This window comes from Scomber japonicus, chromosome 18 (assembly GCF_027409825.1).
Source record: "Scomber japonicus isolate fScoJap1 chromosome 18, fScoJap1.pri, whole genome shotgun sequence".
In the NCBI taxonomy this organism is placed as follows: Eukaryota; Metazoa; Chordata; class Actinopteri; order Scombriformes; family Scombridae; genus Scomber; species Scomber japonicus.
The window spans coordinates 20,929,325-21,001,413 of record NC_070595.1 but is presented as its reverse complement, the minus strand read 5'-3'; the positions used below and the strand labels follow the sequence as shown (position 1 = coordinate 21,001,413).

The 72,089-nt window shown below is 39.0% G+C and overlaps 2 protein-coding genes across 2 annotated transcripts in view; both read right to left on the bottom strand.

The window, feature by feature from the left end:
• gpr146 (G protein-coupled receptor 146) overlaps window positions 1-4,950 on the bottom strand; it is a 7,513-nt gene extending 2,563 nt beyond the window's left edge. Inside the window, exon 1 of the mRNA XM_053339257.1 lies at window positions 4,708-4,950. The gene's annotated coding sequence lies outside the window, so the exon portion shown is untranslated. The remainder of the gene's footprint in view (window positions 1-4,707) is intronic.
• Window positions 4,951-38,259: 33,309 nt separating this feature from the next.
• Window positions 38,260-71,751, bottom strand: baiap3 (BAI1 associated protein 3). The gene is made up of 34 exons (XM_053339250.1): window positions 71,612-71,751; window positions 63,101-63,243; window positions 55,335-55,422; window positions 54,682-54,765; window positions 54,381-54,488; window positions 53,794-53,853; window positions 52,301-52,367; window positions 50,999-51,212; window positions 50,728-50,772; window positions 50,277-50,354; window positions 49,506-49,614; window positions 49,272-49,379; window positions 49,100-49,192; window positions 48,415-48,518; window positions 48,207-48,324; window positions 47,911-48,035; window positions 46,526-46,616; window positions 46,078-46,134; window positions 45,857-45,954; window positions 45,663-45,714; window positions 45,402-45,553; window positions 45,128-45,251; window positions 44,206-44,346; window positions 43,957-44,052; window positions 43,472-43,687; window positions 43,164-43,232; window positions 42,987-43,066; window positions 42,129-42,237; window positions 41,580-41,651; window positions 40,319-40,402; window positions 39,967-40,087; window positions 39,761-39,884; window positions 39,479-39,684; window positions 38,260-39,291 (listed from the first exon to the last, which is right to left on the bottom strand). Exons 2-34 carry the CDS (start codon window positions 63,232-63,234, stop codon window positions 39,188-39,190), a joined length of 3,531 nt encoding a protein of 1,176 aa, XP_053195225.1. The 5' UTR covers window positions 63,235-63,243; window positions 71,612-71,751; the 3' UTR covers window positions 38,260-39,187.
• Between the last annotated feature and the right edge of the window lie 338 nt (window positions 71,752-72,089).

The following is a 72,089-nucleotide window of genomic DNA, read 5'->3' as shown; positions in this document are numbered from 1 at the left end:
GGGAGCATTTGGGATCAAGCCTGACGGGGCAGCAACATTTTTAAAACACTTATGTAATGCTTCCTTGCATTATTAACTCAGGTCATTTTAAATAAATTATTCAAATAGCTTTGGACAAGGAAAAGGAAGATCATAAGGATATCACAGGCTTGCAGTCACACGAGTTCACTGTAATTTCTTTTATACGTCAGACTGTTTCCCATAACTGCTTTGAAAATATTCACCCACTGAAGAGAAAGTACATGTGCAGCAATATCTGAAAAACTTCTTGCGTGAAAATACTCTGGAATAAATAGCAGGAAGGCAGTTTGGAGTTTTTTTAGACTAGGATGAGTAACAATGCCAGTAAAGGGGAAACATTCTTCTGTTCACTTGCGTAACACCACTACAGAGGGGCTGTTTTGGCCTTAAGCCTCAGACACAGACGTACATACACACACGAGAGATCAGTCCCTCCTCTATACTACTCCAATTGGCTGTAATGAGACTGTAGTGGAGGCTGGAGCTCAGAGCTGGAGTGGAAACAAGATCAGGAGGAAGAAAGTGTAGAGTTACTCTTTACAAAAAGAAAACTGCTTTCACCAAGACTAGAGCACTGGTCAGCCTTCTCGTAAACACAGCTGTCTAACACCAGCAGCTAGGTGACTCATTTACAAGAGCAGGCCTCGATAGAAGTACGTAATTAGTTGCGGTCCCCTCCCATAGATGAGGTTCTCTTATCTGGATTTCTTGTAAATTGGAAGCACTGACGTTTGTTCACCCCTCACATGCTCAACAACCTTTCATCACTTTAAATGACTCCAGGAGAAGTTGGCGATTATTACAGAGAGCATCCGGCATTGTGGTGTGCCAGTCCCCATTCATTAGCACCTGCTGTATACAGACATTTTTGCCTCCCTTTCATTACCACCTTGGCTAACTTGGCAGCTTCCGTTAGCTGCATAGTAACCTACCCTTAACCCTAAAACTCGACATAAAAGAAGGCGTCACAGGTTGTTATATTCAATCACCGTTCAACAGGTTTACAGAAATGATGACCTAAGATATAAAGAAGAGAAAAATATATTGGCTGTGACTGAATTAACTCAAAGAATATGAGTTGTAGGAAAAAATTCATGTCTCCTAACATTGACAGAGACAGTCTTGGATGTGACACAAGACCTTAATGGTGACAAAACAAAGATAAAAGTAAGAATGGAAACTAACTCCAAATGTGTTTTAAAGCACACTGGACTGAAGATAAACACTGGAAACTTTGGGATTTCCTACATTTACCTACTTGGAGTGACCCCCCCCCCCCCACCCCCCCTCTTATTTCACTAAATGACAGCTAAAATGTTATCGTTCCCTCTGCTTACCCTGCAAGTAAATGCAAAGAAGGAAAAATACATTCAGTTGCAATAGCCAATATGAAATACTTACTCATACTTACTCATAATCAGGCTTTTCATACTAAACTTGTGAGCAACCACTGACAGCTTTGCACCGCCTGCATCAATTCAGTCTGGGCAAACTACAACTTTGGTGTTGAGAAAGTAATTTGCCTTTTTAGCTTTGCACATTTTACCAGCAGCCCATGATAATGTAATGTCTAGTTTTCCATTCAGCTAGGGGGAAAAAACACTCCACACTCAGAGACACTGCAACCTCATACAGACATATGAATTTGTGGTGAATGTCACTCATTTGTTGTGTCTGTTGTTTGTCTGGTATAATAATGATTTTCCGGTCTCTCTAATGCAAAGCTTCTCCACACTGAGTAAGTCATTTAAGTGCTTGAGTTTGTGTTGTAATAACCTTTAATGGGCATTTACAACATTTTAGTGACTAAATTATGAGTACAAAAAGCTTTGACTAAGAAATAATGAATTATTGAATGATTATTAAATGAATTGTTATCCACAGCCCCAGCATGGCTGTTGCTTATGGTTGGGTGATAAACATAATGTATAGGTACTACATAGGTACTTCTATCTTGTTGGGTTGTCCATTAAAGTCTTCCTTAAGGTGTTTTACATATGTGGTCTTATTGCTCTGCCACACTTGTACTGACTAACACCTGCATAAATTATCCAGATATTTATAATTATAACAAAATCAACTACTTCCTGTTACTAAAAGCCTGCATATACGAGAATAAAACTAGGAAAGAAAGCATACTGATAGCCTGTCCTCACTTCATAGATTAACATCAACCAAAATAAAACAACATAGATAAGTAAACAAGTATATCCTCTTGTGGTAAGAGGATGAGGAAAAGTGTTGGAGTGCAGTCATAGACGTCGTTAAGCTCAGTCTGAACTTTTTGCACTACTCCCTGTCAAAAGTGGTTAGGTTAAATGTTCCCAGAGGGGGAGGCCCTGCTTCAGTGTGTGCTCCAACCCCACCAAACACCATCCCCTAAAAAGTGACGCCCACGTGCTTGACGTCTCAGCGTTTTGAAGACAGATCTCGCGGGCTGATGGGAGTAGTGTGACATAGTGGGCCCACACCCCTCATATATCCTTACTGGAATTTACAGGGCCCTTCTCAGAAAGTAAAGAGTGATGTCACATGATTCACTGCTCGTGTCTGCAGCGACGTGCGGTGGAGCAGCACCAGGAAAATACTACAGGAAGAAAATAAGATTACGGGGGCTCACATTTACAAATGTTGTGACTGTGCAGCAATGTCAGGGGTGAAGTGTAACACAATGACATTTGATGCACGTATATTTCCAGCATTCAGTGGTGTTTCATTCTAAATAACAGCCCACATGAACTACCACACTACTTCTGAGTGTTTGTTATGATGCAAATGAATCATTTAAGAAAGTCCCTAAGTCTCTCCTGGTTCTAGCGATTGTCTCAGCTGCTGATTATGTTCAGAAAGGAGACCGTTTATTCTGACTATTCTGAGTATTAATGAGGAGTCTTGCTTGGTGGATGAAAATGCTGCATAACATTTGGCAAATCAAAATGTCTAATCTCTCAGAGGTGATTAAAATAATTGCCTTTGACTCCATTTCCATGGAAAGGTTTTATAACATTTATTTATACATTATTATTATTATTATTATTACTTCCCCCCTATCATTATCATTTCACTCAGAATTGAGTCATAGTACTGTAGTCAAGGTGACACAGCTGGTTTGTGAATGAATTCCTTGTAAGCTTCAGATGTACATGTAGATCTGTTATCTACCTGACTGCTGTCCTTTGCTAATCTGTTAATCTATACATCTTTGGCAATCATGGGAAAATGGACAGGCACAACATGTTGATATAACTGACTCACTGCTGAATACACAGATGGTGTTGGAACAATATCACATCCGCTTTCTGGAAAAAAACTAAGTGTCCTCGTCTCAAGTTCTAGCCTCGTAAAAAAAAGTGGTCAAGCACAGGTCACAGTCCCGATCACTTTCTTAGCTTCCTTCCGGGCAACTGTCACAGGCATCAACAGAGTCAGAGTTCAATGGTCAGCACAAAGCAGGCTTACCGCCATTAAGCCATGGCACACACGCCCATGTCCCCTTTGGTCACATGGATGGAAGTTGACGACAACAAGTGCAAAGCCTAAATCTCAAGAAGCATTTAATTTGGGGAGCAGTGAGACTGATCTGACACAGAACTAGTTTGTCAAAGTGCAGCTTTCACTCAGCCTCCAAAATGTGGTCAGGTGGTCATCTAAATACTATTAGTGGCATATTAGTATAGTCATTTCCTGTACTATAATAAATGCATCATCTTTAATAGCAGCACAGTCTGAATAATTACATTTGGTGTATCATGAGTAATATGCCTATAAATGAGGAATCAAAACAAAAATGTCCTAAAGTGTTGAAATCATTGTATAAAAAAATAACTGAACTACTAATGTATTCATATATATACTCATTATATGAATTTAACATTGAGATCTTGCTTTAAGCAGTTTAAAATATTGTATTATCTGAATGTTTCAACATCACAAGGCTATATACATATGTTAAAAATAAATAAATAAATAAATGAATAGTTACTTATTGAAGGTTTGGGATGGAGTGAAATAGCCTATATCGGTAGATGTAGGCTACTAATCCAATAAGCAAGGCTTCATTTCCATCCTGCTGTGTGTGAGTTACTAATGTTTGGTTAAATAAACAGACTCACTGTGTCATCCCATCAGGTCTCAATGGGCGATGTCATGTCAACAAGATATAGCAAATCATTCATGCAAATAGAGATCTGATATAACTTTATTGCTACACTTTATAACATGTTGTAGTCTTAAGACGCCCTCTGATCTTCCTCTAAACTGATACTAACTTTTTTACTCCTCAGCACATGAGAAAGCTGATCCCGTGAGAAACATCTTCAGGTGTTGTTTTCCAAAAATAAACGCGCTGTTAAGGACTCTGCAGCCATAGCTGAATAACAGTAAGAAAACAGACTGATGGTGGTTGTGGTGGTGGTGGTGTCTATTTTATTATTGCCGACAATGTGTCTCTCCATCACACTTGACTGCACAGATCAAAGCATGGATAACTGTCACGGCTTCACCTATTATTCTACCATTTCTACGGCTATTTAAAAAAAAAAAAAAAAAAAAAACTCAGGTTAGTCACAATCGCAGCGAGCCATCCTCACTTCACTTTTTTTCTTTCCCCCTTTCAGGTAAAAAAAAATCAAGACAAACTCATCATATTATTATAGCAGGATAACAGAAAAAGAGACGAAAACTCACCAGAAACGTATAGATTTGGCTCGGTGACAAACCTACGGAGGCATTGAGTTTGGATGAAGCATTTCCACTGGCATTTCTCTGTCGTTTCATTTCACAAACATATATCCCTAAAATACGCGCTCCGGCTCTACACGCGCTCATAAATCCTAAAAAAAAAAAAAAAAAAAAGTCAAAGAAATCGTTTTTCCTGCATTTCGGTAAAGTCAGGATTCATCTATCAACTTTTCGGACGAGGCTTGTTCTGAAAAGGGGCAGTCCGTAGCAGACTTTACTACTGCTGGAGTGCTGCTGAGCCCTGCAGTGTGTACACACGTGACCCTCCCCCACTGCCTCCTCGCTCCCCTCTGCTGCTGCTGATCTCCGGTCGCGAGGCTCTGATTGGACGGAGGACAGGGAGGTGGGGTGCGAGGGAGAGCGAGGGGAAAATATGGGAGGCCGATTAGGGTGAAAACATTGAACTATGTGCATATTAGGGGTTATTATAGTTAACGAAAACTAAGAAAATTTATGCCCATTTCCGCCAATGTGATGAAAAAACATGTGAGTCATTATACTGAGAAACTTACTCAAAATAATGACTCAGTAACTCAAGATAATGACTTCAAATTAATGAGAAATGATCTCAAAAATAATGATTCAAAATAATGAGAAAATATCTCAAAATAATGGATTATTATCTCAAAACAATGACTTAGTAATTCAAAACAATGAGAAACCATCTCAGTATCTCCTGCTTGTGCGTTCCTGTTTGGTCCAAATAATTTACATTTTGATGATGATGTCACAGACTTTTAAATCACTTTTCTTGACTGGGGGAAGGTTTCACAAATGTTTGCCGTTCGGGTGTGCTGTCAACAGTTTTACAGATGTCTCTTTTACAATGGTGGTCTATGGAAAAAATGCCTTTTGGGCAGCAAGGCGATTTTTGCCGCAATACCATAAGTGGCCACTGGGAAAATTTGGCTGCAAGGCTGAGTGGTGGGTCCATATCCAGAACTTATAAATCGATTAGTGCATGAAGCCAAAAAAGCCACTTCCTGTAGACATGCACACATTCACTAGAGACTTTTAACCGAGTCAGAGGGCTAAGCCAAAAGTCATCTCAGCTTAGACCTCTGACTAACTTGAATGGGGATAAATCCATTCAATCATGCAACGCTTCCAGACATTCAAAGTGTGATCGGACCAAATGAATTCCTGAATGGGTAATTTCGTGGAGGTTGTGATGTTCAAAAAATGTAGCTACTGGTTAAATGATGTCTCCTTCGCAATGTGAGTCTATGGGAAAAGCCTTTTTGGGTGAAAAACATCAAAACACGCCATCTTTGTTCCCTGTATTTTTTATTTTGTATACTAACATGTGTCAGAGTGGGTTTGATAGGAGAACCATTATGAAATATGCAGACGACACAGTCATCATCAGCCTGTTACAGGCAGGCGAGACAGGTCATGGTCCGGTTGGCAACCATTTCATAGAGTGGTGTGAGGAGTCCCATTTAGAGATAAACACAAAAAAGACCAAGGATATGAAAATCAATTTTAGGAAGCAAGCCCCTCCACATGAAGTGACATACATCAAAAGTCAGACAGTAGAACTTGTACAGTCTTACAAGTATCTGGGTACAATCATAGACACTAAACTTACCTTTGATGAAAATTGTGAAGCTGTGTGTAAGAAGGGACACCAGCGTTTTCTCTGTTTAAAGAAACTGTCTCACTTTCATGTTGACAGATCACTGATGAAGCTGTTCTACCGTGCTTTTATTGAGTCTGTCCTTTGGTTTTGTATGGTGGCATGGTTTGGCAACCTGTCTTTAAAGAGCAGGAACTCACTGAGCCAGGTCGTCAAATGGGCTAGCAGGACGATCGGTGAGACACAGCCTAGCCCAGAAGCCCTGTATATAAGACAGCTGCAGCGGCTCACTGGTTCCATCTTAGAGGACAGGTCTCACCCCCTCTATAGTGACTTCCTGCTCCTCCCATCTGGCCGCAGGTACACCGTACCTAGGACCAAAACTAAAAGGCACAGGTCTAGCTTTGTCCCTGCAGCCATCATACATCTCAATAAGAACTAGTGATCCCTTGATGATGGTTGAGGAGTTGTGGAGTTGATGATGATGATGATGGTGATGATGATGTTGATGTTGACGATGATTGTGTTGATGATGGCGATGATGATATGATGATGAGTGCACTTATGCACTTCATGCACTTTGAGGATAGCCACCTTACATATTAAATGCACTTTATGAGGCAGCATGGAATGATGATGGGGATGATGACGAATTGTGTGGCTATTTTACTGTTTTCATTTTATTGTATTGTTTTGTATGAATGTCTCTCACTGCAAGCCAAATTTACCTGCGGGTACAAATAAAGAAATGTAATCTAATCTAATCTAATCTCCCATCAAAAAATAGGCTTAGAACTATTAAAAAAATGTATTTACCAGAAAATCTCCTTAGAGGGTCTTTTAGTACAACTGAACAAGACTTTTTTTAGGAAACAGAAATGTTGCATTTAACTTTCATGAACTGAAAACACATTGAAATATTGACAGCTACAGCTATGCCTATAATCTGTGGATCTAGGGTTATAGGAAATTAGCTATAAAGATCAAAACTGTTCAAAACTGTTTTTGTACCAGACTGTAAATACGTTTGTTTCTGCTGTAATGTTGGACATTTTAACACAGGGGTCTGTGGGGGTCGACTTGCTTTTGGTGCCAGCCTCAAGTGACCATTTGAGGAAATGTGGTTTTTGGCATTTCAGTGTTGGCTTCATTTTCCGCCCTGGAGGTTTCCACATGTGTAACAGGAAGACAAGTTGAGTTTAAAAGTAGACCTGTTGCAATGAACTGACTTCCTGACACAGTGAAAACAACCTGATTCAGAGCCCCATGCAAGTGAGCGTGTCTGAGTGTGTGTCTGTGAAGTATTTTCAGTGCTGTGGACAACCAAGTTCATTGCAGAGAAAAAGAAGACAACATCTTCATATATGTGATATAAATGTATCTGTGTATCCTTTGTGATGCCTTTGACTGATGGAGTACAGAGATATATTCAGCATTCAGTGTGGCTCATCAGGCCTATTGAAGCACATATTTGGTTTGTGTTCTGTATAGTTGATAACAATATACCCTCTTGAAAACTAGATGATGCATCTCAAAGTAAACAAAGTTCTTCAATACATTCTAAATCCCTCTTGCATTATATTTGTTAAACACAATAGTGTTGTTTTGCCATAGATTTCCTCTTAACCCTTATAGCCACAACTTGGTGTCTCCTGTGATGTTTACCTTTAACCCAACCTTATCCTACCTCTACCCCTATCAAACGGATATGAGCCCTGCGTGAAAAAACTCAACCCTCTCATTTGAATGGAGACAGTACGGCGCCACAGAGGGCTCCATCAAAAGATGCAGGGTTGTCTGGCAAAAAAGTTGAACCCAGGCTCAACTTTTGCTGCAATGCAGTGTGACATCATCAGACAAGGTGCTGCATTGGCTAATCATGCAAGTGCACATTCCTGGTGAATTACTTAATGATGTGAACATTGTGTTTCTGTCGTTTACTTTGCAATTGTTGCAGTAAAAGATGAATCAATTATGCAAAAAGTAGTAAATATTTAACAGAGTTGTAAAATCCTGTTTGTGAGCATCACAAAGTGCGGCGCTGTCTTTAAACGCAAAGCCCTCTTGCACTGTTTTAACACAGGGCTGTTTTTGGTATCTCTGTATAGGCCTAAAGCTGCGTTCAGACATTAGACATCAGCGAAAAAACTGGCATAAAAATTAAGGGTTGCCTGACAAAAAGCTTTAATCAGCTTCAACTTCTGCTGCAAAGCAATGTGATATCATTTGGCAAGGCACTGTGTCAGTCAATCACATGCATGGAAGTGTAAATTTGGAGGTGGATTACAAAGTAACATGAACAGAGCATTTCTACTTTCGCTTTTAATCATTGTAACAAAAGATAAAATAGTACCACTGGGATAAGAGCTTGTTTTGGTGTATAGAGAATGTTTGAAAATGCAGTTCCAGTGCCTGTTGTTAGTACATAACAGTAAAAAAGTTCAACATTCCCAATGCACTGCATGATTGAGCTAGCTCAATACAATTCTCGAGCATTACAAAATGACAGAAACAGCTTCACTTTGAAGAAATGCCATCATATAACTAATTAGTATACAGGTAGAAGGTAGGTAACAGGTAGGTGCATCAGATTTATTCTGACTATGGCAAAGTTAGTTGATGTTAACCACCTTAGTCCCCCCTGAAAAGGCTCTAATGGCTCAGTTTTGATGATTTTGCCACTCCAGTTGTTTGAAGCACTGTATCAAATTTGAGATTTTGGTGCCAATTCACAAGTGTGGAATTAGGCTGCAAGTATGCATCAGTTAGTACACAACCTTCTCTTCTTTTCTCTACACCCAAGTGTTGTAATGCCACACACACTTTTGTAGAGTCCAAATAATTAAAAGTTCTTTTTAGGGATAGTTTTAGTAAAAAGTTTTATCTTTTAATGTGGAAGGGCACATTTCCAGTCGCTCTGCCTAACATATCTGTGAGAAAATGAGAAAGAAACCAAGTATTCAAAGTTCATTATTACTTTGGAAAGTAGCCTACTGTAATAAATACAATACGTTCCAATAATGAAATGCCTTTGTGCTGTTCTGTTGAATAGAGTCTTTATTAATGCATCTGAAGTTTGCTAAAAAGATTAAGGATTAACACCTAAATTCGTCACAGTTTATGGCACATATCATAATCCTGATATGGAGAACAGCTTTGCACAGCAGATGATTGTTTGAAATATTTAACAGATATTGTCACAGCAGAAGATCATTTCACCACAGACTATCCAGAAAATAATGAGGCAAATTAGTTCGTTTTTTGGAAGAAAAAAATAATAATAAAAAGCCTGTTTTAGACAAGACCAAATCTACTCAAATTAAAATCTTCTGGTTTCTGGCATTGCTGGTTATACATTCTCCATGAGGCATAACAGGAAGATTGAGTCCATATTGTGGTTTAGTATTCCATAAAAATCACAAAGATTTTCAGGCCCTAATGCAATATAGAATACTTACAGTAAAGTACAATATTACCATGTTATATCACCCGACTTATAACAGGTGCTGATGAGTCATACTGAGATAGTGAATAAATGTCATGCTCGCTTTTATTGCAGTTGTCACTGGAAACCTGTAAAACTTTATGTGATTATTACTGCGCTCTTATCCATGGACAGCAGATAAGCACGGCACCATGCAGCATGGTAACATCAGGTCTTAATCTCTACCTCACTGTGTACAGATCCATCCCTTAATTTCCTGCTCAGCACCTGAAATGAAGGAGGAATATAAAGAGAATGTGGAGCCCTGCTGGTCTACAGTATTAAGAAAACAACAACCTGGAAGCAGATATTTAATTAAACTCCTAAGAAATGTCTTTGTGCCCCCACCCAGCTCCGTGTACAAGTAATGGATTAGTTCAATGCCAGCAATAAAAATGAAAAATAATACTGAAAGATTTTTGGAATGCACAGTTTGAAAACAAAATACCTGGCCATGACTCAGTGAACACACACAGGCTTTATAGAGAGTGTGTAGGAGTGCTGAACATCAATTGGAGTGGAATAATTCAAAAGCATTATATTTCACTGACCTTATATGTAAGAGCTAGCACAAATGCAGTACTGGTCAGCCTATTAGAATATAAGTTGTCCAATTTCATAACTGACCCTGCAGGTAACTGCCAACTGTTGCCTGGTTTGAATCTGATCACCAATAAAATATATTCACTTTTATCACACTTTCTCCATGTATCCCCAAAACAAAGATCAGCATTTTATAATACCAGCTACCACTACACAACATGGTAATAAGGGAACATTAGTGCAGTGGAAACACACATACAATCTTTTTCCTTCTGCATGTGCTATAGTAATCACCTCTGCAAGAAAGAGTACACCGCGTCTCAGGAGTGAGTCTTAAAAACGTCAAGTGCTACACAGCTTTCTACAGCTGCATTGATGATGAAGCCAACTAAGAGGCAATGCTAAAATAGTAATATTTCCTGCACAGATGATTACTACTAATGGTGACGATGTGCAGGATTATCCTCATGGCCTCCCTTAAAATGTGCACTTCATGGATGATATAACAACAGTGAACAAAACAATGCATTTCAATCCAGTATGACAGATATAACATAAGATCTATGAGTCTGATTAACACATAATAATAGTGCAGTGTGGTCAGTGCTACTATGATAAGTTTAAATGTAGCACTCACACACTCAAATAGCTCTTCACTTCACTGACAATCAGTCCCCATAAAAGTAAGACATTTCTTGTTCCTGGGCAGCTAGAGCCTTGATCTCTGTCTTTTATCTCTGTTTTTCAACTAATTGAGGCGCAGCAGTGGAGCAGCACTGTCAGGTCTCTGTTTCTTGTGAAAGCACTGGTCTGTACACAGAGATTAGAGTTGTTCCAGTAATTATACTGTTGACTCTGTTTACTCATCAGATAAGACATTTCGAGTCCCTCACTATTCAGAATTTGACATTTTAGTCATAGAATACAATGTGGTTATTCATGCATGTATCACTTCTGCAGGATTTCTAAAATGGACAAAATAATAAGCCATTGTTTATCATGAGCAATTTCCCCATGTAAAACTTGTGACACAGCTTGGTGTGCTTTAAATGGTTTTCCTCCTTTTTTATTTTTTAAAGATGAACAGTGGTTTAGACAACAAACCTTTCATTACTTACAGATTCAGCCTGAGTAACTTGTGTGTTAAAGATGAATCTTAATGCAATAATCCCCTATATAAATTTTTTTTCTTTAATTCATCTGACAAATGACACTGATGTATTGTGCTTATGCACAGTTCTTTAGCTTGTATGATATGTATTAAAGACAGCCAGATGTTTCTCTAAGAGAGTTATGAGTTATATATACCCTTTTAAAATCATTTTGTCTTATTCAGATTCACACATATTGTATGTATCAAAGTAGTGCCAAGAACCTTATTATTTAAGTAGCACCATAACAATGAACATGTGAAAGATGAAAAAAAAAGGAGAAGATTTCAGTTAATTACACCCTCATATTTTTTGTTGTTCAGCTTTTGGTGCTTTATTTGCCCGCATATTTTGTATTCAGTAAATTGTATTTTTGATTTATTAGATTGTTTCATGTCATCTGTACAACACAAGTTCTGTTTAATTCCTTACCGCATGTGTAAATAGGGAACACATGCTGATTAATGCTGTTTGCGTGGCAGTGTCTATAATGTGGTCATTTACTGCAGCAGGGGAGAAAGTGAGTGTTAGTATTAGGAGCAAAGTGGACCGTCGGGGGACTAAATCACAGTTTATCCCCAATCAAGCTCTGAAATCTGTTCCTATTCTTGGCCGCCTCAGCATCACTATAAGGCTCTGGTCTGCATTTACTTTCCCCTAAAGACTTTAGGCTGCATGACGACATATGGCTTGTTTATAAATGAAAGTCTATGCTCAGCCTCAGTCTGTCCCGGATGCATGTCAGCTGTTTGCACAGTCACTTTGGCAACAGATAGCCACAGGCACGAAATGTGAGTCTAATGATAATGATTAAACCACAGTGCTTTTGGGTACACTGAATTATGATTTTGAATCATGTCTTTTCTCATAAAGAAGCAGAGCTGTTACTGAACTTAGAAAGATGATGTTTCCGAATGCACTGAACAAATCATAGCAACAGACCCCTCAGTTTTCCTATCTGAATTTTTATTTTCATTTTTACATGCACAGAAACACAGTCACCACATCAGTACAGTGCATGCAGTACACACGCCTTTAAGCTCAGAGGCCTGGGAGTGCACATTAAGCTCATTAAGTCTGTGGTGGAGATTATGGTGTGTTTCAGACCAGGCACCAGCGTCCAGTGGCTGGGATGTCTCTTCATTTTCAGATGAGGGTGGAAGTGCTCCTCCTAATAACTATCAAGTCAACATTTCTAGATCAGACAGATGGCTGACTGAGGCTTCTGCATGCTTCATTAATATATAAAATTAAGTTTTTAATATATAAAAAAGTCTTTTAATAGAAATAACTAAATGACTATCTAATTTAAAGCACATACAGTATGTGATGATGGAAAAGCCATCTACTATACAATGCTGCACTAGTAAAAACAACCAATTACACTGCCACATATAATGTTTCCATGTACAGCAGGAGGGCAGACCTTATATACAACATTCTCTCATGATAATCCAAAACAAGTTTATAGTATAAACAACCAATATGAACCCTGCAGCCTATTTTTATTTTGCTATCATGACTGATTCAGCACCATACTGAGGTCTGTCATCCTGTCAGACGGCTTCCTGGAAAAAAGCTTCCCACGTAGAAAGATGTGTTTTTGTCACAAGGCTATTTGTGTGTGTGTGTGTGTGTGTGTGTGTGTGTGTGTGTGTGTGTGTGTGAGTGAGTGAGTGAGTGTGTGTGTGTGTGTGTGTGTGTGTGTGTGTGTGTGTGTGTGTGTGTGTCTTACTCTTTAATATAAATGCCATCATGAATGTAAAATGTGTGAATTCTGGGTTTTAGGTAGGCGTATACACACACATATAAAGGATGGTGCTGCTTCAGAGAAAGAATGAAACAGGCAGTGATGTCTGGATTAGCACTACATAAGCCTGCCTTCTAAGCTGGTGTCTGTGTGTGTTTCTCTGCTGGAACAAATGATGCTTTGGAAAGATTTTTGATGATGAATTTTGATATTTCCCTTCCATCTGCCCCACTCCTACCATCCCCCCAAAGATTCATTAACCTTTGGGCTTTGCAGGCAGAATAATATCATAAAGAGAAGCGTTTTTTTTTCTTTGTTGTGGCCCAAAGCCCTTCTGTTTGTTTGTGCTCAAATGAGCAGTATGTTTTGACAGCAGATGGGAAATATCACATCTGGAGCAACTTCTTTAAGTCTAAGAAACAACTGGTGCTGAAAGAGTACAATGAAGGATCATTTTGGCAAACTTGCGAAACACAAAAGCTATCATTTATAGAATTAATGTATAGATCCAACACACAAACAGTCATGTTTCCATGATTTTAGAGGACATTACACTGTCTTACATTAATGTCCTGGAGACTTACCCTTACCCTAAGTTTACATTTACCCAAAACCAAATATTCACACTAAAATGTAATGACCTTATGAGAAGTCCCCACATTGTGACTGTATAAACAGTTTTATGTCCCCACAACATAAGTAATACAAGTATAAACACACAGATGATAATTATGTCACTATATACAAACTACAAGCAAGTATGTGGTCTTTGAATATTGTCTCTGGGTATACTATCATGATACTAACCTTTTTTAAACTTTGTCATTGAGCAAGACAATGTAAGGTCAGTTTTTTGCACATGTAAATCAATAGTACTGCAGGTGATGACATCTAACCTGAATACTTCATACTTCCCCTTGGGAAGTTGATTAAAACATTTTTAAAGGTATCTGTAGTATAATAACAGGTGACATCCATCTATACCTTTTATATAGATTTACATGACTCTGTTTAATGCAGATGAACTGCAGTTTACTGCAGTTTATCCATCTGAAGTTGGAACATTGCGTTGAGTTATTTCTTTTTGTGGAAAGTTTAGTTTTAAAAATGAAGGTGTCAGTTTAAAATGTTAATGATCAACATATTAATTGAGTTAATTAGTTAGTAAAAACCTCTATTATAAATCTCTGCACCACTTTTATGTCACTTATATCTTCTGACCAAGATTGATCATGACTTCAGGCTAAATTCTTTAAAAATCTCTCTCCAGTACTGGACCCCACTGGGTAATTAAACATATATTTTTCATGTTGCAATGTCCATTTTGTATATGCTTGTGAAACATTTAACCCAAGTGTATCATAAAAAGACCTGACACTGTACATAACAGCATGTAGACATAATGATTTACTGCAGTACATAGCTGCATAGAGGGCTGCATAGTTTAGTAACATTCCTGGAGTAAGTGAAGAGGACAGTTAATGTTTTGGTTGTGGGTGTGTTCAAAAAGGGGATGCAGGGTAACTGAGGTGGGCCACTCTCAAGTTCAAGCAGAAAAACACACAGACAGCTGTTCCCTCCCACTGCTTTGCTAGCTTGTCCCCGGTGAAAGAATGAGCACTGACCTCAGGTCAACTTTGTAATGTATCCTTTTCAATAACATCCACCTCAGTCCTACACTTAAACAGTAGTTTTATGGCACATTCCTTAGATTTTCTTTGTCTCTCAAGGGAAATTTATTCGTTGCCTTTTGTCACAGAATAGAAGTCCAAATCAGGTCAGCTTTCACAAAGCTTTTAGTGTAAATATAATCCAGAAGATTGGGTTGACCTCCAGTGTGAGTGATTAAATAGCCTCCTAATCATGTGCAAATTGATAATTGCTCTGATTTCTGCTGCGAAGTCTGATGGATCATTTAGATGTCCTTATCATCTTTGCCATCATCATTATTTTAAGTGTTGTGCCCACGTTTTGGGTTTTCTTAAAAGTTGGAACGTGTTTGTGTGTGGTAACAAAGCAGCTCTCTGATGGTTTTGGTTTGGTTTTTGGTTTTTGGCTCTAAGAGAAGCACTTTTCTTTTCCAGGAAGCCAGCTTGGCTTTTTGTTATTAGGAGCTATTTAAAAAAAATATATTTTTAATCTCTTTTTAATCAATTAACTGGCACTGGGCATCCGAAATGTATATAGAAGAACATTAATTGTTTAACTTGCAGGAAATGATTGCAGGAAGTGAATGAGGATACATAAATGCACACATAGCTTAGCAGATGTGACAGAATACAAATCACAGTTGTCAAAACATTCTCCCCAGAGAAATATTATGTACATTTTTAGAAACCTGCTTGGATTATGAAAACAGATAAGACATTGTTTAATCAATACAGCCAGTCAACCATCTATTCTATTTCTTTACTGTAGTCAAAATAAAGAACATACCTTGAATGTGTAATTTTCCAAGTGAAATCATTTTTATAATGGCGGTGAATACAATCATTTCATTTTTGTTTAAACACATTCAGAGCTGCCTTTTACATGTGGGTTAAGTTAAATTAAACTCTGCAGTCCTGTTCAGCTGTTTGCTTTTATCAGAGCTGCCTAGTTTAGGGAGGCCATGTAAATCCTCTTGCACCTAATCTAGTTAAGAATTTACTGGGTTTAAACACTTGTGTAAGAGTCTCGCCGTGTTTTGCTGCTCTTTGGTTTTTTTTTTCTTCTTGGACAAACAACTGTATTTAGATTTTTTTTTAAGTCGACTCTAGATATGGTGTGATCATTTTAACTTCAGCATTAGTCTTACACTTAAATGTGAAAAACTAAAACATTTATTCTCCTGGATATGTGCTTGAGCATCATCCTCATGGCATCGTTCCTTTTTCACAATTTTTCTGAGAGTGACACAGAGAAGAGTGGTGGTGCGGCAGGGGATCCGGTGAGGCCCCCAGGATTCCCGCTTCAAGAAGAAGAACAAGTACTTTAAGGGCCCCCTGCCCTATTCTGCTGCAGGCATAAGCCAAGATTATTCCGCTATTTGGTTCCACCAGATGCAGCAGCGCCACTGGATGGGCAGTGTCTGGGCCCTGATGAGCAGATCTAAGAGGGATTAGTGGGCTGTTGTGGTGGATCGGCAAGAACAGTGGGCGGCTGTCCACACACAGCTGTGTGTTTGTGTGTTTCATAATGCTTTGGCCTCTGGCCTGTCTCTGGCTTTGGCTCAGACCCTGAACCACCTTTCCCTCCCACTGACCTCACAGTTCAGGGAGCTCTTGGACTGCAGACAGCAGGAACCCAGACATTTCTGGAACAGCATGAAAACTTTCAAAGAAACATGATTCTCCCCCAAGGATTGTGGCAGTGAAGTGCTCATGCAGGCACTGTATCAAAATCTTTTTTTTCAGTGGCTGCAATTGTTTTGGATTTGTACAGCCTCTCAGACACTGAAAGCATCATTATCATTTTTGTACTGAAAAAAAAACAACAAAACAGAACGTATAAATATGCAGACATTTTTTAGCCCAATAAATAGACAGCTGGACGCAAGATGTCTCCTATTTCACTTAAAAATCCATTCTCAGTTTGCGTGCAGTAAGTAAGTTGCATACTAGACCATTATTGGCTCCAAAACTAATGATGATGTCACAAATCATGCTTGTAGGCACGAGTTTAAAAGTCAGATTTTAGATGAGAAACTTTCCTCTTCAGCAGATGATATAAAACTGTAAAAACAGTCTTCTGGTGTTAAACTGCACACACATCATTCTGCACAATGAAGCTCAAAACATCCAACTGAAGTAAAAATAAGCAAGTAATTTTTAGCCACAATTAAATAATCTTTTCAGACTGGAAGAAATCCTTGTTTGGGCCTGAGAACCTGCTCCTAGATGTGCTAGTACCCTTGCTGGCACAGACAATTGCTTCTCTGCAGGTAAAGCTGCCAAGTTGTATTTATGTCCTTACACTGAGAGTGGTCATATTTCAAGTCCCCTTAGCAGCCACTGTTAGCCAGCGACAGTTTCTATTTACAGAAAACAAGCCCAATGGACAAAGAGTTGGTGGAAAATGTCAGATGATAAATGTCTCACGGAAAAAAATTCTGAACATACCAGCATTTAAAAAAACAAAAACTGCCCTGGAGAAATATATAAAAGACTTTGTTGGAAACTAGCGCAACCCAAATAAGTCATGTCATCATAGAAAGGTAGTAAAAAACCTTTTTCATATTTGAGATAAAACAATGTTCTATGTGAAATGAGAATATTTTTGATGATTTTGTAGGTTTTCAGTTTGGCCCACTAAACTTTTACACATGACCAATCAAGGTTACTTACTAAAAATGTGTGTATTGATTAAGGTTAGAACCTCTTTGGCTAAAACTAAGTTGATTACCTCCTGTTTGATTTCACTAAACTTCTTGTATCATGAGACTCATACTGGACCCAAGCTTTCTGGTCTTGTCTTTGTTGACTGAGAGTTTTATTGTTTGCTTTATTTGTTTTCTCCATCCAAGCACTTTTCCTGAAAGTCTTTCCCAATGGATCAGAAAGCAGAGCGGTCAGAAGAAATTGCTGTCCTTCCAAGCTTTTTCTAGAAGGCCTTATCCCGCACACAACATTGCTAACAACTGTTTGGATTGAGTGTCCCTCTCCTCTCACTCTCTGTGTGTGTCTGTGTGTTTGATGTCGTGGTTTGGCTATCCTCTAAAGTGTTCATTTCAGAGTGGTTACTTTGGGCCTCATTTTGACTCACTGGCTGTCTGCCTACACCCTGTGGTCTACCATCCACTACAGCAACTGCTTGCGTGTGTGAGTGTGTTTGAGTATGTATGTCTGTGTATGTACAATATGTCTTTGTGTTACGTGCACAAATACTGTACATTCCACACAACCTGTCTCTGCCATATACTCTGTGTTGTTCTATCTGCAAAATAGACTTGTTTAGTCTGGAAACGGAGGTCAACCATAAAGAAGAGCCCCTGGCTGTCAGACAGTGCAACAACCTCCAGTCAGCTGATGTTTTTCAACTCCCCTCATCATCCAGACGCATACTGTAAATTGCAGTCAGCTCATAAGACTAAGGACGAGGAGTGTACATAGTACATGCTCATTACTTTTTAATGAAATCTATCATCTTTAATCACAGTCAGGGTTGGTTTCCATGCAGACTACTCTTTAAAATTCAGAGCTTATCTCGTTAAAAGTGTTGTTCATTCACTTTGTCAGATAAAGTAACTTCTGCTGCACTTCCTCCAGGTCTTCCAGGAACAGATAAGCATTTGCAGAAGAAGCCTCTTAAGATTAGTTGTATCTGCAACAGGATGACCTTTGGTGTATCTAAAAGGACCAGCTTTACGTTGTGTGTGCTGTGGAGACTACTGTACATAATTTAATACTGTATCTTCCATCTATATGTTATGTCATATCTCAAATACTATTCACCAATACCTTTTCCACAGGCTTAGCTGAGCACCAAAGGTTTTATAACCATTATATCAAATCATGTATTATATAACCATGAAACCATGATAATGCACAAAGATACTTTTGGTTAGTATTGATGTGCTTGTTAAAAATGGAACACTTTTTCCTTATTTCTTCTGAAAAGATTCTTCTCCGACAGACACTCAGTGTTTTAAAACAATACAGTCTTTTTATGACAGTATAATGCCTGAAGGGAGTTCAGGACTGCTGCCTCTTAAGCCATTTTTAGAATAACTGAACTGGAGACAGACAGGAACTGTGCAGGGACCGACTTGAAGAGACAAAGGACATGAACAAGTGTCAGGAACTCTTTTGATTTAGAACAAAGAGCCCATGGATGTCAGTGTTTATGACTCTTGATGTGCACATGGAGTTTGTCTGTGCTGCATGGCTGTTTGAGCAACTCGCTGTGAATCAGGGCAGGCGCTCTGAGTGTGGAGAATTGAATTGATGTGGATGTTTGTACAAGGGAACGGAAGACAGCAGGGGAGGAAATGCTAATGATCTTTATGGCCAATAAACAGGACATATATCTTCAGGTTGATAGATGCACATGACCTCAGGGGTGATTTAGTTACACTTAGGAATCTGAGTGAGTGTCTGGGGAAGAGTGACGTCCAAAGGTCTTTTGGAGTTCTAGTGAGGCTGAAATGAGAAAACACAGAAGCTGAAAAGCCCTCATTCAGAATAAATGATCTCGTCTTCATCTATCCCTCTCTTCCAGGAAACAGAACATTTCTGCTTTACCTCAGTCTACAAAGTCTTGGCACAAAATCGTCTCCAAACCTACTCTTAATGATCTTCTAACAGTGATGTTCCCCTTTCAATACACATCCGTGTGTCATTTGTTGTAACTTTATCGATCTTTCTGGTATCTCCGAGTCACTGACCTGTGTGTATATGTGTTTGTGTGTGTGTGTTTAAACATTTAAAGCTCTCTGTGTTTAACTTTGTGATCATAGATGAGACGTTTTGAAGGGGAGGGATGGTTGGCAGTAGACATGGGATACCTCATGCTTCTGCCCTTAATGGATTTCTTTTTTTCTTCTACTTCACCTCCCATAAACCTCTTCTGCCATTACATAGCCTGATGAGATGGCTTTAGGGCCCCTTCATCAGATAAAACTGTGACTGATGAGCCTCCTTTGCTCCATAGTTGACTCTGAGAAGGGCTTTCCTTTATGGTAATGGATAACAAATATTAATGTGCAAACACTGTAAAAAGCTACTTTCTACTTTTTAGCTGGCTGCAGTCATTTCCTGGACTCGTTACCTGGCAACCTCACGGTTTCTACAAGGTTAATCGGCATTATACAGACGAACAAATGAGGTAACATATTTATTGGTGAGCTTTAGAGAGTCTGGATTCTGTGACCTTTGGATAAAGCCAAGCAAGTTGTTCCCCAGCATTTCCAGTCTTTATGCTATGTTAACTGGCTGCTGGTGGTAGTTTTATATTATTATCATTGTTGTTATTATACTTTATAGACATCATATCAGTCTTCAAACCTTTCTCTTAACACTGGATGTTGATAAATGATGTATCTGCAAGTAGACTTTTTTTTTTGGATAACTGTATTTTCCCGAACTGCTCAAAACAACATCACCCACTGAGATTTTCAATTTTTCCATGTCAACCTCATGTTTTGCAAAGGAAACTAAAGCCAATTTCTCTTTTAATTACCTTGTAGATTTTTGAAAGGCAACATTTTATTCACTGTCGCACTATGTATCTACATATGAGGTCCATGAGGATTATATTATGATCAAAATGCTCTATACCTTCTTGTCGTGGTTGAAGCTCATGTTGTAGCTTTACCACCAGATCAGACGGAAACCACAATTTCTAAGAGATTTATCTTTCTACACCCTTGTGGTGTACCAAATGGCAACCAGCGGGGAATCTAACATCAACCAGCCATTTGTAGAATAAAGAGCCGCAGAATAGTACCACATGTTTCACAGTCGCATACAGTAAGGTATATGTTGGCTTGAAAGTGTTTGTTCAGCAACAACTCATGTTATGATTTCTAGATGGGCAAAATATTGGATACCATATAATATAAAGTACATCAAAGACATACATATCGCTGTGTAGGCAGATGTATGCCAAATTGGCCTTGAAATTACATTTTTATGTTACCTCTTTACCTTCGTTAAACCCAGCCAGTACTGCTAGGCTTATAACCAGATGGAAACACACCCATACCATGGCCATGGACTGAAAGGTGTCAGTTCACTTTTGCAACTGTAACAACTGACACAGATTATGATGACAAACTGTGGTAAATGTGGTATGACCTTTTAGACATCGCCTCTCTCTGTTATTGTGGTAAGTTTCCATGATAAAGGACCCGCAGTGCAGTACACATGATGCGTCAGAAAATAATGTGGGAGGCAGAGTTCTTTTACTTTGCCTTATTTGTTATTTTCATTATGTGAAGATCCCTCACTGTATTACTGCTTACTGATAAATGTGTACTGTATCGTTTGCATAGAGTACAAGCAATATAAAAATCCTATAGAGCAATATACCTGACAGACGGTTTTCTTTTAATACTGAATTAGTGTATCTTTCATATAATTGCACGCTTTCTCAAGTCATACATCATACAGTAGGCTGAATTTTTGTATAACCAGGCTTCAAACGGTAATAATCTACATTCTTGCATGAATGTGTCTCTGAAGTTCAAAGAGTGCAATTTCTTTCTTTTGGGTTTTTGCTACGTAGTGCTGCAGAGCTCAGAGAATATGAAAGTACATGCGCAGGAAGTCCATTGATCTCACTCTGATGCAAATTACATGGTTGACTGGCCACATGAAATCTCTCAGTGCAGTGGAAAGCTAAAAGGCTGTGTTAGTATACAAAGAAAACCCCAAAGTAAAACATCAGCTGTGTGCATGATGTCTCAGTGATCGTATCACCTGTTCCATCTTGAGAGAGATGAAAGATACCCCTGCACACAACATTTTGAGGTAATCCCTAAAAAAGTGGTTGTATATTTAATATTTTTTCAGTTATTTTCTAACAGCTCTTCAAAGAGAGAAAGTTTAGCAGTTCAAGTTGAGGATGGAAGACAAATAGATGTGAAAATATGAATAATAAGAGTGTAATTATTAGAGACGGTTCCAACAGCATTAATCATCAGCTTCTTTACAAAGTACACAATGCAGCTCTGACTCACATGGGGACAAAAAACAGGGAAAAACAATATCAGCCTTTCTGGCATTGCTAGATGTGCTATTAAATCATCATGTTGGCCGAAGGGATAATCCTTCATTAAAATGCTTCCAGCCAAAACGAAGAAAAAGGGTGGTGTGGGTTATTGTTATTAGTAAAATCTGTCACTTTTCTCCATAACACTTTGTTATTGTGAAACAAAACATGCGTCGACATGATAACGTCAATTGATGACAAATGGCTCCATTAATATTAAAACTATGTTGATTTTTGGGGCATTGGCCAGAATTTGTTCTCAAACATAATGCAGTCATAGCAGTATGGACATTTTTTCTTGATGTTATCCTGACATTCAGTTCCAGATGATGAGGGACTGTGCAGCATTTGTAATTGCTCTTATACTTTTGGCAGAACTTTCTCTTTCTCCCCTCCACATGTTACTGGCCAGCTTTTGATAAAAACCTGAGGAAACTTTGATTGTTTGTTTTAATGGGTCACATGAAATATCTCAGACACAAGCGGAGTCTTAATTCACAGGCTGAACCCTCCTCTTTCACAGGACATGAAGGTCAGGCTGAATCTGCTTGCCCTTCACTAATGAGGCAGTCTCATCAAAATTGATAGTCCATTTGAATGGTCCTTTTTAATTTGTTCAGTAGAAGTAATTAACAATTATTGCAATAAAGTTATCCTCAAAAGGCATGTTGCAAGTGTTAAAAAAGCTAAACTGAGGGATATGTTTTAATATTTTAGTTCAACTTTATTGCTTCACTTGAACACATGATGAACACTTATGAAATAGGGTACTAGTGAGATGGTTAAAGCATCCACATATCTTAGTTTTTCATTTTTCTGTAACACTTCAAGCAAGTGTAAACATGGTACAGTAGTATGGGCCATTGCAGCCTTTCCAATCAACTTGACAAAAAGTGTGCATTTAAAACATGTATTAATTCTTGGTGCTGTAATTTCACGTAAGAAGAAGCTGACATACTTGAAATCTATTTTCATTCATTCTTCCAAAAGCATTACCCCTAAAAAATTAATGTTTCTTTTTTTCCCGCTTTTCGATTATGAAATGGTTGTGTTTTGGTGTTACAGTATGACTGAATTTCAAAAAAACAGAGCAGCTGAACTGCTCCCTGGCAGATATGCTGTGCTGTTTTCAGAGTGGTGCTGTCAGCATGGTGCTGTGTGCCTCCCTCTCGCAGTCCTGCTACACTATGGGCCTTTCAGCCGCCCCTCTCTGGGCCCCCTTCACCTCCAAAGCCCTCCTACTCTCTATTGTTCTTATGTTTGGTGCTTTGTTTGAGGCCTTCCCTTATCAGCTGTGCAGGCTCCAACTCTCCTATTTATAAACATCTCAAATATCTTCCACTGTGGCTCTCTGACTTTCTCTTTCCTGCTCCCTTCAAAAAAAAAAAAAAAAAAGCAGTTTTGAATATAACATTAAACAGAGCTAATCGTCTGACAAATCTGTCCGCTTCCATCGCATATCACCATCCTCTCTCTATTCCCTAGACATTCCCCTCTCTTTTGCCTGCCAACAGCCCTGTTTATTGGCCCTTTTAATGCATTGTGGGAGGTTTGAGTGGAGGTAGAGCTGAGGTGGCCGCCCTTGTCTGGAAGCGTTGTTTTATGGGAGGTCTACGTTCACCACACAGGATTTTCTAGACACATGCAGACTTTAGCAGACGACAGTGCATTGAGCGTACCCACCTCCCTTTCCCACACAGAGTTGGAATCAAGACATTATGGGAACATAATCCTTTGTCCTTATGTCCCTCATGCGCACATTATTTATGTATTTAAGGTGGGATAGGGATGAGCTGTGTGAGTATAGTGAGGTCATGTAGAGGTGGGACACTGTGTTTATGGCCAACACATGGAGGACCTTGGGTAGTATCAGTGAACCACAAGGGTGTCATTACACAGCTTTTCTTACATCAGCCACATTTCCTTCACACCCAAAAACACATGAACATAGTGCAAACAAAAACCATGCCCCTGCGCTGTCCTGAAATACAAAGACAGATTGACTGCTAGAAGCCGTCAGCACAACGTCGAACTTCTCCAAACTCTGGGGTCCTCCTGGGTGACTTCTTGAACTCAAGTCACTCTGTAGCAGCTGTGCAGGAGAGCCAGACTTCAGGCTTAGCCAGCTTGTATAAGAAAGCCTGAATAAATGCATGGGCCTCCCTGCGCTTTCAATCAGATAAGAGTAAGTCCAGGGAGCAGGCATGGACTTCACTGAGCATTCCTCTGCCTCTACACACAAGGCAGCTTTTGTCTGCCCTCCATATCTGCAGCCCCTATTCTAGTGGCAATGCAGGATGCATGCTGTTTATTAGATATAGAAGCTTTTAGTCACTTGTACCTAAATGGATCACACAGAAAGATGATGCGATTAGAGCCTAAACTGCTGTACATAATGAGGAGAGGAGAATAATGGGCCACCCAGCTGTACTATGTGGCATTAAAAAGCAAAGAGATAGCATAGAGTCACTAGCTGTCTACATATAAAGGAACACGCCCTATGTTTCCTTCTCTCTGCTGTCATGTATATTTTACTTACACTTATGTAGGTTTGTTTGATTCATTTTCACCAGCTTTGTAGTTGTGTTTACATTGCTGCTCCTACTGCTTGCAGTGCACCTGGGAAAAATCCATCTGACAGTCTGTGTGAGCTCCATCACAGTAAATCTTAAGGTGTTGATATTTCACAGTGTAGGAACCCAGCATTCGTTCAGATGAAGTTATAAGGGTAGGTAGGGAGGAAGGAAAGTTATATCTGGAATCCTCCGGGGGCATATGTCTCAATTTCTACACCTGGTTACATTAAATTTAAAACAAGTATGTCATACAAGTAAAGGCAGGAATAGAGAAAACAGATGAATTACATTGTTTTGGTTTATAGAAGTAGTGAGCGCCTCCAGTGTGCTAAATATGAATTGATGACAGGGGTAGTGTTGTAGTAAAAATACTATCAGACCATGACAATGCAAAGCTGACTGCAATATTGACTAATGAACAAACTGCATACATGACTCCAAAACAACTAAAAAGCCCCCTGCTGATTTACTCTCAAGTAAATCATGTCATGCTTTAAACACAATGTTTTCCATGTCTTCATTTAGGGCAGGGAAAGCTTTATTTAGTGTAGCGTGTTTAGAGTGATGATTGTTCTTTAAGACCCATAAGAGAAACTATTTCTGTTGCACTTCATTGAGGTTTGGCTGATGGATTAGGTCATCAGAGAAAGCGTTTCCATCCCATTAGTATCTGATGTCATTAAGTTCCCCCCCACCCCCCGGAATTAGACCGACCATAAATAATACTTCATTATGTCTTATAACTTGTTTACTGATTTTAGCTGGTAGTAGTTTATGTATGGATCTTTAAATCATGTACCCTACACTGTTATTCAACCATTGCACCACATAGGCAGATATTATGACACAAATATAAACTCAAAAAGCTGGTATACCTTTGCACACTGATGCCTTTATACAACACGACAATATAGTTGTGGCCTTTGATTAAGTACTGATATAGCATAAATGCAGGAAATGCATGTATATATAAATCCTGAGCTAGACAGATGTAACCAAAGACAGTTGGTATCCTATGTTGTAGCCTATCTGCCCTATAGATGGATAGAAAGTCAGACAGACATCATCCCGCCAGTCGCCACTTCAACAAGATCACTGCATTCTGGGGCAAGTTGCAGGAATTTGCTGTTGTGTAACAACCACGGGGTGTTTCTAGGATTTGAGCAAAAGCATTGATGTGTGTGTGGGTGGGATTGTGTGTTTATGTGTGTGTGAGGGCTGGCTAAGGCCGTGCTGTGTGCGATGTCTGTTTGTGTGTGTGGGGGTGAATGCACTTGATCTGATAAAGTACAGTCTGTCTGCTCATGCACTGATTATCTGTGTGGTATTTTAGAAGGTTTTTGGCGACGTGAATGCATACTGTGATTGGTTAACCTCATTCTGCATTACACTGTGTTAAAACTGGAATCACAGAGGGGATGTTTATCTTGAGTTTCGGATGAATGTGGAAGTTGTGGGAGTTTGGTTTCAATATAATCAATCAATCAATGGTTCATGATGATGAAATATTAAAGTGCAATTAATAAATTGGGGCTCATGCCATGTTGATAGTTCATACGTGCTTGATATTCAGACCAATTTAGTCATTTAGTCTTGGAAAATGTATTTCACGCTACAAATTAGAGAGCTAACCCTTTAGACCATGCTTGACTTCTCACAGTTCTCTCTTTCAAGAATCAAGCTGTTGTTTTTGTCAGACAGTCAGATAATTCCCGTGAACTACTACCAAAGTCAAGATGAGGGCATGACAGAATGTATTGCTGCCAAACGGGGAATGTTTTTGGTGGAAGCCAGTCAGGACTTTAGGATGAGACAGTGCTGGTGTTGTCAAATAGCAGGCATCTGGATTGAGTTTCACCCCGCTGGGGCTGGGTCCTCAGCAGATGGTGCTCACCAAACAAGCAACACAACACTGATTACAACCAGAGGGGTGGTCCTCACACTTATGTGCACCCATTTCATGCACGCTTGTCAAAAGGCGTTTTAATTCTGCATACATGAGGGAGGAGAGTGCTTCCATACTGTCCTGTGGTCGGGGGAAGGAAAAACTTCATTTCCTATAAAAGTGATTGATGATTGATCAGTGGCGTTTCTATAAACTTCAAGGAAAAAACTCCAAGTGCTTAGTCTGAATATATAATTTAGGTTTTAATTCATTTCAATGTGGTTTGAATTTTTTACTCAGAACAGAAACAGCCAATTTGTTTTGCATGTTAGCAAAACGAATTTGGACAGATGGTGTTGTGTAAACAGTTTAATTGAACCAGCTTTGCAGTAAAACATCTTCATCAAGCTCGCCAGTGAGAACAAACAAGTACAAGGCGACGTAAGAGTGAGATGTCACCTCTCTGCAAGCTGGCACACAGACTCATAATATTCCCTTCTTTTCATCCAGACTGAGTGTACCCTCGACTTACCAAGCATTAGCTCCTGGATCCTTTGCAAAGAGAGGCGGGGGCGCATTGAGCTACTGTTCTGCTGCAATACAGGATGGCAGGTTCTGTTGAAAAGCTCACCACATGATGTCCACATGATACAAAAACACACTGCAGTGCTAGCCCACAATGGCCACAGAGTTTACTAGCTGATGAGAGCAGACTGTGAGTGTTGGCAGCTACCACGGTGGTCCTGGGGACTCAACGACGACATCCATCAGGCTTTGAGCAGACTAAAGAGGCTGAATGAGGGATTTTGGCTAAAGCCTGGCTAGTTGTAGAGGATTTTTGGCATGTTGAGGGCCGTATGGTTTGCTTTGCAGTAAACTGTCACCTCCAATGTGTTTGCCTCTCTGTGCTGTGGTATCTTTGTTCTTCTGACAATCGGGTCCAACAGCGGTAAAGTCAAGATCACCCACTGCAGAGACATAAACAATACTGAAAAGCGGGTTTCATTTTTCTTACTTTTGACGTTGCTTGCTATATTGAAGTGGCTAAGTGGTCGTATATGTTTAGCTGAGGATGTGTATTTATACACATATGGCAGAACTGGATTGTAGAACTGATACTCCACAGTTTGCCTTTGGCTCAAGAAAAAATATTTGTACAATTCAAAATGAAAAAAAACCCCATAGAATTAGTGAACATGAAAGTGTAAAATGGACAAGGAATATTAAAATGCATGATGAATTGTATACTATAGGCTATGTTAATATGCAAAACTCTATAACAGTCTTGTATATCACAAGCTCAGCAACCTGTGAATAGGTTGTCAGTGGTGAGCAAGTGTTTTATGCAGTTCTGCTCTGATAATGTGTCATATTCATTTTAGAAAATGAGACATGGGCTCTCAAAGTTAATGTCAAGATCACAGGCGACAGTGAAACAAAACATCGAACAGCTGAGTCAGTTGTGAAACACTCTGTGCTTGGACAGAATGGTAGGATAACATTTTAACAGCTGCTCCTGTCCTGAAAAAACACAACTTGAAAGTGCCAACACCCCAACATTGATACCCCCCACCCGCCCACCCCCAGCATGCACTGTGAACAGCACTGCTGATGCACTGCTGGAGGGTTGTGGGTGGTGGTGTTTGGCCGGATAGAGGCTTTGTCAGGGAAAGTTGATGGGACTTATGTTAAGTTCTGGGGGCATGAGAGCGAGGCCAACAATATACAGTGTTCTTCAAACTCTCATACTATTACCCACAGGCCCCATGACCACAGAGGCTCTCTTTAGATTTGTGTTTCTCACCCATATTCCCCTTTGGGAGGATTCCTGCAGTTCATTCCCACAGCCTCTAGTTAGGAGAAAGACACAGAGAGCTCCATATGGCTGTACCTCCCACCCAGTGAACTTTGACAAGGGAGACTTCATGATCTGATGCAGAAATTTCCTCCACTCTCACACATTCATTCAGTTTGCAAGGGAAAAAAAAGGTGAACTGTGTTGTACCATCTGGCATTTTTTGATGAAATTAAACCTATTTTTCTTTTTTTTTCTACTTAATTCACTGTTGCATTGAATTAATGCATGGAATGAAAGGGGGCATGAGATCCTTCATGTGAAATGACTGGAAATCTTCCAAAGGAATTCACAAACAAAAGAACTCTATTCAGCTTTGATTTAATTGTAACATACAGCACCCACATACTTTGTATATCCTGCACAACGAAATATTTGCAGTCAAGAGGAAGCACATTGAGTTCAAGTCTGTTATTGCGGCAAATATTTCCTGTATGAATCATAACATGGGTTTTAAAAGGCAGTGTACATTCTGTATGTGATTTTTTTTTTCTCCAACAAAGTTTGGGAAGTGTGAAAAGTCTGCTGACCTCGAAATGAACTGAGAGATTTTTATCTACAGCAACTGGTCACATTCTCCTTCTTTCACCACTGGTGGCCATGGATACAATTGTCTTTGTTAGTTAGTGCCCATCAAAGACTTCAAAGACGGAGCTGTGAGCACTTTGGCTTTGCGGCTGACCACTTGACCCTCGGACGCCCTGCTTGTGGAGGGCTGTAATAGGAAATGAACTAAAGATTACTCCAGCCATAATCAGTCAGGGGATAAAAAAGGGCTTCACACCAGAGGATATTAGCCTTTGCAACAAGAAGAGAGAAGAATACACGGGCCATTCAGAGATAAATGCTAGGGTGGTGGTCCGTCAGATTCAATTAATACTGACTTTGGGTGGCATGGCTTTTACTTTGAAGGATTCAGACTTTGGCTGTATTATTTATTGCCTTTGAAAAGGACAGCAATGACACAGAATACATAACAAGAGGAATAAACAGCCCTGGCTAAAATATCATCTTTAATGCCACTTCGGCTGCTGACACAATGGTTTCCATGCTTTGATTAGCAGTTGATACAAATCTTTCCCCTCTGCTACAATCTTCACCTTCTGTGACCTTCACACACCCTTGCTGCAGTTAGAGTGGATAGAATTTGTGCATTTCTTTTAGTGAGAGAGAAAGAGTGAATCAGATTTAACTACATCCATCACTGCAGTCAACATTTGCCAAAACCCAAGGTTTACGTTTACTCATGTAGTGGTAGTAAAAGTGAAACTGTGTCAGAGTATGACTAATGTGATGAAAAATAGACGTTGTGCTAAAGGAGAATTATTCAGTTTGAACTGTTTTATCAAGGCCAGATTACTGGCATGATCCCTAAATACAGTTTTCCTTAAAGTCTGCCATTTTGCTCTCATAGTGCCAGAGCACAGAGTCTGTATAATTGTGCAGGAATAAAACACAGCAGATTTAGTAATACTCAAATTTGACAGTGTTTATAGTCACTGCTCAAACACAGGCAGATATAAAGCCATTCCTTTGTTGCAGCTCGTACTTATTTAGGCTATTTGTAGATTAAATTAAAAACAAAAGCCCTCATGATGAGATAGTTTCATGCATTTACAGGTTTAAATAATCCCAAACATCTATTATAATCACATGCATACATTCCAATGAAATTACAATTTACAGAGGCCCTTTTTTGTGCAGTATCATATTCTTGTTTAATCTCAAACTTTCTGGGACAGTTATTTTCAAGTTTACAGCTCCTGTTTGGACCAAGTGTTACTGCACATCAAATTTTATTGACAACCTCCTGTTTGCTTGAGGAAATCTGCAGCTTCAAGGCTCTCAAGTGGCAACTAACTTGTGTTGGCCCCATTTTTCTAGTTACAGTAAAAGTTCATTTTAATGCTATAATCCACACATACACACATTAAACAGACTGCTAAGAGAGAATTAAACCTGAAGCACACTTCCCGTATACAAAGGAGAATACCATAAGAGCTGATGAATGATGTCTAATGCTTTCTTCCTATCCTGTAAATACTGTAAAGACAAATACTGCATACATTCCAGTGTCAGCCCTGGTGTCATCAAGTAAAGCAAACATAAACTTGTGCCTAAATCTAACTCTTACAATTCTTTCATTGTGATTTGAGCTTGGAGTGAGTACACACTGCTAAGGAAGTCGTTTGTACTATTGCAAAAATACCCAGGGGTTACAGATGTGCGTGTTTGGGAGCAACCGAGGCAACCGCAGTTGGTGTGCTTGCCTAACTGAGTGGATAAACAGAGGATTCATGTGGACATACCCTACCACAATAATGCCTTATTCACAGAGAAAATGGTACTGTTTTCATTTAAGTCCCAAAATGAACATCCATCTCAGACATCAAACTGGTGCTGGCCGGCCTCCACTGTACCGTATGCTCTTCATCTGTACTTTTCACACTCTATTTTTGTTAAACCACCCTCTCTCCGTGATGACTCAGCCATTTGCCGACTACCAGCAAAACAGTAAGCTCACAAACAAGACATTCACTTGTCTTGGAGAGCTGACAACCACAAACTGATCAATGGTTTAAAAGGAGCCAAACTAAGCAACCTAAGGGTTGCTGTTCATCTGGTGTAAGACACAACAAGGATTGCAAGGAAATCAGATGCTGTTCATGTGACAACTCCTTGGTTTATCTCTACGTCTATGAAGCACATATTGTTCTTCGTGTACTGAGGCATTCTGCCGTGCATTATTTACTGTCATAACTAATTACAAAGAGCTCTCCACAGCTTACAGCACAATTAACTATGTGGATGCCCTGGAGACATTTGAACAAGAGCATGCACAGAAAGATGGAGTGAATGTTGGGAACCAAACTCTGCAAGTGGGAGCAGCGGAGGAGCCAAACAGTGGGGCGTCTGCTTGATTAGTTTGTTCATAAAACTCCAACTGCTACTTGCGCCAAGGAAGAATGGGGAAGAAGTTCATTATTGTTGCAGTGTCTACAGACTATTTTATGTGGTGCAGCTCTGGTTGAGCATAGCAATAATATAAGAGAGAAGGATTGTGTTTCATGAATGGACACATTCAACAATGTTTAACAATGCTCTTGCAGACAAGATGAGAAGATTGATACCTACTAAATTGTTTGTGTTGTAAAAGTAGCCAGAGCCAGCAGTTAGCTTAGCTTAGCTTAGCACAAAGACTGGAAACACATAACTTGGCTCTGTCTGAAGGTAACACAATCTACCTACCAACACGTCTTCAGCTTGTTAACCTGTCATATTGGTAAATAAACTGTAAAAACAACATACTTATCTTTCAGACTTTTTCTTGGCCAGGAGCAGTTTCTTTGTGAAGTCTCTTTTGGTTGCCTGGCAAACTTTTGGTGCTCATCAAGACTCCAGGAGAGGCACTATTGGGGGAAGCATTGTATTTATCTTACAGACAAGAGAATAGATCTTCATATCTAACTCTTGGCAACAAAGCCAATGAGCATATTTCCCAAAATGTTGAACTCTTCCTTTAGATACTACGCTTTATTAGCCTGCTTTCTTGGCACCAGCGTTAATTGTTATCACTAGGATTTAGCTATGCTTTTTGTCACCCTTTGTCATGTAGTTTAATATTGTTGAATTGTTGTTATTCTATCTAAGTATATTAGCAAAATTATATTGTTGTTGGCTCAAATCATGTAAAACTTTGTGAAATAGTCATTAATAAAAGAACAAACAACACACAGTGATTGCTAGTGTACTTTGTACATGTAGGCCTAAACTTGTTCTTTTCAAGTCTTTCAACAGAGGGCTGGATTTCCCCTGTCATTCCCTTTTTTATGAAGCTATGCTATAAATTGTGGGTAGAGCGAGCCCTCAAGCACTTAGTGAATAGACAGTGTGCCAGACCTTTGTCTTTGTAGTCTAATCAGGATACACATCTAAGTTTCTCAGTCCAAGATGGTGAGCAGTCGCTCACTTACTCACTCACTGTACTGAGATCAGTTGACACGGCCTTGTGTGAAGCTGAAGGGATGATTTTGTGATGGGTCCTGTTAAAAGGCTCAGCCGAGTCGCTGGCTTTGGCCCAAGCACTGTCCCATTTGCATTCCTCAGGGGCAAGCTGTCCAATATTATCTCTGCTCGCTCCGACAGAGGCCCCTGAAGCCACAAAGGACTTGCTGTGTTGGCCTCTCCTCACCCGGGCCTCATCACATTTTGCTGTAGAGAGGCTGACATCAGAAGTGCCTAATTATGTTGACGCCACGGCAAAGGATGCACCTGCAGACAACAGGTGTTTATGTCCTTAGCCTGCTTGGAAACTTCCTTTAGTCTGAACAAAACGTCTTGGCAGTAGCAGACATTTATTATGTCCTTCTTCTGATTTAATTACATTCCATATTTCTTTGGAGCTGTGCCATATTCCCTAAAATACTTACAATAACTTGAAGCAAAACAACTTAATACATACACGCTAGCACATGCATGTACAGAAATAACTTGGTGGGTTTGAACTGATGAGCTCTCCTTCCTTAGAAATCTATCAGTTGGAGTGTCATGACCAAACATGTGGCGTCAGTCTTTACAGGAAAAACCATGCGGTGCCACGTCAGGGAATCTGCAGGTGTGTAATCTTGAATCTTAAAAAAGGGGTGGAGATGGGGGTAGAAAAGTGTCTGTGTGGGGGCTCCAGTTTGAGCTGCTACAGTGGGAGGGGATGAGCTCTGTGGTGTAACATTTCTGTGTTGAGGATTAGGGTTGTTTGAGGAGAGATAAGACGCCGCGAGATCACAGTGCTGTTCAGTGTATCTGCCAGAGTCAGTGGAGGAGCAGCAGCAACGCAGAGACTCTGCCAACATTCCTAGGGATCAACACCAGCTGAAGACTCCCACCTTTCTCCCCTGTGCCAAAACTTAAAAAAGACCTGATAAGGGAAGCTCAACGTACCCTCTCTCATCACTATCTTCAGCCATGTAGAAATGTTATTTTAATTGCTTAGTGCTTTACGTTTAGACATTGATCACAGAATGGCAAAACATAATAGCTACTTCTTGTGTTACAGTGTCATCATCAGCAGCAGCACCTCAAAGTGCACTATAGTTGCCACCCTATTAAGGTCTACAGTACAGTGCCCTTAAATCTCACAGCACATTGGATATATTTCATTGTTGTACTGGCATGCTGATTTCTTAATGTTGACATTGCCCAGGCTTGTGTAATGATTTATAAAATTACGAGGACATCTAGTGGTTAAAATCTGAAATCCCAATTGAAAATATAATAAGAGAGGGAACCAATGGGAGTATTGTTAACCTTTGAGGCTCCCAGCTGCGCAGAGACATTTAAGTACCTGAAAGCTGTCAGGTGCACTGATGAATGTAGTGTGTGTAGGCGCTGGCTAAAGGGCTTGATGTCTGCATCAGATGACAAGGTCCTCTCCACACCTGCGCCAGCACACAATCCAATACCCTTCAGTCATCAACAGGGCTTCTAATTTAAAATGTATTGACTATCGTTCAGTAGAATACAGGCATTCGTAGACACTCGTGTCCTCCAGCTATGAGAACTCATTGTCTAATCTACTGTCATAGGAGGCTCTTTGATAAACCTGGGCAGCAAAGTGATTTGTAGCACGGTGAGTTTTCTGGCCCTCTGATCTCACACTGGACATAATGAACACTCCTGTTTCCCAGTGTTTGTATGTGGTTTTTCCCTCTAGGGTTTCTGTGGAATTACATGATGTGTTTGATCTCTAGGTATCTAGGAGAGGTAACATATTAAAGGACGAGGAGAGACAGAGGGATATGGGGGGTGGGGGGAAGGGGGGCGGGGTGGGAGATTGACTGAGAGGATGATGACATTGTGGGGAAGATGAAAAGTAGGCAGGTCAGTGTCAGCTTGTAGCATTTCAAGTAAGGCTTTGTTTTCCAGGCCATTTCATTTGGTTTTATTTTCCTGGAAATTACTCTTTACAAATCATTGACTGTAGTTCCGTGTGTCAAACCTCATATTAGCAACATATATTTTTTCTTAAAAACTCTATAATGAGCACATTTCCCATTAACTATTTTCTGTCCATTAAAAACGTCTTAAGAGTGTAAGTTATTAAGGTTGCATATAAACCCAGATATAATCAGTGGGCACTTACCAAATCAATCAACTAACTTAACTTGTATTAAATTACACCACTTCTGTAAAAAGTCTAAAAATTAACTGTTAAATACCTGCAAATGACCCTGAAAATTAGGGACTTATAAGATAAAATGTTACTGTATTTTTTTTCCACTAAGTAGATCTGCTGGGTTTTGAGATACACAAAATATTCAGGTGCAGGAGTTGTTCCACTTGTTCATTTAGTAATATTTCAGTCTATTAGTCATCTATCCATGCTGCAAATTTAAATGCGCCATGAACAGTAAAGATACCAAGTCCAAATTTAAATACAATCTTTATTCAAGGTCATAGACATCTCCCAAAGGTATAATCCAATAAACAGCAACACAGGCATTTATAATTTAAGGACAAATAATTCACTTTTACGATAACAAATTGAAGATTTTTGCCTCTTCAAGACACATTTCACCAGCTGTTCCCATTAAATTTAGACGGCAGATGACAAACCAAATATTCTCTCGATGTCAGCACTGAGAGTCAGGAAACTAGATTGTCATGAGATTCTGCTATTTTAGTCTGAAGTCCTTTGACATATTTTATATACTGAGGCCTTTGAGCTTTGCCACCTTCTTTTTCCATTACGGGCAACAAAACTACAGCCTTTTATCAAATTCACTTAAAATATTATAAATAATACTAAGACTTCACTGAACATTTGAAGACTCAACATACTATACGTTTGAATTTATAAATCACCAGAATCAATCCATTTCAAAGATGTACTCTACTCAACAAATGCTGGCCAGAATACCTGTCTCAGATTAACTTTAGGATTGCTAATAATTTCATTACTACACTCAAGTCCTTCAGTCCTTGTTCATGGTAACCTACAACGTGTTGTCAACAAAGAAGACAGCAGGTGATACATGGCAGATGATTTTTCTTAAGTCCAGCAACAATGCTAACAAACAAATTCTGCCATCTATATCTTAAAAACAAAAACAAAACATAGAGGCAAGTGCTGTTTAGATGGACTGGAAGGATTCCTCGCTCTTGTTAAAGCTACCCTTACCTTTGTTACATTTTTACACATTTTTTTGTTTAAGTTAAAATGCTATTAATAAGGTAATGGCACTCTAAAATGTTAGAGAGATCCACCAGGCATAGAAACTCATCATTATTCCATTCTCATAATATTCAGTGAAAACTCTGGCCAATCATATCATTCGGTCCGAGTGATATGATTGGCAGAGCGACCTGCCTGTTTTCCCCCCGCATTACGCAATCATGCGTGCATCCCTATACCCGAGAGTCTGTTATGGATCCACGGCATTATAATACATCCATGATCCACAGAGATAGCCGTAAACAGACAGTAGCGACTGACAATGACCGACAAAAGTGGGCCACGGGTTCCACCTCCAGCCACTCTCACGGGGAAAAAGAAAAGTATATCAGAAAACTAGGGAGTGCCGGGGTGGGACATAGGAGGGAAGAGGGGTTGTTGCTGTTCAAGTTTTTTTCAAAGTGCTGTGTGATATGCAAGAAAGGTAAGAGTTGCTTTAAGTAAGGCAGCCTTCTTGAGCACCTGAACAATCCCTGTAATGCAGCAGCACACTTTCCAGGCATAGATATTAGTTTTTCTTTTGAATTTTTTTTTTTTTTTTTGCGTGCTTCATCCTCACAACTCCACAGGGTAACGACATAGCACTTACACAAGCAGCTACTGTAAAGTTACATCACTATCAAAACGCTGTCGGTGTTAAAATTTGGTGCTATGTTCTTGGTACTTGCTACAGTGTTTTTCTACTCTACACATCTGTTACTACTTTGAGATCCTATTGGTGTGGCAGTAAGGTGTTTGACTAAAATTAAGAGCCATGCTTCAACTAGCAACATCTAGTAACAACTCCTGAAGCCTTTTAACACACCAAGGGAAACTGAAACACACCCATGTGGGTTGTTCTTAGGCTAATTTTTGATTTTGCACTTTCCAATCAGGAACTACTAGTCTTGAAACCTTAGACTACATTTGTGACAGTATGGGCCAGTTTCCTTAACATGAATTAAACCTATAATTTTATGTGTCCTTTAAAACAAGATTCAGATATGTTGTAGTAAAGTCCTATATTGAACCCAATCTTGTGATAACTAAATCAGTTTTCTGAAGCAAGATTAAACTCTATGACTAATTGGACTGAGGTTTAAAGGTACCCTGTGGGGTTTCTGAGTATTAGTGGTGCTATGGAGCAGTTTTTTCTTTTATGAGCGAGAGATAACAAAACAGACACACATGTGCCAAGAAATGCAACAATGTGCGAGTAAAAGCCGGGAAGAAGTCCACAAGCTATAACACGGATAAAACCAATAATGCAGGATTTAATTTACTTGGTTTTGAACATTTTTATGAGGAAAAAATGCATTCAACACTTGTTAGATCTCAAGACAAACTCCACAGAGCACATTTAAATGAAACCACCAGTTTTTATGCTTTTGATTCCACTAAATTGTGTGATATTTTTATAACTAGATTCAGCTTTTATGATCACCTTCAGTCCAGGACTAAGGAGAACCAACACAGGTGATTTATGTTAATCTCATTAGTAAGAACTCTGCACATACTCACTAAAGGACTAATACAGGTGAATTAAATTAATCTAGTCTGTCCAGGACTTCTTAGTCAATACGTAAAATTAAATAAGTTTTAGAAAGTCACTTTATAAGGCTTATAAGACTCTCCTGATTAAATCAATGGAAACCAGCCCTTCAACTTGCTATGTTGTTATTAGCTTGCTAGGTCACCACTACTATGAGAGTAAATCTAAGCTACTTCATTATTAAGCGTTTGCTAGAATTTGTGCTTTCTGAGTTTTCCAGTCAAGTGTCAATTGCATAAAGATGTGTTGTTCTTTACAAGATCATAATTGTATATTTTCTGGAAGAAAACATTAAAATCCTAACCTATCAATCACACATAACTTTGGAGACCTGGTGAGAATGGGAGTCATGCCTGTCCCTTGAGCAGCAGGCACACAGGGCTGGCATCACCCCATATGTATAATTATGCCACTGCACAGGTTCATTATGCTTTTCTTCATTTGTTACCTCAAGAGATTAGGTCTCACACTGAGACTCAAACTCAAATGTTGGTCCTTGTGGAACACCTGTGATGAGCGTCCATTTATTTGATGCTGGGATAATAAAGGCTTTGCCATGTTTGATGGCTGTTTCCAGAATTTTCTGAACGCTACATGAGCTCATTAGCTGCAATTAGCTGGGTTTCTCCTAATAACATTTTTTGAAGCTCTACCATGTGGACATAAGGACACTCACTGTGCCTCACACTGTGTTATCTTTAGGGGAAACATGAGGTATTTCGTTCCTTTCAATTATCAGGCAGCAGGGTCTCCTTGTGTGTGCCCACAACCATGAAAGTATGAATTGTTCTTAATATAGCAACTGCTCCCCAGTAAGAAAAAACAAGCCAGTCATTTCACAACTTAAACAACATTATGGATTAAATCAATAAATATGTTTGTATGTTCAACTTCTTCAGCTCCCATGTGTGTTTTTGTTTCAACAAACCAACATAAATGTTGAAATCAGAAAAATAAGTAGGATATTTGTCGGACTATGTTAGCAATCATGGCATGAAATGTTGCAGTGAAATAAAAAGTACAGCCAAAACCCATTTCTCATAAAAGGATGTTAAATAGTTTGTGTGCAGGGTTATTATTTCATGTTGCAGCTGTACGTTTGAATTGGTTTATCACTTCAGTTGCTAACATATGGATAAGGTGCTCATTAATTGTTTTGTTGTACAGCACACCAATTCAGGCTGATTTAAAGCAACACAAATGTGTGTTATATCTTCACGTGTAGTGCTCTGTTTATGGAAAAAAATGTCACATACATTTCTGCAGAGATGTTGACTCATTGCAGTCAACCGGCAAGAAGGAAGTGAGTTAAAAGAATTGGTCTTCCCACCACTACAGCACGACAGCACTGTCTTTGACCTCTTTACTGACCCATCACGGGCTTCGTGAAGAGCAATCTGAAAAGTCGAATGAACCCGAGCGGTGGCGTGTGCCTCAGGGGAGTGTTAGGCCTCTCTGCTACTGATCTGTCTGACTGGCCTTAAAACACCAAATCTCAGAAAGTGTAATTCCCCAAAGCGATGTATTGTGTCTTCATGATTTCCTTCTTGACATAGGTATTTTCATTTATATCTGTTTTGTTGGTAAGCCACTCTATGGGAATCTAGGAAAATCAATCACATCTAATCCATCTGTCACATTCTAAATGAGCCTTCACACAATTTATATCCACAATGTCTGTTAGGGATGTGAAAAGACCTGTTGAACTCCCCTGCAACTAATGAGCATATCTGAGGTATAGACTTTGACTGAATACTATTGGATATATAAGCTACTTCCACAAAATAGTTCTGACATGTTAAATCTATCATATCAAAGATCATACAACAAAGATAACAATAACCTCATTACAAAAAAATATAGACTAGTAACATTTAGGATCAACTATCCATTAATTTCTAAAATAGAGTTTAACTGAGACAGCATAGGGTTGCACAGTGACAGGATGTTCATCTCCCAGTTAGAAAACAATGATATGCTTCACTGTTTTCTTTTTTCTTTTCTTTTTCATTTTGGTATAATTACTGAACAAACAATAACATCCAATATTGTAAAAATCAAAATAAAATATTGTAAACATCGTACCAGTACAAAAGCACATATCGTAAGACGTGGTCAGGAAACACCAATACAGGCAGCGCTGATAGCTTTTACTCCTCCTCCATTGACTTCTCAATCTCCTTCAGCCTGCGGACAAACTCCTGAGCCTCTCTGTCTCCAACGCGAGCGTCCAGCATCCTCATGATTGGCTTCTCTGGAGGGGAGAGCAAACAGATGAGAGTAATTCCCACACCTGACACAAATATCTCTAGATTGAATGTCTTTTCATGTCGTATTGGAGAAGTAATTGGAAAACCAGACCTACACCCCTGTGGTCTCCCATGAAGAAGCCAATATTAAAAAAAACAAGACAACTTGATATAGCCAGAAGGTATATGTACCACTGGGTTTACTGCGAGACAGGTGGAGAATGGCTGGCTGGACGCTCTTTCCAGCTGCTGAGGCGTTTGGTCTGCCAGGCCAACAGAAGTCACTAAGAGGAGCCACGGCTTCACCGGCGAAGTCGTTGGTGGAAAGCCAATCGTAGTCCATCACAGTGAAGGTCAAGCAAGCAAATCGGTGTCTGTACTGTTCAGGGCTCACATGGCTGGAAGACATGAGAAAAAAATCAAATCAGGGGCATTAGCACATATAAATGGGAAGAGAAAAGGAGGGAAACTCACAAGTAAAAGAGCTCATCGAACACTGGATGCAGTGTCTTAAGTTTCACTTGTGTGCGTTGACTCTTTGCCATGGGGAATAGGTGGTGTGGACAGAGCTCCACTATGACAAATGGGTCACTCAGACCTGAGGAAGATCAAAAACACAGGGATGGAGTTAAAACTTTAAAACAACAACCTGACCATTAAAGTGACCAATTATGTTTTACCATTAGCATCCAAAGCGATGATATCTGCAGCATGCAGAATCTCCACTGTCAGTCTCTGCTCTGGAGCATCATAATAGCACTTCACACTGATCCGGCCATAACGGGTATGTTTGAGTGTTTTCTAAAACATTAAAAACAGTGTCTACTACTGAAGATTCATATAATCAGCACATACAGTATTTCATCATTTTCAGCATATATCAGCATTGTGTTGTTCAAAATGTCCAGGAGAAAGCAGATTTTCAATCACAGGTAAAACAACAGAAGACAGAGTGTTGTGCTGTTCAATCAATACTCCTCTGTCCACTTTAGGGCTAAAATGAGATTGTCAGGCTGCTAAGTTGAAACACACCTGTTGGGAAATCTTCTCCAGATAATACTGTTCAATCAGCTCAAAGGAGGAACATTTGTTCAGCCTGAGCTCCTCGTCCAGGGCCTAAAGCAGCATGAGGAAGATCGCAAAGTGAAAATAGATAAATAACACCTCAGGTAGGAAGACATAAATAGCATAAAGGCAGACAGATAGTTTGTATGACTAGGCAGTGCTCTGTGTGAATAGTGGAAAGTAGTACATGAGCTCCACAGGGGACTGTGCTGTTTCTCTTCCTTTTCACCTTGTACACCTCAGACTTTCCTTGCAACTCCAGGTCATGCCACTTCAGAAATTCTCTGATGACTCTGCAGTGGTTGGGTGTATACAGGATGGAAGAGAGGAGTAAAAAACACTGGTGGTCTGGAAGAAATCTTCTGCTTCAGAATGTGGCCAAAATCAGGGAGATGGACTTCTGAAGTTAGAAAAAGACTACACAGCCCCTGTGTATTCTAAATGAGGATGCTGGCATGGTGAGGAACAAACTGAAATGGACCAACATCGAAGCTCCATGTAAGACAGGGAAGAGTAGAATATATTTCCTGAGGAAGCTGAGATCCTTCAACTGGCCGGTGCACTGTACCACACTGTAGTCCGCTGTGTGAACAGCACTGGAGCGAGCAACACCAACAGATTTAACAAACTGATTAAGAAGGCTTCATAATTGGCTGCAAATCAGGTATCTTTGAAGTTGTGGTGGAGAGGAGGACATTGAACAAACTGTTATCTATTATAGATAATCCTGACCACCCACTCCACCACATACTGGACAGAGAGCTGAGCACTTTCTCTAACAGACTGATTCACCTTTACTGCCACAAGGACTGATACAGGAAATCTTTCCAACAACACCTCATGTCTGTCTAACAGAGAACTCTCAGCTTCATAGTTTCTGCCTCAACCAACATCCACTCTGTTTAAACTAATGTAGCATGAGCTGACTCATTGTAACCTGTGGAAAACAATTATTTTTGTTGTTTTACACGTGGTTCACTTAGTTCATGCATCTATCTATCTATCTATCTATCTATCTATCTATCTATCTATCTATCTATCTATCTATCTATCTATCTATCTATCTATCTATCTATCTATCTATCTATCTATCTATCTATCTATCTATCTATCTATCTATCTATCTATCTATCTATCTATCTATCTATCTATCTATCTATCTATCTATCATAAAAGAAAACCATCCAACCATCAAGAGTCCTGACTGATAGATTGTAAGACTTCATACCTTGTAGTCTCCACTCTTCATGTCTTCCAGGGAAAGACCGTCTCCTTTGGCGTGGAAGAATTGCAACAGAGTCTAAAGAATTCAAAAGGGAAAAAATCCACATTGAATGCAATTCTCATCATATAGGAGTGACTCGTTCACACAAACAGCATGAAACCTCTGGCAGGCAAACACAGTATTTGTCTGCCAAACTCCAAATTTCAGCCCACTTGTGTGGCATGCCATGACTTTTCATGAAAATCTGTCACGTCCCCTGCCAGCTGGTTAAGTTGGCATTAGAATATACAGCAGCTCCCACATTGTCATTCATGAGGGAACTCACTTTGGCACTGAACTACCACCTAGTGTCTTCATAAATATCTGATATATGCAAATGATTGCACGACAGAAAGCATACAGAGCTAATTAAAAGCTCATAGTAACATGACAATAATCGTTACAGTTTTAACACATCTTTTTAAGCAGATTACGCTTCTTGGTGGGAACACAATCATGTTATACTAGAAACAGTTAAAGGGTTTTGTGAGATAAAATTCAGGAATCACTGACCTCCACAGTGTACTGGAAGCGGTTATAAAACTCCACCTGAACACCCCTGTTTTCTGTTACTGTGTCCAGGATCATCCGCAGGAGCAGCTCCCACATGCTTTGGAGAACTCTATGAGACAGCAGACACAATGGGACACCCACTCATTTGTTTACCAGCTCTTCCAATTACACCACTGTACCCTCACTCAGCTTTGTATATGATTTGAGAGATAAAGGCTCAATAATGATATGTTGTGACACTAAATAAATCTATTATTAATACTGCTTAGTTAACATTCACATAGAGCATCGTATGCTGGGTTGTCACACTTGTCAACTAGTCTTATTAAATTCTTGTGTGGAGTATGGAAAACAGTGAGTGTGGTTACAGAAAGTCTTTTTTGGGTTTGTTATTCTACATAATGATGATAAAGTTTTGTATGTGCATGAAAAATAATAAGCAAGAGGCTGCACAGGAGTGTCACACTGCAATGGTGCACATTGGAAACTGGCTGATCATATAAGGTACATTTTAATGTAAATAAATATAATACAAATGGGAAATTTACATAATTTACATGCTTTAGTAGCTACACTAGATATACTAGATATTATTGTATTATGTGGTATATTTGTTTTTTATGGTATAATGTAAGTTTTTTTATGGCTTCTTTCCTGTATGTTACATTTAAAATGTGTGATTTCATGATTCTCTTCAAAACTTTTATCATTGGGTGCACAGGGATGCCAAATGGAAATGAGCAATTAGACAGAATGTGGTACAATTATAACTCAGAATAGTTCTGTTAATTAGGTATTGTCCCTGTTCAACAAAAATAAATGAAGTCATATTTATAGCAAGTAGGCGAGTGCAATTACCTGCTGAGATTCTCCTTCACAAGGGTTTCAGTTAGGATGACCATAGTGTCTTGTAAGTACTTCATAAGTGGTGCCACAGCCTGGAAGAATGTTCAATTAACACACATTACACAAGCACTGTGGCTGCAAACACTACTGATAAAAGAATGAAAACTGTAGTGAGTTCCTTGGACGTACATCGTCATTGTTGATGGAGTCTGGGGACAGACTGATGTGCTGGATGTACCGACGTAGCTCAGGCAGCATCTGCACAGAAATAATTATTATTATGGGCATGCATTTACTCCTCCAGTTTGAAAAAAATTTACTTTTTAATATATACAATCATGCAGAAGCTTCATCAACGTTACTCCTTCCCCTTTAAGACATACAAATTGCCAACAAGCTACAAGGTTTACACCTGACAGTGACAAATTGCATATGTGCTACAACAAGTGAATGTTTGTGTTGTTGCTTTCAGGTTGATCTGTATCTGTGTGTGGCACCTTGTCAGTGAGCAGCGTGATGAGACGCTTGGCTTCTCTCTGCAGGTCCAGGTCCATGTTGAAGAGCTGCCCATTGAGAGCCTTGTAAACCTGGTCCTTCCCTTCGACCCCGCAGGACTCCTCCATGGCACGTTCGACACCCGGCCAGTCCAGGTCACAAGGCAGGTGACCCAGGAAAACGCGCACATGCTCTGTGTTGTTCAGGGCAATGCAGAGCTAGCAGAAAGCGACGAGGAGCAGAAGAGGAGAAACAGAGGGTGGAGGTGGAGAAACAAAGAAGGAAAAGCAGGGCTACAGAGAAGTGGAGGGACGGGGTGAGTATAAATGACTGACGACAAGCTTTAAAAAAAAAAAAAAAAAAAAAAACCCATGTCAGTGGGCTGATCTCCAGCTGTGCCCTTTATAATACCATGGAGAACTTGCTGACATTTATTTCCCACGTCACTGTGTGCCCTCTCCCAGTTCTGTCTTGCTACAGGCGTTACCTGCACTGTGAAGCTCTTGTGGTCTCGGCCCTGCTGGTTCCTCTCAATCTTGCGTGTTATCATCTCTGAGTAGCACACAGCCTCACTGCAGAAATTCTGTCACAGATAAAATTATAGTCCTGTTTATAGAAGAAAGTTCACAGTTTTTACTGGTTAAATCTTTCATTAATCCTGTGTGTCTCTGAGTCCTGTCTGTATTTGTGCATGGTGTACATGCATGAACGTGACAAGACTGGAAGTGGGACTCACGTCTGTCAAACGAGTGACAAAGATGAAGGCCCCCGCAGAGTCTGGCCAGGCCAGCTGGAGCCAGATCTCGCGCACCTGGCTGAAGCATGTTGTCACTTCCACTGCTGAGGAGCTGTGTTTGGCCTGCTGCACAGGCTCGATCTGCCCACATAACACACAACCACAACATGAAATATGGAACATGCTTTGTGGATTAATAAAACAGGAAATACATGTTATTATGTAATGAACAAGGATTTATTTGCTTTTATTTTTAAAGCTAAACTTTTAGCTCTATTCTTTAACATTTATAAGGAGTATGTGTATTTTACTTTCTTCCAATCAATGCTTGATAAGACTATAACACAGTAACATAGTTGTAATCCTATATAATGATGTATCTTCAGTAGTTTAAACACATTTGACTGCAAATGATTTGTACATGTGTATAAACAGTTAATGCTTTACAACACACTGTCCAATAAAAATATATTTTGTAATAATATAATTTTTATATGGACATTATAAACAATTATAAACCTACTTACATTTGTACATTTCAGTATGTGTGTGTTTACAAACACTTAATAAATGCTTTATAACACACTTAAGAATTGTTATAAAGCATTAACAGTTAAATCTCAGCTATAAATAGTTTATAAATGTTTTGTAAATGTTACAGAACTGTAATTGTATATTTTCATAATTGGTTATTTATTAATTCATGATTTCGTACATTCCTTTAAGCAATTATGAGATATTTCATTTAGAAAAATATATTAACAAAGAAACAACATATACATTACTAAACAATTAAAACACTTTATATCAGCTTACAACTACATTAAACTGAGTTACAAACGATTGCTCACTTATATAAAACTTACACAGTAAATGCTAAACTCATATTATTTTAGTCATTTATAGAGCAGTGGCATCTCACCTTGTCGGTTTCCACTGCTTTGCGGATCCTGTCACATGACCTGTCATGAACAATCTGCAGCCACTTATGAATGGAGGACTTGAACCAGTTATGAAAGCCAGTCAAGGCCAACATTTTAGCATCCCTGTTACAGAAGAACATGTTTTTTAATAAATTCTAAGCTGAAGAAAAGGTTGATTTTTATGAGTTTTCACTGACATTTAAAACAAATAACCACCCAACCATCAGTCACTCTGCTATATGGATATTCATAAAAGTTGAACTGATAACCAACTTGAGAGGAAGAAACTCCCGGAAGCCCTTGAGGATTTTCAAGGACATGAAGAGCTCAAAGATGGTCTCTCCCATGATCTGAGTCAGTCTGGAGCTCTCCTGCTCCAGAGTCCCACACACTCGCTCCATCGCTACATTTACATCATCAGCTACCTGAAGGATGAGATGATTTGACTGTTCAAATACTAGTGCTGATAAAGTGTACAACAACAATATGGCATGACTCAGGAAATAACTTTTCTATTTATTTTTAATGACATACCAGTTTCTCCAACTGCCTGTATGCAATGCTGAAGAAATCTACTTTCACTGCACTGTGAGAACAAATAAACAAAAGGAGGAACTTGTTCAATAATAACCTCTTAATGCAATGTTCAAAGCAATTGCAGTACCTTGTATTAAGTAATACTGCTGTTTTCTTCCCCATAACATTTCCTCTGCAGCAGCAATTGTTACCTGTAGAAGAGTTGGTTGTAGATGTTCTGGGCTCTCTGTACGTCTGCACACACATCATCAACCACAAGAACCAGCCTCTTCAGCTGATCCTCCAGAGTCTAAAGTGTTAATACACAAAGCACAACATCCTTGAAATTCTCAATAACAACAAGACTACATCAACCTGAAAAGGACATTTGGGTTTCTGTCATTAAGACTTGTGTTCTTGAGTATAAACATACCCCATCCTCTGGTTTATATTGTGCAATTAAGCTCTCGTACCACTCTGCTGTTCCTTTCTGTTGAAACAGACAGTGGGTTAATTAAAGGTGCAACTTTCAGCATCTCTCACCAACAAACAATGAAACAATCCTTCAAGCCAACAAATGTGTAGAATTCAGTGGCATCTAGACTTGGCAGAAATGGAATATAATATTCATCAACATGTTTTGATTAGTATAAAATAAAATAAAAAGTTTTTTCGTTACCTGAGAATGACTCTCCACCATGTTTCTACAGTAGCCCAGAACAGACAAACCAAACACTGGCTCTAGAGAGGGCCTTTTGTGTTTTTCCTGAGTTTTGCGGTCACTGTAGGTACTCCTACACGCTGGTTGCAATCCACAACCTCATCGCTAGATACCACTAAATCCTACGCATTCGTCCTTTAAATTGCACTTTCATTGTTACCTTGACAGCAGTGGTGATATCCAAATGCAGTTCATTTCGAAGAGGACATACACTCTTAAACGCCCGCATGTTTTGCATGTAGCCAATCCCCCTGGCATATACAGAAAGGGAAAAAGCTAATTACAATACATAAAACTTCTTCCAGGTCATCAAAATGCTGGTTTAACATCATATACATGTACATCTTGTTGTTAGAATACAATAATGAGAAAAACTACTACTGCACTCAGTTAATTGTATAATCCTGCATTATCTCAGCAGGAGAGGAGAGATTCAACTTTGACTGTTAGTCGAGTCACGCTGTGTGTGTGAGTGTGTGTGTGTGTGTGTGTGTGTGTGTTTCTGAGAAGTGTAGAAGAGATCTCCCTCGAGGTGTTGATCACTGGGCATAGCTGGACTTCTTACTGGAGAAGTTTCTATAAAAAAAGAGTCTCCTCCAAATTAGTCATGAATTAGGCATGAACTTCAATAATAAGCTAATTTTACTAGCTGCCTTTTATGTGGAACAGAGTCCCCAATTTCGTCACTTTGGCTGCTCTATCTTCCTTTTTCATTCGATGGTAAGCTGAAGGTAAAGTCAAATAATTGTGATGATAATTGTGAATTTATTATGTGCAAGACCTTTATTCAGAGCAAGATATCTCCAAAATACTGGCCAGTTTCCCATCAAATGTAGTCCAGATATTCATGCTCCTTCAAGGATTATTAATCTAGGATTTTATTGAAACCAGAACTTTCATATAATGTCAGAACTGGGTCAAAATCTCCACTTGGTCCAGTTTCAATTGGTCAATGAGAATGTGTGCCTGGATTTTATATTTAACTCTTCACTTTTCATACTCATGATCCCCAGGGGATGAATGCTAATGATTTCCCATGATCTTGATGAAAATATCCATATGTACACAAGTAATATCAAAATCTAACCAGAACTTTGCCCAGAAATTAGCAGAGCACATTCAAGCTTCCGAGGGGGAGGGGGCATACTGCCTTGATAGAAGCATTTTAAGGTATGAAAGGATTCAGTGACTGGTTTTACAGGTGGAATGGAAGCAGAATATGATAGTAGTGTAAAAGAATGACTGCTTGCAGGGAATAAATAATACAGCACTTGTAGTTTTGCTCCTAAGAAAACAATGTGCTGGCATAGATAATCTGTCACAGCTTTTGTGTGTGTTTGGGAACAAATGTTTAATATCTCTTTTGACATGAGTAATGAGTAATGATTAAGATATTTCTGTTTGGTAAGAATCCAAACACTGCTTCCTCCACAGAGTGTGACTGACTGGTTGTAGTCTCACTGTGTCTGTTGGGGTGAAAGGTTGAGCGTGTTCCTGGTATGGTGGCACGGGCAAGTGCGTGATGTGATGGCGGTGTGACTTTACCTCAGCATGAGCTCGTAGCGTGTAATGGCAGCAGCGCTGGTGCAGGGGAAAATCTGACGCATGTTCTTCATCAGGCACAGGCAGTGCTCTGTGTACAGCCTGAAGCTGTCTGACAACTGCCTCTCCTGGACACAGGAAGGGCCCTCAGTTATAGCTTCAAGTATACTGGCTGTGAGACATTTTTGGCTGAACCAAAAACCTTGATGAATGTCAGTGAAGAGCTGAACTAATGAGGTGATTGTTTCCACATGATGAAAGGCTTTTTCCTACTGGGAGGCCAGTGGCAAAGAACCTACCAGGTCTCCTCTCACAGTGGGAGGGTCCCACTCTGCATCGATGGTCCTCAGGAGGCGCAGCAGCAGGGAGTAGCACACCCTCTGGGTTCGATGGTGGCTGCTGTAGCACTGCCAGCGACTGCATTAAAAAACAAAACATGCACCTTTTACCTGATGCTAATGCTTTCATATTTGATTTAATCGTGTGGGTTCCTCCATTAATACTCACATAATGGCCTGTTGGAGAGGTGAGAGATCAGTTTGCACAGCATGGTGAGTCAGTACAGTCCAGGCTGGAGGACTAACCTGCCCGTTCCAGTTGTATGGCTCTCTCTGGTATGACGTAAAATATTAAGATTTCATACTTTAATAAGGATAAGAAGAATCTATACAAGGATATGTATTTATCTAAAAAATGTGTTTATCTTGCAGAAAGTCCTAAAATCAAACAAATATCACATAATCATAACATTATCACATACATCCTTATAAAAAACGTCATATTGAGAGCACAGCTACTCTGCATCACAAAACAGACTCTGTACATCAACAAGCACAGCAGCAACAGTTATTTGGAGCGACAGAGTAGTTCTCAAGCAAAATAAGTACTACAGTATGCTGTTCAGTCTTCAATTTTCTGTTTTGTCTTAACACTGGAAAGACTCCAGTTCACACATACACACAATTAATTTCCCTGTAGTCTGAACAAAGTCTAATCATCTTAAATCCTATTTAGCAACCCTCAGAGGACAGTTTTAACTAACAGGCCATACAAGCAGCTAACTGACTCCAGTTGTAGGTCTCTGTGCTCTTAAAGCAACTTACTAAAACACATATTAATTGAAATTTAATCTGTTGTTTGAGAGTAAGTCACTGCCAAAAATGTTGTATTAAATAATCTGTAGGAAACTCACCTTAACATGAGCATGCTCAAACTCCACGATTTGACACAGCAGTTTTTTGTGAATGGACACATTCGAGTCTTTCTTAGACAAAGCTGTGTCTCTCTGAAGGAGAAAAAAAAATCTTTCCATCCGATACATGTAAGAAGAAGACATGTATATACTGAATCACTGTTAAACATACCTGGGTGGTGAAGAGCTTCAGTATCAGGTGACATTCTCCCTGAACCTTAGATGCACTTGATCGAGGCTCCAGCTTAAACCAGGTGTCATAGCCAGCAACAGGGATCTCCTGCAAGAAGGAAACAAGCCAGATGGCACTGACACACTGTTAAGAAATCCTTCATATTTGTGGTTTGATTTGTAACAGTAGCACAGCAACTTGTTTGTTTGGAATTTCTCCACTGAAAACACTCACATTCAACGGGATGTTGATGCATCCGAGGAAGTCATCGGCGTTCTCCTCAGAGCCTGATGATGCTGATGATCCATTGGAACGTACTGACTTTGCTATCTGCTTAAAATACCTGCCAAGAGAAAGCAATGTGCATGGAAGGTTAGAAAAGTTATCTTCCCTGCTTATCACAGCTACCAATTAATGTTTAATTATAAGAACTATTATTTAACAGTTTTCATTTTTAGGCCTTTAGCCAATGCCTTGTTTTCACAATGATGTACAATTAGAGTTCTGGTAAAATGAGTTTCATTTCCTGATGAAAATTGGCTATTTTGATATTTCTGTTCAAAAATAAAATTGCACATGTTCCACCCACAGCTTGCCATCCTTTTGTCTGTGGACTTTACAATAATTGGCATTCCCACATTTTCATTAGACATGTCTATGTCATTGGTTTCTCCATTACCAAGCTAAACTCTCTGTGTCTGTTGGCACTGAGCCATTCTGTATGGCAATCTTTCTGTTAGGTGAAAGGACAAATACTAAATGATCCCCAGAATTTAACAAGCAGGTTTCAAGCCTCTTCTTTCATAAACTGAAACTTCTGGCTTAATTCAGATGTAAATTGCTCTTTGATTGGCAGGTTAAATGACTCATCTATTCATTGCCACAACGCCAGCTGGATGAATTAATTTCTAAACGACTTATATGTCAGTAAAGTATACAAAATCAAAAGCAAATCATTTGATTTTCAGCCCTTAAAAATGAATAACATGATGCAGTTTCTTCTACCTGCCCATTCCCCGAAGTCCACTGACTTCATTGAGTTTTTTGCAGGCCTCGGCAACAGACACATCATCATCATGATCCCTGAAGAAAAGGGGATAATTCAGATGTTATTACACCCCAACCTCTCATTTCCTGTAAGAACATGTTTCATCTTGGAGAGCCATGATAGTTCAAGAGAAGCAGTGCAATGCATTCACTGGAGTTTTTACAGTACCAATAAAACAAGCAAATGACTGTCAAATGACATACTGTAACAGACTTTTCTCTGTATACTTTTTGGGTTTGGTTTTGTATATTACCTGTGATGCCAGAAAAAAATAGGAATAATCTGACATTAAAGCAAATTTAACCTAGTGTAACCTTACGTAATGAAAATCATTTGAAAAAACCTTCCCTGGTCCTTCTGGCAGGGTGACAATCAAGATATTCACGGTGCTGCTCGCACTAATCTTACCATATATCCAGATGCAACAGGTCATTGTGGACATCATCTATTTCACTGTGAAAAAAACAGTAAAAATAAATGATCATCTCAATCAGTAAATACTGACATGAAACAGCTCAACCTGTCAGTGCCACAGTCAACAGACATGACAAGTTGCTACGCTGGTCACATAACTAACAACTTTGGGTGTTAGTGTGAAACAAAATGAAACTGTCAATCCTTCATGTCACACATATCACCATGTCCAGTACTCTGAAAAAGGTTCAAATGTTGTACTCACAAGACAAAGTGCTCATCCCAGACAGGATTAAGAGTCTCTGGTTTAACCTCAGTAACCTGGATACACCTGGCAGGTAACACCTCCTTGGTGCTGGAGCGTTTCTCCAGCTTCTCCTTCCTCTTCCTGAAGCTGAACTTTCTCTCCTTCTTCTCCTCTGGCTCCCGTGGGCTCTGGCCCACTAGAATTCCCAGCATGCAGTAAGGGTCGCTGTACCCTGTCGGCCACAGGTTGACACACATAAAAAAAGATTATTGAACACTTTAAACTGTTTTTATCACAGTGGTGGCACTGTGACAGCACTATGGCAAGGAAAGCCATTGGGCTTATTTGTGATTACAATCAGTGTTGTGTTTTGGTAAAGTGCTTGTCAGTGGAATCAGTGCGACTGTTTCACAAAAGGGTTGTTTGAGATTAATTTAGCCTCACTTGCATATAGGATACAAGTAGTCAACTGTAGCTGAAGGGCAATGAAAAAAAGCCAGTTTGAAGAAGTTGATACAGAAATGATTCAGGAAATTGAATAAGATTTCTCTTTTCATTAGCCAACATGTGCTGCATATGTCTGCATGTATTATGATTAATATGGCACCATTTATTATTGAACTCATTAACCTGTACACCCCTTATATGATTCCCATCTTACAATACAGAAATCCCATCATGCAACTGTCAAATAAGCATACCGTGCATACACTGAGAGATAACAAGAAGGCATGTATACAAAATGTACACATCAATGATGCGGTATGTCAGACTCAATTAGAAGGCAGAGCTTATCATCCGAGCTGATTTCATTTTTAATATGTTTCTTCAGCTTGTTACTTAGCAATTATGTAAATTCACATTCTTAAAAATAACAGGGTATCTTTTATTGTACAAGTTTTTGTACATGTTGCACACAATATGAAATATCATTTATTCAGCTTTGGGGGGAAAGCTGGGATGACTGTTAAAATAAATAAACTCAATGTAGGAATTGAATTTAGTATAATCAAATTCTATGTGAATAAACAGGAAATGAATTTCTGCATAACACCACAGCAAGACATAAGCAGATTGGACAGCATCCTAATCAGAAAAAATGTTTCATCACTGCTGGTAAAATCTGCACTGGCCTCACTTACCTCAAACAACCTTATTGCCACAGAGCTGAAAACTATATGATGTTAGCTAATGGAATTTAAATCACTTGAGTATTCATTGAGCAAGTACCATTAAAAGCTTTTTATATGGAACTGCCATATAGTTGCTGAATAACCATTTCCTCATTAAAATGGTTATTTAACACTTGACATGTCTCACCGTTTGCATCCTTGGCCATCAGGTTCTTTGCTTTCATCACAGAAACTCTCAAAGAGAAACTGGCTCGCTGTGAAAAAATAATTTGTTTTGGTAAGAAACTGTACAACAAATCATTATACTTTCTTTACCTTGATTCTGCTGTATCTCCATTATAGTAAACCTTCAGCATGCATTGTGGAGTGAGACTGTAACAAATCAATTTATGTATGCTTCATCAGGTATAAAGACTCTGTGACTCATGAGGTAGAAAAAATTTACGTCCTAGCAAAGGAAAATATATTTTCACAACATTTCCAGCAGTATAGCAAAAGGGCTCACAGTACTTAATAAGATATCTGAGATACTGTCAGTCACAGTAAATACACAGATTTATTGAAAATGAGGCTTCCAGGTGTACAGGTCTTACATCTCTCAGCTCAAAGGCACAGTGCACTCCAACTGTGGCTCTCCAGGCCATGCTTTCACCTTATTACTACTGCACTGTTCAAAATATGAGCATGAGAAAAAAAAGTGAATGCACTAAAACACCTGTGGCTGCACAACTGAGGATTTAGTGACATCTAAAACTGCACTTTGTGACCTCCAATGAGTTCATTTCTGTAATGAGCTTTATCAGCTTAATAAGGTAATGACTGAAAGGGCTGTATCAGTGGTGTTGCATGCACTTTAGCAAACAAGTCACTTACTGCATACTATGTATTATTAAAAAGTTGCTGTATTTCAAAAATTTGATTTGAAAGTATTTCAGTCATTCCAGCTAGTAACTGGTTTGGTTTCCATTAGCTTCTGAAATATATGAAAATCTATTTTATCAAGGCCACAGCAGCGCAGACTGTTCAATATAATAACAAATGTTTGGCTTTACTGAACTTATTTTACAATTGCAGCTTTTTCAATTGCTTGGTTATGAATCGCAACATTTTCTTTCATTCAGCTCTTTAAACTTGTAAAGTATGTGTCAAATCAATAAATGCAGCACCTTCACCAAAATGACCTCAGAACATTTATGTCAGTATGAAAAAAGATATAAAAAATGTGTTCCTTTATGTAATTTCTCATTCAGACAAACATACAGTACTCTGACAATAGTAGTACTTTCAACCACATATTCACAGGCTCATTTTTCTTGTGTGTCGGCTATTCATAGTACCTTTTATGTACAGTACAAGAACTAATGGCTGCTTGGAACAGCAAGAAAAATACATAAAAACTAAAAAGGCTCACAAAAAAGAAAATACACATGGCTTAATGCACCACAACCTCATAGTGGGATCAATATTCATTGCCCAATATCTCTGAAACATTGATAAGCAAACATGTTTCTGCTCTGTTTTAATGTGCTAAATTTGTAATCAGACACAAGATAGGAACTATTTTCATGGCATATCATCAATAATAATAATCACAATATGGATATGTACATGATTATTGCCAACATATCTCTTTAATAACAGAAAGGACTATTGGTATCACAGAGTCGAAAAATGTCTCACCTTGGATTCTTGGACTTTTTGGAGGATGATGTCCTGTTCCTCCTCGCCCATATCAAACACCTTGGAGAGATGGGCAAGCAAGAAAAAATGCTTTTATTGCCATCATGGAAACACAGTCAAAATTCGATGAAAACACCACTGAAATGATTTCATAGCATCTTTGGTAACTTCAGAGTCCCTGCTTGTACCTGCCCAGCTGGAAACATATGCTACAAACTTTAAATAAAAGACGCCCACTCCAGACACAAAGGAGGCTAAAAAGCTTAGCGTGACATCGGTTGAACAGACGTAATAACATAGCTGAATATAGTAGTATATAGTAGTGCACAGTGTGACTGGGCTTTAATGTTTGTCAGGTTGGAGCCAAAAGCATCTGCTCAGATTCTTGCTCACAATAAACAACACTCTGTACAAGGACAGTGTCAATGTTACTGACAGAGATTTAATGAAGCCCAGGAAATAGAGTCTGTTTTTTCTGATATGCTCATGGTCATTAAATTTAACTTTCACATGTATCACTTTCTGCATCATTTAACCTGTCCTTGGTGGAAAGGTAAAGGATGGTATATAAACACATGGATAGATACCTTAAGGAGGTAAGCAAACAGCTCTTCATCACTTTTCACTTGTTCTGGTGAAGGCACTCCCACCCGGTTCACCACCGTGTACACAGCTTCCTCATAAAGCAGGTCCAGCTACATGAAAACACACTCCACTTAATAACAACCCTTGAAAAATAAACGCTCATGTTCTCTTGCTTTTGTGCTTTCTGCTCTGCTACACATCGATAGCGGGGATAAAAAACATGACTGTGCTGGGTTATTGTGACTTTTAAAACTGTAATCCCTGCTGAAATCCACTGAAAACAGCAAAGCCTAGCTAACGCACCTCTGCCCTGCTGATCCTGTCGGGAACAAAGGCCTGGTCCACATGCTCCTGGGGAGGCGGCACTGTGCAGGCTCCTCTTTGGCACTGTGAGGGGACAGAAACAGTTTACCTAACACAAAATCTGCTCCTCGAAGCTGTATTGAGAAAGAACTGGTCAGAGGAGAAGCTGAGGTCACAGTAAGATATTATTGACAGTAAACCTTCAATCACCACTTGGAAGGAGTAACCTCTCCACTGATTTTAAACAACTTTATCAATAGTGCATCACTTAAAAAACAAAAGATCAAGAGATGCTAATTCTTGCAGCCAAAATTGGAAGTCTCAAAAGATAGTATGATGTCTTCCCAAACATGAAATGTATTATGGACGTTCCTTGCTTTTCGCTCCCCTGTCATACAGCAATTTGGAGAAATAATAATCAAGCACACACTGCAAAGATGTCAATAAAGCATCACTGCTGTCATTGCATAGCCTTCGACAGCAGCTTGTCACAGCTGAGCTTCTAGTCTTCTGGGCACCCTACTCAACCCATTCCTTCTGTCTGCAGACATCATACTGGCCACAGCACGGGGCTGAAAGACAGCGCCGAGGCCTACTCACTACATGCTTCAAATGTGTGACAGACGGAAAGGTGGACGTTGGGTGAAGGTTACCTCAGCCTGGGCAGCCCGCAGCATGTTCTCTTGTTTCTGCAGGATGGCATTCGTACGCTCAAAGAACGACACACTCTCCTCAGAAATCCTGCCAAGAAGACGGAGCAGATTGACAAACACGACTCTAAAAATAGGAAATCATATTCATTTATGAGAAACAGTGAGTTGAGATGTGGAGTATAAGGTTGGAGTTAAGATGCATCATCTCATTAGTCTAATAACAGAATATTTCTTGATGGTAATCACACACACAGTGGGATCCAGTGACACTGGTGGCATCATGTTTGCAGACAGCACTTTGGATGAGCTTCTGTCAATACAGATTATGTTTACTGTTAATGTTGAACCACTGGACTCCTTCGCCTACAGTTCAGCTCCTCATTAGCTATTGAATATCATCACATTTCAAGGACTAGAAAAGCAAAAGCATAAGCATGTCCGGACCAAAGCTGTCAGAGACACAACATGTCTGCACTCTGCATGAACCATGGTAATCTACTATGATGAGCAGAGCTGTGTGTAATTTGCAAATTATGTTTTCTGTTTTCCTCCAGGTGTGAGTGAATCCCCGGACTCCCCACCAGCCCCAGTTGTCATGGTGATACAGCCACATTCAGGGAGGGAGTACTGTAGATGGCTATACACCTTGGGAATACCCCTCTAACCCCCCCAAATTTCTCAACAGGCATCTTCCTCTTGGCCTCAAATGGAAATCACTGGGGGGCAGGCAGCTCTGATGTGCGCTGTACCAGAACCACCGGGATCAGCCATGCCGTCGGCCCCTCACCCTCCCAGCTTCCTCATCTCTCTGCCAACCCCTTCATAATATGCAGAAGAGCCGTCCGCAGAGACCCCATCACGCTCCTTTATTAGCGTCATCGCATCACAGCAGGTGCGTGGCAGCCCATCCCAGCACCCACTGATTCTCGCCATAGTGGGGGAGCGGATGGCAAACCCCTGAGGTATTGATGAAGACTAATGGCTGCCGTGCTGGGAGAGTTGGTTTTTACGTTTCCACTGCGTCAACCCCATTTAAGCTTCAAAGACGGATGCATTCAGTTAAAATTGCTGATATTTTGTCAATGTCAGGCATATTGTAAAACACAGTATATTCTAGAAAAAAGACAACCTCTATTGAGAACAAATTACACCACCACAGCTTTTAAATCAAGCTTTAAGCTGTAGGTCCCTTGGCATGTTTGGCAATCTCTGTATTTCCATTTTCCGCTTTCATTTAAAACTAATTTTCCAGCCTCACTGGTGTGTTTGTCAATACTGCGAAATACCGAATATAATCTAAGTTATCATTCTCATCTGAAACCCCTCAGTCAGTGTTTGGAAGCTTGAAACCTCAAACTGGGTCTACAATCTGTGACTGACTCCCCAAAACAAAGCTAGTTTCTCTATCTAGAGATTTGGGGCTGCTTTTTTTTTTTTTTACAGTTTCATTTGCACATATAGTACAATTAAGCTTAATTGGATTGTAATGTTTGCGATATGAGACACTCAAATCTCTCCACATCCATCTTTAATTGTCCCAGGCATTCTTGTATCCAGAAATCTGTCCCATCTCCTGTCACTCATACAGTTTAAGCATTTGTCCAGAGAGTCTGGGATCTTTTATTTTGAGCTTTGGGATGACGCACCCATGAGCAGAAATAAAGCAAAAAATGCAAATCCAGTCAATTCCGATTTGATGCAACTAAAAACAAAATGATGCCGATGTCTTTCAACCTTTCTTTCTCTCTCTGACACACATGCACACACACACACACATACACACCAGTAGAATAACACACTGATTTGATGTTGCTAGGAAACAGGTCTTTTTTTTTTTTACCATCATTTTATTCTAATTTATTTTCAGAATTCAGTCAAACGTTTCAATTATGTTTTCCTGTCTAGAGTGTAAATGGGAAGCAAAACATAAATAAAAAAACACGAACAGTCTGAACTTTCTCTATCTATGATAATATGTCTTCAAACATAACTAATTGAGAATGTGAAGGTGACAGCAACCCCTCACTTCCAACTTCAACATAATGTGGCAGGGCATACATAGTAATTAATAGCGCATACATCACTGTCGTCTACAGCATGAAAGACAATGTGACATCTGTATGCATTCTAATAAAATAAGATTATTTTTTAATCTGATTGATTACGGTTGTCACTGCATAATATCAGCCTGCAGCTGCTTCCACAAGCGAGGACCTCCATGACAAGGTCCCCCCCCCCGCCCGCCACCACCCACCTCAATACTACACACAACCGTTTGTTTCACTCTAATTACACATTTGATTAAACAAGACGACATTACAGGTGAAAAAATCCTCAACGTGGAGATTATAAGCTCAACAGCTCTAATAGAATATCTCCATTCAATAGCTTGAGAAACAAACAGCAGTCTCCCAGCTCAAACTGCTGGCAGACAGAACAGTAGCATGGTGTGAAGTGATATCTAAGTTGGGGGCTTCACAATTCTGTTTCACAGCTCACTGTGCAGGTCAATGGCTGACTGAAGATTCAGCCTATTTTAAAAAAGGAAAAGGGTGTTGCCACATATGGATCCTGTCTACAAAATGAGTAATGTACGGACGTTGAACTTTTGATTTATTTCATAAAAAAACACAGTCACGTATTATGCTACAGGTACATCTACAGCTCATGGGAAGTTATGCCTGCATATATCTGACAGTATAAGGTCATACCTTATAAATGCTATACCATTATAGTCTCTTCTTAGCCCCTTGATGTATAGTCTGTCATCAATGACTGTAAATGTAGGATAAGGACAGAATTGATTATATTTTCCTAATAAAACAACTAAAATGAACTGATCTTACCACAAATATTGCCGGTGTACCCACATTTGATAGCTGTTTAAATTTCTGTACTTCTCTGCACTTTAAAGATCATCTCCAGACATATTTAAGACATAAAAATCCTCTGCTTGAATGTTCTCCACAAAAAACATCCAGTTACCATGTTAAAACCATTAAAGTGATTTATACTCCTTCATCCGAATACAGAATCTATAAATATGCAAATATGGCATATTTCAAAAGTTGAACTGCTGGGCGTAATGTGTTTCCAACTTCAATGAAAAGTTCCTTCTCAGTGATTGTGCACTGAAGGCTTCAGGTTTCCACATCACACGTCGCACATAGATGCTTTTAACTGAGATTTAAGTTGAGCACAGGGGAACTTCTCCACTTTCAACAGATCAAAGTGAAAACAGTCTTCTAGTTTAAAACTCTGCACATACATCACTCTGTGGAGTGAAGCTCAAACATCAAACTGAAGGAAGAAGGAGAAACATCTCTGACTAGAGGGGAATTTTAAGAACTTCTCATGTGATAAGACTATAAGCTCAGGTACTAACAAACTGGTGAGATTGTTTGTGTCAGTTAATGCATCCACAGTCAAGTATGAACTTTCAACTGATATAGAGTATTTTTTATAAAAGAAAAAGTAGCAATACGCATGTGTTAAAATACTCCATGGAGCACTTGGGTAGTCAAGTGGTTAAACCCACATGAAGGCAGCGGAAGGACATTGTTACTTTATTTAATTGGATTTGTTGCAAAGAAGAAAAATATACAGCAGTACAGCAGTAGCAGCCTAATTCTTTAAATGTATCGTATGTGTGCCAATATGACAGTAATCACAGGTGTATTAGGGGTTTCCATTCAGTGTCATTTTAAATTGATTGTGTTGTTCTGCATTCATTAAAAAAAACATGAGCCTAAGGAGTCAAATCCATTAATTTCAGATTCAAAAGAAAGTTAGGTCAGTATGAAGTCCATTGTTCTTGACAGAGATGGCAGTGAACAGTGCACACAAAGCACACAGTAATAAGCCAAAATATACATTCAAATATAATTCCCTGTGGGATCTATGCTGCAATAATGCCAGAGACATAACTAGGACAAAGAGACATAAAGGCGTCATTTGCCCAACTGAATTAAACACCTCCAGTGTGCCAGTTTCTGTTCTGAGAGCTAAGGTCTGACAGCCGACCGTACTACTGGGTCAACAACTGTAGATGGAGCAGACCAAATCTAACCGGCCTCATTTGCAAATTCTCAATTAAAGTGAGAGTGCAGGCAGGTCAGCGGCAGTCTGAATGGATAACAAAGATCAACAGCCTGCCTCTAATGATGAGCACTCAGGGTACATGCACGACTGAGGCTCAGTGGGAAGCCTGTAGCACCAGGGTGCTGGCATGGGAAATGAGAAAAAGGTGATATGTACAATACTGACAGTTCAAATCAGTTTTTAATAAACAAGATAAAAAGGATGCTAGTGGAGCAGATATGATATAAAAATTAGGTTAGAAAAATAATTCAAAATGATAAATATACTGAGAAAACATACTGAGACAGCATCAAGAATATAGATTAAATAGAAATGTATAAAGTCCCCTGTTGGTCTGTCTCTGAAATCCAAAATTGATCAATGTTCAGCTCCCCATCTGAGGTTATCTTCCATGATAAAAATAGACATAGTCGTTATTACAAGTATAAGTTCACATCGTGGCAGCAGCCCATGTTTAGGTTGCTATAGAAACCTCAGGATCATACTATTACTTTTGGCTACACATAAGCTTCAAAACAAGATTGAAAAAAAAAATCTGATGACTTATTTTACCTGTGCCACTTTATTTGTTGTAATGAGTCAGACAAGAAGAAAAAAACTCCTTAACAGCGTAGAAAAACTGAATACATTTTTATGAGGATTAGACAAGATCAAGACAGACATACAAAAAATGTACTGAGGCCCTGTTAATGACCTTATACTCCCAACACTACACAGTGCTGTCAAACTAATGCTTACACATATTACATGGCACATACATACACTGAACTATACATATACACAAATACATGTAACATACATACACATATACACTTATACATATACAGTAAAGTCTATAAATACACACACACATTTATACAAAGACACACATATATGCACAGTTTACAGCATATAGCCATTACTACAAACACATTCAGACATACCGTATCTATACACAGGAATTTACATAAAACAATAACAAATCAACATATAACAGATGAATGGATCATCATCAAAAAGTAAGCAGCTTGTTCAAGAACTATGAATTTGCTGTGTTATTTTCTAATATTGGAAACATGAACAACATGTTAAGAGAATAGAGAATATAAAATGATGCCTTCATAGTCATTGCACATTTCCGGTACAACAAAATTACTTGTGCAACTCTTGGGGTGGTACTGCAGATGCAACTAAAAACAACACACTTTAAAAGACAGTATACTAAAATGAAAATAGATTAAAAACCAAAATGAAGCGAAACAGATGAAAAAAAAAATCAAAACAGGCAGACGTCCTTTTCATTCACAATATTGCACTTGGGATGAACTTGTAAACAGTAAAGACAGAGAGAGAGAAAACGGAAAACATAAGAGATCTGGAGTTCACCAAACTGTGCACATGTATTACCATAAATTACAGATAATGTGTTAGGAAATATGTTTTATGCCATTCATCTTTATGTGCAGCTGAGATCAATTTTCCCATCTGGAGGGGATGGAGATGAAGTGAATTTGTCCAATCTCAGTGACCTACAAATCTACTTAGTGTTTTTTTGTTGGCTATTCATCTACAAAACATTGAAGCTTCAGAAATGAGGAAAAAATGTCATTTATACGGATGATACCGATAACTATACAGCTAGTCTTTGAATATTTATTATTATAATTTTCTTTTTGGCTTTGTATATGAGTTACCACAAGATGTCAATGTCTTTACACATAAACATACACATACATACACATAACTTCAATGTACTGTATATATTCATTCACACGCATGCATAAGGTGACGAACTTCTGCTTTGCAATACAGGACAATATCTTTATCCCTCAAGTAAAAACAGTGGTGGTGCTGTATGGTGTAGGAGACATGTGGACATCAGAGCCATGTGGTGTTAACTGATATACAAGAAAGCAGCATTTGAGATCCCTACAGAGCCTGACTGTGCATGTAATAGCTTGGTTGATGTATCCTTTGGGGAGTAGCAGCTTGTGCATGGCCCGGTCACAGCAAGTCACAACTCTGGAATAAATGCCAGCCACATTAAAACATTCGACTGACAAGAAATGACGACCTGTGGCTTTAGCAGGACAGTCAATGGAAAAACAAATGAATAACAGACATGAATCACAGCTTTTGAGCTTACGCAGCTGTTCACGAAAGGCTGTCATTATCGTTTTGAGCTACACTGACTGCACTTTAATTTCCTAAACAAAGACTCTCATTATTTAAGCTATTACTTGCCTTAAATGGCAACAATCACGCAAATATTAACTGTAGCTATATTCCTGGAAAAATTAATATATTAGTAAACAGTCTGTTTCCTGCTTATTGCTCAGACTCCAGAAAGCAAGGCTTAATTTGTGTCTGACAGTTATGTAGTAGATTATATAAAAGGTAGAAGCAGAGTGCATAACAGCCCCACCTCTAAAATCATGAGGCAGAAAGGTAAGTAAGGCTGCGACTAGCTTAATTTTCTCATTAACTACTCTTCTGATATTGCTTGTTTGGTCATTGAAATGTTATAAACATAGTGAAAAAAGTATTTTACCATTTAGAGCCTATATAGTGATGTTTTCAGTTTACCTGTTTTGTCCAACCAACAGTCCAGTGCCCCATTTCCCAAATTCATCTTATAGCTAACAGGATCTCAGCCCTTAGATTTACAATGGGACTAAGATGATCTTACCTTTAAGATGCTTTTGGGAAACTGCCCCAATAATCTTAACATGTTTTATTGACTGTTACGTATGTGGAAGAAAAACAGCAAATTCTCACATTTAGGAACCTGGAATCAGAATTCTTTTGGGCATTTGTGCTTCAAAAATGATCTGTTATCAAAATAGATACATTTTCTGTCAATCAACTAATTGATTAAAATATGAATCATTGCATCACTTAAGTTAGTATGCTTCTGAGGGTCAGCATTTTCAGCATTGCTAGATTTAAAATTCATAACGTATTAAATGAAACCAAGCTAAATGTGTCCATAAAATGACAGAAATGGCACATCCATGAAAACCCTTCAAAATAACTTCAATTACTTTATTTTTTATTTTCTTTATTTAACCAGGAAAACCTCACTGAGATTAAAAATCACCTTTTCAGAAGTGTTCTGGTAGAAATAATAATGAACACAAGACAAACAACATAAAACAAGTTGCACAAAATATCTGTCTGAAGAATACAGCTCAATAACAAAGTGAAAAACACTGCAGTCATAAAAAATATTGCATCACAAAAACCATGTAAAATTCCTTTAAAAAAACTCAATAACTACTAACAACATGAATTAAAACAACTACTAAAAACATTGACAGCCAGTTGAGAAAACAGGCAGATTAAACCAAGTTTTGCATCTTTAAATTTGCAAAAAAGTGTCAAGCAGAAGATGTAGCAGACATAAAAACTAGTTTACCTCATTCAGTGCAAACATTGGGAACCATTACTAAATATGAGTCCTAGGAGCAAATAGTTATTTATACATTCATTTCTATGTACTTGTGTCTGTGCACATAAATATAATCGAGTGCTGCAATATACATGAGGTTCTATAGAGCCCAATAACCCGGGTCTACAAGGAACAATGATGTGAGAGACTATTTGGAAAGAATCTTAGCCCTCTATGATATACAGTATCATTTATATCTAAGCACGTACTGTCTGTGTGCACTCCAGTGACTAACCTGCGAGGTAAGGGGTCAGGGCTGTGTGTGAGGGGGCTGCTTGCGGTGGGCGGTGGCTCCCTCCGGCTCCTCAGCGACTGGCTCCTCTGCACTTGCCTCAGCACACTACTCTTCAGATCTAGCAGCGTCGTCATGATCTTTCACTGCCAACAAAGACACAAAGAGCAAAGACACTGTCACCCCATAGCAGTTGCTGAACCCCTGATTGGTAGTGAGAAGGAGCAATTCATCTGATTGAGGTAAGGAAGTGAATAAAAATACATTTCATGTCAGTTCTGGAATCATATTCATGAGTCCATTTGTTTCTAGGAATACAGTTGGTTGGGGGGATTCTTTCAGCCCAATCAGCTGCATAATCACCCCCCACGCGCTTTTAACATAATTACACTCTTCCTCAGCAGAAGGTGTGTTCTATTTCTGTCTGAGGCTGGCTGATGCCACAGGGTGTGCAATTTATCTTCCACCTTTTTAGTGTGGTCACTTCAGAGTCAATCGATCCTTATTTTGGGGATTGCACTTTGTACAAAATATGCAAATCAAGATGCTTCCCAGAGCTGAGATTCACAGGAGAGAACAGAACAGCAATATCACAGAAACAGTACCATCATTAAATTAAAAAAAAATAAAATATCTGCAAGGTCCAAATGAGGAGAACCTATATTATGTTACAGCTCAGATCACTTACCCTAACCCACAAAGTTCTCTAATAAAGTCATTTTCTGTTAAATAATGAGAAACACATTCAATAACAATTCATGCAGAAAAGTGTTATCATGATCTAGAATTAAATGTAATGAATTTCTTAATTGTATAATTCGCACTTCCTCCTCACAGTGCAAATAATAAACATTTAATTGGCATTTATACCAAAGCTACCATGTCTCAACAAGTAATTAAGAACATACAGTAAGAAGTGTGGCGGTGCACCACAGTTAAACAGGAGGCTTAGACTGGGTTGGTTAAACATGAATGTTCTTCTTCTTCATCACAATAATAAATAACAAGCTTTCACACCAGGAAGTTTCTAACAGGGAGCAGCCCCCTTGAAACAGTAGGCGGGTGGAGGGGTCACATGCTTAGCTAAGAGGCACATCAACATCAGGTGTTAATGATGCCCAATGGTTATGTGAACTCACACGCTCCACATGTGATGTCAATCAAAAAAACAGTGGATAGACCATAAGTTATTGTTCATGTCTTTTACAACTTTAAAACTTCTGATACCAATCTTAGAATAAATGTTGTGGACATGAATTGAAAAATCCAGCCAATAAATCTGCCAAAACATGGGACAAAACACAAATACATCCCTTATGTTCATTGATGATAAGGCATGCACTTATGGATTTTGTATATCACACAGATCTTTCATAGAACATGCAGTAGTATATGCCTAGGATACAAGCACAAGAGTACAATAAAATAAACTAATATTGGATAAAAACATTACTATATTATGAATCTTAATTTAAGGCCTTTGTAACAGCAGCAGTACCTTTATCCAAGCATCTTTAGAGAAAGGTATACTTGAGTTATCATAACCCATGAAACATGAATTTAGAAAAATGAGCCTATCTGGCAACCTTTGAGAGATTGGCACTGTGTTGCTAAGCAATTCACTGAGAGCGAGTGGGTCTTCCTCTGAGCCACTTGCCATAAAGTGAACTCTCATTTTGGCTTCACGGTGTCCTTAAAGTATAACTGAATTATATGACCTCTATAACAATATTGTGCACTGTCAGTGCTCCCCAGAGAAGAAGATTCAAAAAATAAAATAAACTGTTCTGTCAGAGATATTCAATGAAACTGTGCACATCTGCATTTTGCACGAGTGGAGAAGAGAAGTTAGGCATTAAATGCTTTTTATATCAGCTCACTTTAGCCTATTAACTATAACCAAAGCTGAGTTTGCAATGAGTGCCACTAAGGACAAAAAGCTAAATATAAACAGGCTTTTCTTCTATTTTCTGCACCTTTTAATGATAATATATTCTATATGAATAAACCAAGAGCCACATAATTGGCTTGAATATCATATTTTATTGTAATGCCCCTTTATGACCCCTTTTGTCAGAGTCAGACACTGAACGTCATTACGTATCTGCAGTATATCTAGCCTTTATTAGGTGTTAATCCTTTTAAGCTTGACATAAATGGGGGTCTATAAATACCTGCAGTTCAATATTGAAGCTGGTCACTAATTCCTCACAGGAACAGAATGATTTACAAGCTGCCACATTTTTAAAGTGTAACACAACAGTTCAAGCCACTGTGGCAGCAAGATTGTTAATAGTGCACGTTACATTTCATTATTTATTTAGTCGGGAGAGTAAAAACAGCATGAAAATAATCTGATTGTGAGGTCATTAATCACACAAATGTCACTAAGGCAAAACACTAAAAGATGCTCCCACGTCTGCCTGACAACTAAAGAAGAGAGTGAAGCATATTGTATCCTAAACAGCATCCAATCATTTCTGTCCCTGCTTGTTCAATTTGTTCCATTTTCACTGTGATGAGAAGTTCTTTTGAAAATGCGACTGTGATGCTGTGACACTGGCTCTACCTGGACAACTGGAAATCTTTCATGAGCCTCCAACATTCAGTGTGCTGCTGACCAAACATCACTGAAAACAGAGCAGGAGATAGAGACAGAACACTCAAAAAAAAGGAGGAATGACAAGGACACAAGAGGGAGGGTTTGATTGATGGAGAAGTTGTTTCAGAAGACAGTCAGACACACTCAGTCAGACACTCTTTTCAATAGTTGACAGCCAATGTCTGCACATTTATGTGAAAAAGAAGCAATGAACCGTGGGCTGGGTGCTTTTTCTGATTTATTAACAAACTGTAATAGAGGGCAATTAGCTCAGTGTGCTTGTGGAAGGGGATTCTGGGCTGATGCGGCCCATTTTAAATGCAATTTTTTCTTTTTTTTTTTGGATGCCACTGTTGAAGGTCACATGTTTTCAATCACACTGCTTGTACCAAATTAATCCAGAAAATGAAGCATATTTGTCTGCATGACAGCTATCATTCGGTGCTCCAGCCAATTGTACACAGAAAACAACACAGTCGGCTTTTGCACATTAGAACAAGCCAGAAATTCATGGTTACGAGTTGCATTATTTGCTAAGCCAAAGCATAGCAGGCTATCGAACCAGGAAGCTGACATCTGTTATCCACTTTAAGTATCCACACTTCACTCTATTAGACTGAAGTGTCAATACTCTTTCTCTGTCAGATATCATCAATGCGTCATCTCTAAGATGCTCCAATGAGGAACTGTGGGAATTTTCTCTATTTCTCCTTCAGATAATGATTTCCTATATTTTTCAAAATGACATAGATAAGGTATACACTTTCTATTTCCATGTGCTAATTCATGAAGTGTCACCCACTGTTCTTAGTTTATATGAATGAAATAATAAACTTAAAAAAAACACTGACGTATAAAAACCAAGCAAGCCTTGACTGTTTATGACAATCTGAATGTATTGATTTCTGATTAGACCTCTGACTTTTTATTTTAGTTATTTATTTTATTTTATTTTGTGATATATGTAATGTGTTGTTAATGCTCAGTTTGGAGAATAGTATTTTTCTATGGAATCTTTTGAATGTAATGCCAGATTTTGATTAATAAAGTTGACACACAAAAAAAATGTCCATGTGCTGATAAACACACTGCAGAATGACTATGATGTCAACACAGCAACATATCTTGTGTTTGCATTGCATCATGGTTTACTAAAGCTCCTGTGAGTGGGGAGACTGTCTGCCTCTGCTTCATTGATGGCGGATTTATTCTTGTGTGCTTTTTGAATGTCAGTGATAAACAAGAGCCTTGAGAGAGCGCTTGCTCTTTAAGTCTAGCCGAATCTCAGAGTCAACGATACTTTCTGCTGTCAATCTCCAATACTGCTGCTCAGGAAATATGTCATAAAGATGGTGTAGTGCAGTTTTATCCCCAGGAATGGAAACAAAAAACAAAAAGACAAACCAAAAAAAACATCCAAGAGTGACTGTTTTGACTTCTGCCAAGGAAATTAGTTAAGTTGTGCATTCCTGATGTGTCTACTGATTTGGAAAAAATCTGTTAACCCTAATGTTCTATTTGGGGTCTTAGAGACCCCAGCTGTAAAAACTGGTGAAATGATAGGCTTTCATTAGCTCTTTATCTATGAATGGTTTTTACTTATTACGCAGCACCACCCCTCTATTTGGACTAGAGCTTCAATGATTAGTTGATTAATCAATTAGTCGGTCCACATACAATTTAAGTGCCAAATATTTTGGTAATTATCATCAATTATCATAATCATTTTCAGTCCTTTTTTTAAAGAAAAATACCAAATTCTCAGGCTCTAGCTTTTGCATGTGAAAATGTTCTGGTTTCTCTAGTCCCCTGTTATAAAAAACTGAGTATCTTTGACTTTTGGACTATTGATCTGGGTACATCAGAGCATTTTAGGTTGCATGCAGAGCTTTGTGAAACAGTAATAAACATGTTCTACCATTTTATAAACCAAACAACCTATAGATTAATTGAGAAAATAATCTGTAGTTGCAGCTGTGATTTGGATTTTTGTTATTGGAGTTAGACTTGAAACACAAGTAACAACACTCTGTGAGATGACATATTGTACATTTCTTTATCTGTGAATTACAAAATGTATTTGTTTATGCACAGCCCATGACAAACAAAATATTAAATATGTTTTTAATTTGTATCTCTTTGTCACCTTCATCAAATGTGCAATCCCAGTTGGTGGCAAAGGGAAGGGCTTATGTTGGCTTTAAAACACTGCAGTGCATTTTGTCACTGAACATCTAAGGCTACAGCTTTGCAAGGTGAGAAAATGTTCGCTGTTTCATGCTCTGCTGGCTGACTTCTATTTAACAGTGTTAGGCTCTCTGTATGACATCTTTGAAAGGCCCTGCAGCTGAAATACCTGAGGCATATTTGCTCACTGTGGTAAAATGTTTTCTGACTTCAAACTATGGTGTCACAGGCAAAAACTCCTCTCAAGCATCACATCATACCCAGTACATGAAGGCAGGTGAGCGTGGACTGCGCTGACAGCTAACAGGCACGGTGGAGCTGCCGTCTCCCTGGTGAACTCATTTCAATTACAAGAGTGGATTTCTCCCAACTGGATTTCACTCTGTCTCAGCCGTCAACCCATAGTGACAAAACGGGTCGACGCGGTGCGGTGCCCACTGCCAAGGAAACACTGTCAAAGCCAAGTAAATGCCTTTCTTGTTACATTGGTGCCGAAGTCGTGCCAGGGAAACACTTGCTCACCAGTGTCTCTCTCCTGTGAGAGCCAATGAGCCCAGCAGCCAAAGGCGCCTTGCTGATAGGGATGGAGTGTCTCTATGGTAACAGCAGAGGAAAAGGAGCTGGTAAATACAGGTAAATGGAATCCTACAAAGGCTGAAAAAAAGACCCTTGATGTTATAATGTGTTCACCTTAATGCAGCAAAATATTATATATACACATTTCATTCTGCCAGTCACAGCACGCCACAATTTTCTTACTTTTTCCCATAACACAACTGTGAAAGAGAAGCTGGTTTGCAAGCATTTGTCCAGATGCAAATAAAACACTCACCTCACCTACATAGCAATCTGTAAATGTCAATCACTGTTTAACTTTGTGATGTCAATCCAGTCCACAGGGGTGAATAATATTTCAACGGGACTCAATGATCCTGTACATCTGAACTCTTGTTTCTGCTTCTCATTCCTTTCCCTTTTGATGCCTCGAACGTAAACGTCGGACAAAAGACAGCAAGAGATACTTTAGCAAATCAATAAAGTACCAAGGTTTACAATGTTGTCTGCACCAGTGGGTCATTATCAGCTTCAAACAGACACCTCAAGATTAGTCTTTGTGTGCTTTTCAACACACATTTCTAAGTCATTAGTCTTTGCTGTTGAGCAGTTGTCCAAGTGTTTGAGCGTTTGAGCATGAAAAGCTTCGTCCTTTGGAGTGTTGTTGAGTGTGTCAAATGGGGGGAGAAAGACAGAGAGGAAGGCTGTAGGAGAGACTTTTTGTCTCGTAATCAGCGTAATTAGGAGAATGCAGTTAATCCTTACATTGCTCCTGAGTCACCGAAATGAAAGAGAACAATTAACTGTCTTCTGAATTCTCTTTTTATGATGGCAGTTTTTTGTAAATTAATAAAACAAGACATCCACATTTTGACTTTACATATTCCTCAGAACTTAATTAACGACATCAGCCAGAGGGAAATACTCAAATCATGACTGTGTAGATCACACTGTAGTGGTACCGGGGTTAGTAAGCATGACTACCACAACCCTTGAGACAAAACTAAGAGCCTCATCACCGGGGAAAAGGATCGGACATTAATGTTATTATGTGTGATTGGGGGTGGAAAAGTGTAGATTTCGCTTTGATCTATATTGTACTGCAGAAAACACAATTGACCAGTTTCTGACCTAAAGAAAAAAGGAAATCCAGAAACCAGTCTATTCCCAAAAGCTCCTGCAGTCTGTGTTGTCAAGGCACATGACGACCACTTTGGCTAAGACATTGATTGCCAGAGAAAATCCCAGGAATTGACGGTTGTGAGCTTTTTGTAAAAGGGCGTCTGCAACACAGCCAAAGCAGCGGAAATTACTGACAGCCACGCACATAATATAAAACTTAAACAATACAACAAATCCTCGCTTATTATACAACACATAATAGATCCTTTGTCACCCTGAAAACACCCACTCCAGCAATAATACTACTGTCAAAAAATAGCAGCCACTAAGTCTTTATGCCGAGACAATAATCCCACTTATGTAGTTTACGCAAAAACATCAATCTGCCTCTACTAGACAGTGCGTTACAATACAAGAAGTGATGCTCTGAAGTCATACAACTGCTCACACATGTTATAATTAATGGCGTACTTCCGACCAAAATAACTATGATTGTACAGCACTGCCATTATGTTTTTATGATGTCTCTTTTGAATGTGCTGTAAGAAAAAAAAAAAAACACTGGGGAAGCTGGCTTGAGCCCTGTCTTTTATTGACAGGAGTATGAGTAATGACCACCAATCTACTGTGTAATAATAAGGGCCAATGATTAATTAATGACTGAAAGACTCATGACAATTAGTCTAAAGTGGAGTTATGACCTGTGCTGGGTAGCTTCTTAAGAAAAAAAGGAGAAGGTAACACAGAGACAGAACATTATTTAGTTATTGAAAAATTGGAAAATATAATTTCTGCAGAATTCAGACATTCACAATAATTTTGTTCGACATGGTAAACGAGAGATAGACTGCAGCCTAATAGAAAAAAAATCTAATTGATGCAGTAATGAATTATTAAACATAATCCTTATTTATTACCCCTTTAATCCGCTGTATTGGTAATTATTGCCAATATTAAAAGCACTGGTAAATTACAGGCTCAGAATTGCTGTCCTTTGGGGAAAAGCTAGTTGAGATCTCTCTCTCTCTCTCTCTCTCTCTCTCTCTCTCTCTCTCTCTCGCTCTCTCTCTCTCTCTCTGTGAGCTCACTCCACAAGCTTCTGCAAAGCATTAGATTGATTTACACACAGTATGAGGCTCAGCAAGCATTATGTGTCGGCTGCAAAAGGGGTCAAAATCGCATTATGATCAAGAGGTCTGAACTTGCCTTTATCTTCACCGAGAGATAAAACTTGTTTTTTTTGGTGAAACTTGGAAACTGAAGTAAAACAGAGCAGGAAAATACAAGATGTTTATCACCAGTGCTCTCATGTCACGAACAAAAACAATTCATGTCACCAATGACGACTTTATGCTTTAGCTCTATGTGATGTGATGCTGATCTGGTGCACCTGCATATGTGCATGAGTGTGTGTGTGTATGTGTGTGTGTTTTGATATTGGATGGGAGTAGGGCGTTTCTGTCTTTTGAGATGTGCAGACTGATAAGCTGTATGGATGGAGAGAGTGCACACAACCACACACAAAAAAGACAAATTCAGTACCTAATATAAACTGTCAGTACCTCAGAGATTTGATAAAATCTACATTTTGTAACACCTCCCTAAAAAAGGGGATTGTCAGAGTGTGTCTGCCTAAATATGATTTCACACAGAGCAACTTAAGCTTCTAATTAGGTTTCCAATATGGTGCTTAAGATCTTTATAATGATCTGAAAGGGAACTTTAGTGTGGCTTATAGCCTTTAGTCCAGCATGTAATTTCTTTTCACAGTAAGTGGATAACATCTAATTAATGAGTTGTAAATCCTCATGAGCTTTAACATGTCAATCATACACTCAGTGTTGACCATACAGTGTTATAATCTGGCTATCAAGAGAACTTTATCATCTGTCTATTCAAAATATTTTCAACTACTTGAATCAATTCAGATCAACAGGTGCCAATGAATCAACTGAGTCAGAGCAGCTGATACATGCATTCTACTTCACTTAATTCGACTATAAAGGTATAATTTATCATGCTGTTAAATAATGGAAAATTCAGCTTACCTGTGTCTCTTCTTGACAGTTTTCCAGTGTGCAATGTTTTTTTTGCTGCTGCGTGTGTCAGAGTCCCAGTGAATCAATGCTCTGATTTTAAGCAGCAGGACTCTTCAGTGACTGTGACGCGATCAACTTATGTGAAAACAACGTTTGGTTATTTTTCTTGTGATAGACGACAGACAAAAGCTCATTTTAGTGCTTCGAAATGCTTTCCTGAGCTCACGCTTCACCGATATTCAGCCAAATATGGCCAAAGGAAGTGCAGGGATACTTCACTGTCCTAGATTGGTGTCGGAAATATCGCTGGGTGCCCGATGACCGTACGACTCCAAAAAGGTGCAGGAGGTACAAACAAATGAAAAATCAGGAATTTGCTGAGGAAAATGCGGTTAATTCTGGCACACAAGGGTAGGAGCTGTGCGGGCAACTAGTAATTATTTCCATTTCTTTATAAATTAATGTATCAGCTACCTGTGTGTGGTCT

Bases quoted from the DNA above. Each gene is read 5' to 3' on its own strand.
- baiap3 (XM_053339250.1), bottom strand. From the start codon at position 63,234: ATGACGACGCTGCTAGATCTGAAGAGTAGTGTGCTGAGGCAAGTGCAG. The intron at 41,652-42,128 runs GTCAGTGATTCC...TGAATTCTTTAG, and splicing joins GCTTCCAGTACACTGTGGAG to ACTCTGTTGCAATTCTTCCA. The intron at 39,685-39,760 runs GTGAGTTTCCCT...CATGTCTTCCAG, and splicing joins TTCGATGAGCTCTTTTACTT to CCATGTGAGCCCTGAACAGT.